This window comes from Pinus tabuliformis, chromosome 8 (assembly GCF_031772625.1).
Source record: "Pinus tabuliformis cultivar Carrire ecotype Pingquan chromosome 8, CPIR1, whole genome shotgun sequence".
NCBI classification, from domain to species: domain Eukaryota; kingdom Viridiplantae; phylum Streptophyta; class Pinopsida; order Pinales; family Pinaceae; genus Pinus; species Pinus tabuliformis.
The window spans coordinates 1,989,562,360-1,989,634,448 of record NC_142294.1 but is presented as its reverse complement, the minus strand read 5'-3'; the positions used below and the strand labels follow the sequence as shown (position 1 = coordinate 1,989,634,448).

Here is a 72,089-nt window from a genome sequence, read left to right as displayed (position 1 = left end):
ATCCGAATCGACCACAATAGTCTTCAATACTTACTTCAGCAAAAGACATTATCAACAGAACAACAGAAGTGGATGGAGAAGTTGTCAGCTTTCAATTTAGAAATATTACACAAGAAGGGAAAGGAGAATGTCATAGCTGATGCACTCTCACGTAAGGATGATGATCACACAACATGTGCCGCCATGATAGTTGTTCTAGAATGGTTGGATGAAATACGAGCCGAATATGCCAAGGATAAGGATTGTGACTCCATGATCAACAATATCAGTCAATATACCAACTTCGAGTGGAAAAATGACATCTTATGGTACAAGGGGAGAATTTATCTAACACCTGCATCCAAATTTAAGGTAAAAATACTAAAGGAGTCTCACAATTCACCAGCAGCTGGACATGTCAGATTCTACAAAACTTACTACAATGTCCGACAGTCATTCTATTGGAAGGGTATGAGCAAGGAAATTCAGAAATATGTTTCAGAATGTGATATTTGTCAAAGAAACAAGAGCGAAAATGTTCCAACTCCAGGGTTGCTACATCCACTTCACATTCCAAATCAGAGGTGGGAAGAGATTTCGATGGATTTTATTGAAGGACTACCCGCATCTGACAGGAAGAATAAAATATGTGTAGTAGTCGACAAGCTCACTAAATATGCCCACTTTATGGCTATTAAAAAGACTGACACAACCAAACAAATCGTTGATGTGTTTTGTAAAAACATTTACAAGCTACATGGGTTCCCTAAGGTCATAGTCAGCGATAGAGATGTAACGTTTAAAGGGAAATTTTGGAAGGATTTTTGCCATCAAGCAGGAATATCACTTAATATGAGTTCAGCCTATCACCCCCAAACTGATGGGAAAACCGAAATTGTTAATAAATTCTTGGAAACATATCTTCGTTGTTTCGTTACAGGTAAACAAAACAGATGGAAACAGTGGCTACACCTGGCCGAATGGTGGTATAATACTACATACCATACGTCAACTAAGATGACACCCTTCCAAGCCCTATATGGTTACGAACCACCCAAGTGGAAAGACTTTGCATTCCTTGATTCTAGGGTACCAACTGTTAAAGACCACTTAGGAGAAAGTCAAAGGATCATCAACTTACTAAAAGAAAATCTAACCATGGCTCGTAATAGAATGAAGCAACAAGCCGACCAACACCGTTCTGAAAGAGAGTTCGAGGAGGGAGATTGGGTCTTTGTTAGACTCCAACCTTATAAGCAACTATCACTAAAACAACAAGGGAAGAATAAATTGTCTCCTAGGTATTATGGACCATACCAAATAATTAAAAAGATAAGTAGTGTAGCTTATGGGTTAAAGTTACCAGACAATTGCCGAATCCATAATACCTTTCATGTATCAAGTCTCAAAAAAGTATTAGGGCAAAATCAAACAGCACAGACAGAAATACCAAAGACCAATGAAGAAGGAAGAATAATCCTTGAACCTGAGGGGATACTTGCTACCCGAGAAAAAGTTTTACGATCTAAGACAATTAAGGAATACCTCATCAAGTGGAAGAGGTTACCAGACGAAGATTCGTCCTGGGAATCAGAACGTTTCATGCATCAACATCCAGGCCTACCTATGCTTTGAGGACAAAGCATCTTAAGGGGAAGGCAATGTTATGAACTTAAAAATCATAACAAATTAAATAAATATTAAAATATTAAAGAATTATTTAAATAAATAAATTATTAATTATAATCAGTTAATTAGCAAATAATTAGTTAAATGAAGAGACATCAGTCCCAAAGGACATGTCTCTCTGATCAGGCATGGCCAGTCAACTCCTATTTAAGGAGCACCGCCTCAGCCTTGTAAATCATCATTCAATTTGTATCAAATATATATATATATATATATATATATATATATATATATATATATATATATATATATATATATATATATATATACGTATTACATTCAAAATTCTACGTGGTGTCTTGTTTACAGTTTACAGCAATTTAGTCATTTTATTGCTAACACTGTGCCTGAAAATGAGATAGATGTTGTTGATGATCCCATGGAACCCTTGGATCCTCCTCCATGTGATCCTCCTACCAGGAAGAGACCATCATGGCTTCATGATACCTTACAAGATGTTGAAAGACATATCATTGCTAGAGGAACCTTTAGAGAAAGTAAGAAGTCATGTTAGTACCAGGGTTATGGTGTAGCTATACGTTGAGCCTCCCACCTTTGAAGAAGTAATGAAAGAGTATGTTTGGAAAGATTCTATGGATGAATAATACAAATCTATTATGAAGAATGATGTGTGGGAAGTGGTTCTGAGACCCAAAGGGAAGTCTGTTGTGATTTATAAATGATTATACAAGATCAAGCATGGAGAAAATGATGTTATCACCTTGTAATTACCTCTAGGGTGAAAAAAGGATCACATGGGTAACCAAAAACCACCTACGGAATTGGAAACTAACCCTACCAACTCTAGAGAGGGCTCTCTCTTTCAACTCAGTCACAAAAGATTGGTTTCAATGAAGAAAAGTAGCTAGATCTTAGGCAAAGGATGAGGTTTTTATTAAAGTTTGTGCTAGTAGGGTTTTGAAAGGAGTACCATTGGGAAATGGGGTCAAAATTTGAGTGTTTATGACCAAACCAGTGATTGGTAAATATTTTCAGGAAGAAGAGGCAATATTAATAGTGCTTACCAGTGAAAAAGATGATTATTAAGGTGTCTAGGAAGAAACAAAATCAACGGACCATTATACCAAAGGCATCTAACAGAGGATAAATATTTGATATAACTTTAGCAGAAAAGAATTAATATGAGGATTATTATGAATAGAGAATTTATCTTGGAAAGAATTATGAACATATAATCATAGCAAAATGAAATAATACTTAAATTGCATGCGATGGAGCACCTTACAATGGATGAATTCTGAACAATACAGTTCAAACATTTAGAAGATTTTAGAGATAATATAGTAAACAAAGAAATAATATGCATTCACATAATAAAAGGACATATATCAAAGCACCATGTACTTGAATATATGGTAAAAGCATATTTGTACTTCTGCAACTGGGTTTGTATTAATATTCTTAGAAAAACTACATAAAATGCCAATAGTCTTCTCTCAAAATACCACTACCAACCACTAGAAACACTTTTCATGTCTTTACCTCATTAAATACAATAATGTATTCAAAATTACCACTCTAAGGTGGTCAAATTCACTACACAGAAGTATAATAGGCTAGATACAATGCATTTGTAGAAAAACAGGAACCTACCCTATAGAAGCTATCATAAATAGAAACATCACTGATTTAAAGCTTACAAAAAAATCAGAAACATCATGTACTGAATTATCAACTAAACCAACTTATCCATGCTTATCTGACCATTAAAAACACTTCTATAATGTCCCAAAATAGAAATTTGTAAAAATAGTCATACTTGATAAAATTGCGCATCAGTGTGAAATAGGTTTCCAACTTAACCGGTTTGCAAGCTATACTAGATAAATATGAGCTAATGTGTGTGCTTAATATGATATTTTGTTAGTGTAGAACCTTTTGAAATACTCTTCCGAGGTTTGCAAACCTCCCAACTGACTGCTCACAACTTGTGCAATAGCAGTGAAACTTTGAACTTGAATTGATAGCTACGGCCCCAAACTGCTTGTAGTGACCATTCAAACATGTTATTCATCCTTATAGCACCCATCATACTTAAAACCTATCGAAATTCGAATTTACAAATCAAATTTCAAAAAAATTCATAATTATGTTAGCAAGAAATTGTGGAAAATGGGTCTCTAAGTGACACCTGTAATTCCCAAGCCGTGATACCTATGCACAAAATGAGAGATGTTTTTGTTCTTTGGGACATGTTCAACAAAAGACTCTTTTAGTTTTGAAATATTCACTTCCTTCTATTAGAGAAACATACCAAAAAATAATGGTTGAAACAGGAGGAAAATGCAGAATTTATTTTTTGAAAAATAGACCTCCAAGAGCGTTGAATATCTCCAAAACCATAACACCTGTGCAGAAATGAAAGGAGGTTTTGTTATTTGGCCCGTTATTGGAAAAACCATATTTTATTTTGAAATCATTTTCCATTTGATCAAAAACATCTTTTGATGCAGGAGCACGACGACTCCTCAGTCAAAATGGAATTTTGACTACTTCTAGAAGACAAAACGAGTTTCTGGAAGGCGCAACTGTCAAAAGATGAGGCGATTTGTTAGTTTGTTGGCTCTAAATGTTATTTAGAGGGTGTAAGTTGAGAGAATCGTGGATCTGAAATGAACCACGATTCTGTAGTTATTTCTTATAAATTGTAACCGTGTGTTTGTAAAGGGGGGCCATTTGAATGGAGATCAGGCCATCATGGCGCCACTGCAATGTAAACCTCACGAAATGATTAAGTGAGGGTTCGATTGTGAAATATAAATTATGTTTCCTGTGTAAATGTGTGGAGTTAATACATATTTGTTTTGTATGTAATTGGTGATTGAATTAATTTCTGTGTTCTTTGGGGATAATTAGAATAGCGAGCATGAAGCCTCAATAAAATGATCCATCGTTGATCACAAGATGGATCAACGATGACCAAAATGCATATTATATGTGTAAAGTCTTCCAGATCATGATTGGTTTTGCAGAGAAGTGCAGAAAATAAGGATCAGATTTTAAAATTAGAGGCACAGCGGAAGCGTGGTGGGCCATAACCCACAGGTCCATGCGTATTGATTTCAGGATGCAGTTTTGTTGCATCGTTTTTTTAAATGATGACCAAAACAACCAATTTCAGAGTAAATTTGTAGCAGAGTGTAGCAGACCTCCATGGTTGATATGGTTGCAGATGGTTTTGTGAAAGGATGAGTGTGTATATGTGCTTGATATGACCTGGTGATGATGTATCACCCTCTGAGTGCTTCCCTCCATGCTTTTAGACCTCCAAAATGGTTGTTCTTAGTTTGCACAGTGACTGTGTGGCTTGGAGTTTGCGCAGCAGTTGTGCAACAACCTTCTTCCACCTGAAAAACACTTCCCTTCAACCTTCCTACAACCTTCCTTTGACCCTCTATTATGATTTTGGTCTTCCTCTCTACAACCTATCAAAACATCTCAAAGCACAGGCTGCAAATGGAGAGAGAATGAGGGCAACTTCAAAAAAATTGAATTTTTGCGCCTCCCTATGTCTTGTTTTGTCATGGTAAATGGTGCATGGAAGGAGTACATAAAGGTGAATTATGAATTGTGAATGGTGACATGGGGATATGATGGACACCACTAACAGACCCATAGACTTTTAACTAATGGAACCTAACTGTCATGGTTTTGACTTGTGATAAATGAGACCCCATGAAATGACCCCTTGAACCCTCAATGACTCATTTTCTCTACATGAGTAAAAATTTGGAAATATGACCTTATGACCCTCTCATGGACTTTAGACTCTCTCAAATTTAATTTTGTATTTAAAGACCCCTTTATGACATGAAAAAATTGCAGTGACCTTAGGAAATGGCCCTTTAGACTATGACATTAGTGATTCATAGGCTAAACTGACATACAAACCCCAAAATGAATAGAAAGAGTCAAAGACACTTTGATCCCTAGACCCTTGGACCCTCACATAAGCATCGAAAAATTTTAAGGCGAGGTTCATGGCTAGAGGTTTCTCCCAAAAAGAGGGAGATGATTATGATGACATAATTTGCACCAATTTCCTGCTACACTTCCATTAGTTCTATTATGGCTCTAGATACTAACTAGGGATGGACTATCATCAGATGGATGTGAAAATTGCATTCCTTCATGGCATACTCTAGGAAGAAGTATATGTTGAGAAACCACATGGATATGAAGTAAAAGACAAAAATACTCATGTGTGTTGATTGAAGAAGGATCTATATGGATTGAAGTAATCCCCTAGGGCTTGGTATGCCCATATTGATAACTACCTGACAAAGCTTGGATTCACAAGATGCAATGTCGACTTGAAACTCTTCCTCAAATTTGTTCAAGGTATGCCCCTGATTTTGGTTCTATATGTTGATGACTTATTCTTGATAGGTGGTAAGCCTCTAATGCTTGAGTTCAAGAGGGAGTTGGCCTCTAAATTTGAAATTAAATACCTTGGATTGATGCACTATTTCCTGGGCTTAGAGGTGTGGTAGAGACCCGATGAGTTTTTCCGTTCACAAGGAAAATGTGTTGTGAAATGGCTGGAAAGATTTCGTATATGGTAGAATGCAAGTCTATGGCTAGACCAATAGAGATGAACTTCAAGAAGATATGTGGATAAATTGTTGGACCTGACTTGGCGAATCCCTCTGAGTATCGATAGTTGATTGGGGCACTAGTGCTCCTTGTGAACACCCAACCGAACATATGTTTTGTAGTTAACACTCTGATTAAATTTATGACCGAGCCTCTACATGCATAATGGGTCATTTCTAAGCATGTGCTAAGATATTTACATGGGATGATTAATCTTCATCTAAGATATACTTCCAGAGAGGTGAGACTTCATGGTTACATCGATGCTAACTGAGCCATAAATTTTATTAATAGGAGGAGCACATTAGGGTGCTGCTTTAGTTTGGGTTCTTCTATGATATATTGGATGAGTAGGAAGTAGAAGTCCATTTCTTTAAGCATGGTTGAGGCATAATACATTGTTGCTAGCATGTCCATCTATGAGGTAGTATGGTTGAGGAACCTCTTTAGAGAGTTGTTTGAGTAGTTTTTGGATATGATAGTGATATATTATGACAACAAGAGTGGGATCTGGTCAACAGAAAATTCCATGTTCCATGACAAGTCCAAGCATAATGAGATAAAGTATCACTATATTCAAGACATGATGCAGAGAGGAGTCATAAGAATCCATCACATTTTGACTAATGAGTAGATATTATATATTCTCACCAAGGCTTTTCTGAAAGGGAATTTCTTAGTCTTCAAAGAGAATCTTGGATAGATGGTTATGACCCTCCCGAGTAAGGGTCACAGATGATCGAGGACACTGAGCTATGCTCTTCCCCCCTATTTGAGCTCACATGGAGAGGAATTGAATCAGATATCTCCTAGGGTTGAGGGATATGTGGAAAATAGGATAGGGTGTGATCATTACCTCTTTTGGTAAGTGCATATTACCTATTTTCAATCTAAGGCATGTGTGTGATCCTTTTACATTATGAAAAGTGGGTGTCTCCCCCTACCATAAAATCTAAAATTTGATATAGTATACCCCAGGTGGCATCCTACCCACAACTTGGGCTTGTTGGGAATGTTCCTCCCAATATGGCCAATGGGCAAGGTGAATTGGGTGTGTGTGTGTGATATTCATATGTAGGTGTGTATCTCTCCCAATTTGGTGGATGTAGGTGTTCTACCACTTCGCTCTTGAGGGTCATGATGGGAATATCAGTGGACAATAGGATAGAGTGCCATCCTTACCTCTCATGGTAAGTGTATCTCGCATGTTGTCACAGGTCAATAGGATAGAGTGTGATCCTTACCTTTCATGGTAAATAGTATCTCGTCTATTGTTCATGGATATAGGGTGGTAGACGAAGCTCCCATATCATGATTCTTCTTCTTTAGATTCGAGAGTGTTCAACAAATGAGAAGAGATGAGAAAATACGAGTTACAACTTAATGATGATGACGAGACATTTGAGATCGAACTTATGATGTAGTCGGAAATTTTTCCCCAGCTAAGACGGAGTGTTAATTTGGCAGCTCAGGGATGAATTCCCTCCATTGGGAAGCCTTCATAATCCAAAGAAACCTCTACTAGCCCTTGGAAGAATTTAATTTGGTCAAGGAAAAATATTATTTTTAAGGTGAAGCCCACATGTGCACAAAAGTAAAAGTCGACCTAGGCAAGCTAATTCGAACCCTTGAGACACATATAAATAGACCACATGTCACACCACTTTGGAGCATCATCACACATATCTATCTTGATATGATTGGTTCATGCAAGTCTAAAATTCTAGGGTCTGAGCTCACATGTGCGAGGAGGAGAGAGGAAATTATGTTGACCAAATTTGACTTTTGTTTGGTACCTTTAACTAGCTTTGGCTTGGCATGTTTTGACTAGATTTGGATCTATTTTGGGAGGTTGAGTTCAGGGAAAGTTTTACCGAATTTTTTTGGTTTTTTACCAACATTGACCGTAAAGCTGGAGATATGATCCAAAATGGATTTTGGATAGACTTCTAAGTCTAAGTGTTCCTCACAGAGGAAAATGAAAGTCCAAGGATGTTCCTAGAAATAGTCCCATTGCGTAGATATTTTCATTCTGAATCTACTGCAACTTGAATGGGCTAAAATGGACTTCAGATGCAGAAGTTATCGCAGAAAGAAGTTGCCCTTTGTCCTTTGAAAGAAGAGGCAAAATCTTCTAAAAATGGCAAAAAAACCTTATAAAGGGAAATCACATCGGAGATGGTCCAAGAGGAGGACTTAAAGCGGAGGTGAAAGAGACCCCTGATCACCGATCTCCGACATATCGGGTCGGAGGTAGGCCTTCGCCCGACGTCGGGACCCCAGGCAGGGCGATAATGCGATTGCCGATATCGGTGGATCGCGTCGGCGATGCCACGAGATAAGGGAAGGACCCCCGGGGCTATGCGACATGTGATTGCAATATATCGCATCACAACATAGCATCGCGACGATATAAAGGGACCGATACCATATGCGACATGTGATTTCCGATCCGCGACGTGCAATCTCAGTCGTTGGATTGGAAATGAGATCAACGGCCAGGATTTAATCGGCGGTCGGGAGATCGGCGATCCCTAACACAAAGGGCCAATGCGATAGAGATACACGATGTAATATGGATCATCTGATCGGGGATCAGATCAACAGCCCAGATTCAATCAACAATCCTCGATAATAGGGCCAATGTGATTTGCGATAGCGATCGACCGATAAGGGCCGGACCCGATAGGGATTATGGACCCGATTACATAATATTTGAAATCCAGTTTTTTAGATTTTCTATGTTATCCAGTGTATTTGGGTTTTTGGCCATGCGATGATGCGATAGTGATATTGCGACTAATGGCGGACCCGATAGGGTTATAGGGGCGATTTAATGGAATTTCAAGTCCGGATTTCACGCCCGATAGTGTGTTTTCAAAAAATCTTTGTGTATGAAGATTTTGTCCATTGTCGAGTTTTTGCCTGGAGGAAGGCCCCGAATCCTTTGTAACTGCTCTTGATCATCGTGCCATGCTACAAGTGAGTATTTTTGCAGACAATGATGCGTTTGAAAGCCACAGAGCCACAAATCCAGATGGCCAATCGAATAGACAAGGAGCAGAGAAGCCACAAAGCCGCAGAGGAGTAATGACACACAGAGAAATGGTTGGGGAAGCCGCAGAGCTGGGAAAATGCCTCAAAGGAGCCAGAAGGCCCAATTGACAGAGTTGTTGGTGAGAGCTGGAGGTCGTTGAAGGAGAGTTGTTAGCTAAGCAAGCGAGAGCTGAAGGAAGCGGGCAGCTGAGAGAGTTTTGGAGTCACTTGGAGGTCGAGTGAACCAGAGAAAGCTCAATTAACAGCAGCGAGTTGCTGCTAAAGGTCACTGGAAGGTTGCTAAAGGTCGCTTAGAGGTCGAGTGGACCATTGATGCACATAGAGGCAGAGAGAGAGCTCAGTGAAGCCAGAGATGAAGAGCCAGAGCCAGAGCCAGAGCCGACAGCAAGAGCCAGAGCCAAAGCACAGAGCCAGAAAGCCGAGAGCTTCAGAGCTAGGGATGAGATGGAGTTCTAAGCGCATTGTTTCTGTGTAAAATAGTGGAGTTGAGTGTGGAGTTTGTAAAAGAATTGATGCCATAATCCCAGAGAGCCTAGTTGAGTTGACTAGAGCTCAAGGAGATGTAGCCCAAGAGTTTTAGGTGAACTCCATATTATATTGTTGTTATGTGTGATGCTTATTTGCTGCATTGTTTCACTGTTATATGTTTTATATCAGTTTAAGCAAATAAACTTACATCACATAAACAGTTTTAAAACAAATATAAGCATACACCTATGTTCAAGCACATTATTAATTCCGCATTGGTTAATTAATAAATATTGGGAATATTTAAGCATTGGAAGTGGGAGAGGTTCTTGTAAGCTCACAAGAAGCCTTTAGTGCCCTATTTTCAGATCAAGATAGGGTTTTCGTAGGTCAACAGTTGACTTTGACCAAATTTGTATGGGCAAAATTTTTATTATTTTGACTGATTTTGACTGCATAAAGGAGGCCGCAGCTTTTGGCAGGTTGACCAAATCTTTTGGAGGGTTGTTGACTATTGGTCATTGACTAGTTAGGGTTGTTGCTGCTACTATTGACTTTGACCAGAATTGTAGATTTGACTTGTTGACCAGATTTGACTAGTTGAATCATCATTGACTGAATATTGATTGGTTGGTTTGCATAGTCAAAGTTGTTGACCTTTGACTCTTTTTTGATGAATTGGAACATTGTATCTCTATGCTAAACATTTGATGAAAATCTAATAGAATAATAATTTTGAAAGGTTTTTCCCTCTTGTAGGGTTTTTCCTTGGTATTTGACCAAATACTGGGTCTATCTTGTTCTTGGTTGACTTATATAGTGAATTGGTTTAATGTTCTATTTATAATTGCTTATTTTTGCTGGAAGAATACATTGCTAATTGAATAATTGTAATAAGTGTTTGTGTTAAGCTTAGAATACCGGAAAATTAACATCGAACTCTCACTCATGTGGTAATGTCTCTCCTACAAAGAGGCATTCTCCTTCAACAATACAAAAGGAATGAACTCTCACAACGATTGGCATAAACTATTCTCCCTTTCTCCAATTTAAGGGCCTAAACTCCACAACAAGTGGAAAAATTCCTCCTTGAATTTGTCGCTCAGATCCAAGCATATCTGCAAATACATGTTCTCCCATTTACAAATATCAAAAGGGGAAAATCAACAATAAATGAGACTTGCATTTGTTTCTATGCCAAAACACTTAATAAAATTCCCAAAAGTCAACAAACATAACACTAGTAGGTTCATCTTGTCATTCTGCAACTTTTGACTGTAAGCATGACCGACATCTGAAAAGTACATCTCTATCTCGAAATTTGTGCAAAGCATTAATGACAAATGTGGGTTTCTGCCATGAGCCCTCATATCCATATTTCGAAAAATTATGAAGAATGACTATAAACATCATATGGTTGTGTCACCATCACCTCAAGACCCCTTTGACTCCACTACTTGAATCTCATGCCATGTAGAAATCATACTATACAAGGGAATATTCTCGGCCTTGGAATTTGTGCCCATATTGGGCCACCTCCCACTAGGTCCTATGCATGGGTCTCCTTCCGCTACCACCTCGACTCCCATACGACACCCTCATACATGGGTGTGCCTCTAGTTGGCGCCCGTAACTTGTACCTTCCTCCCTTTGGTGAATGAAAATGGGCTTATATGCACTGTAGTGTGTGGAATAGACAATGCCAAATGGTTAGGCATGATGGTTGGCACTTATATAAAATTATATTGTTTGTTGGGGGTATCAGGGTTAAACTTTTGGGCCCCCCCTCACCATTTTCTTTATTAATAAAAAATAATTTTAAATAGAACCCCGCCAACCATATTTAATGAGCTCCACAGTTGGCGCAATAGTCATGCCATTGGTTCATTCTGCCAAGCTCATTGGTTCAAGTCCTGACCATGCTCACTCATTCGTTATGCCGAGTTTGCCCAATGGCTAGACCAACCTTCCCGTTTGTTACATTGATTTGGACCAATAGCCTATACCGACCATGCACATCCATTACATCGAGTTGGCCCAATGGCCAATCACGACCATACCCATTCGTTACACCAAAAATTTATAATTAGTGGACCTATGTGGTAAACTCTAGGACATCACATGATGCCCGATGATTGGGTCATGTGGTGCTTGTGGTTTGGTTCACATCACTTTCCAACATATTCCACATGAAGACGTCTGAATGGTGTCACATGGTGCCTCCTAGATAGTGCCATTGGCCTCTTCTAGCAATGCCATGTGGCACTATCAATGCGCCAAATTTTAATGTTTTACCAAAACTTTAGATGGCAATATGTTCCTCATACAGAAGCATTTTTAGGTGTCATTAGAAAGGTTTCATCGAGCTCTATGACTTGGTGCCATTATTTATGAGATTTGACTTTGAATTTTGAGCCCTTTAGGATCCTCCTGGATCAGTTTCCGTTAATGACCATCAATTTCTAGTGGTTTTTCCATCAATGAAAAAGGGGGAGATTGTTGGGTATAGTGTTGTCATTGATGACAACCAATGTCGTGCCATTGATGTCAAAGGATGTACAATGTTGGCGATGTCAAAGAAGATATGATAACCTGGGTATTATTAAGCATTTATTGAAATTATGATGATCAAATGAGTATGTATAAGGTTTGGTTAGATAGTCCTCTCCAAGATATTTCCAATAATATAATACACTTGGTCAAACTCCTCTGGAATCAGAAGAAATTCTATTTTGAACATGGTACTCTTGAAATCATAACATAATATTACTAAACTTTTGTTTGAGTTATGTTGAGAAAACAAACTTGCAAATGGTTTGGTTGGATAATGCTCTCTAAGGCCTTTCCATTGGTATATGACACTTGGCCAAACTCCCACCAGATAGCGAGAAACACTAATTTGAAGTCAAACATGTTTATAATGGAGTGAAAGGGGTCAAACCCCAAATTCATAAAGAAATGTGCATCTCTACTGACGAATCAGGAAATTGTGTCGTGGTTCCACATGGGAACTGAGAGGGGTGTGACCCCATCCCATATTGCATAGAAATCATGTAATGAAGTAGCATATAGGGGTCCAACATAACACCTTTATATCCATGTGATGTGGAAGGTTTGACATAACACTTGTGCGATGTATCTTATGGCATACCTATGATGTGGCGGGTCCAATGTATTACTTGGTTGACGGGGTATAAACAAATGTGGTTGATGTGTTAGAGGTGGATGACATGGCGTAAGAAGAGATTGTTGACATGGTGTAAGTAGATATGGTTGTTGTGGCATATATGCTTGACATGGTGTAAGCAAATATTGTTTATGTTGAAGAACCTTAACACATGGTACCTTGGTGACATGGACACATGACATCTCAGATACGAATTTTTGAGTGTCCAATAGAGCTTAATATAGGTGACATGTGACACCACCCAATGAGTGCCACATGGACACAATCACACCATGCCTACATCAGCATCTAGTTGCACATGGAAAGGTAAGGTCTCAATCACATGATCTAGTCACATGGAAAAGAAACATTTAACACCCATGTCCCTGGGGCTCTCATGGTCATGTTATGGTCATATGGGTTTCCTCCACAAATTATGGTCACATAACCTTTGTTGGCCAAATAGATTTTTAGTGTAAAATGGATGTATATCTATATATATATATATATATATATATATATATATATATACACGCCATATCCTCATGACATTCAAGGAAATGTTTGTCCTCTTGTATGGCAACATATATGAGTGTGGCTTCATGGTTTGAAAGTTGGTTGCAGTTTTGTGGTTATAAAGGTTAAAGTCATTAGTGTGATAATTTTTAGATTTGTGACTACCACAAGTTCAAGTCTAGTTGGCAGTGCATTTTCGTGAACTGAGCATTAATAATGCTTGAGGTAGAATTACATGTTGTAACATTTGATATTTGTGGAATTGTTCTTTGAAGTCCATATTTGTATGACATGAAATCTCTTTTATAGGGAGGAGGGAAAATATCATCTTACAAATGATGGGATTCAGTATATCATAAGATCCCTAATAAGAATGTAAGGAAGCCAATGATGTTACTAAAGTAGTTGTTTTGTTCTTATGCGAAATTGTGAAATTACATGAAGTGCCAAAAAGTATCAATTTTGATAGAGATACCAAAATCCTTGGAAATTTTTGGAGCGTACCTTGGAAGGAATTGGATTCCACGTTGTTGTACAATTCCACATACCATCAACAAATGGATGGACATACCAAGGTGGTTAACCAGAGTCTTGGGAATTTGTTGAGGAGTTTGAGTGGAGAAAAGTCAAGAAAATGGGATTTGGTTTTGGCATAGGATGAATTTTCTTATAATGATTCAATCAATAGGTCTTTTTGAAAGAATCTGTTTTATATTGTTAATGCTAAGTCACTAAAAATGACTTGTGGAATTGGTTAAGTTTCTTAATATGAAAGATAAAAGGAGTGCTAATGAATGCCAGATATACACAAGGGGTAGATATGTGTAGAAGACAAAAGGATTTTGAAAAAGGAGAGTTGGTGATGGCATATTCAAGGAAATAAATATTTTTCATAGGTACATATAGTAAGATCAAGTATAAGAAAATTGGACCATATCAAGTCATGAAAAATATTTATAGTAATGCTTATAAGTTGGAGTTACCAAAGAAATTTGATATTTCCCGGATATTCAATGTTGTTTACATGTAAGAACTTTGCAAAGGATTAATTGATGATGATGGAGGTACCTTAGATGAGTGGAAAAAAAAATTTCCCATCAAGCTAGCCAAATAATTATAGTGAGTTGTGTTGAAGAGGGTCATTAGAAGCACCTAAAATAAGGATTATTATGATTATATGGTCAAGTGGATAAACAAAGATTCTAAGGATGCATCATGGCTTATGAAGAATAATTGATATTCTTACAAGGACCTTCCTTCCCTATAATGGTTACAATCGCATCCACATGAACTAGAAGTTCATGTTTTTCTTACCAAGGATGTGTGATATAGGAGCATCTTTGGCCAAAATAAATCTACATTGATTGATTTTAGTTAGTATCTTAGAAGATGAAATAATTTGGTTGTGACACTGATGCTACAACACCTCTTTTGTAACACTGTGTTGTTTTTACATTGTTGCAACACCATTTCTACAAGATTGTTGTTACAATGCCTCTATTGAAACTGATGTGTATGTTTTTGTGACACCATTGCTACAACATTGCTACCGCAACACCACCCTGATGTTATGTTGTTGTGACTCTAATGTTGTTAATGTGCATCGATTCTACTATAATATAGTGGATCGTGACTTGTAATTATTTTCTGTGTCTCAAGGGGCTTCATGGTGAATCAATGGACTATTTGTGGACTATTTGTACAAAGAAGAATGAATGGTTGGGGAACTATACAAGTAATTATTAGCTAGGGAACTCAAAAAGGAAGTAATGATTAGTTGGGGAATTAGACAATGAAATAATGATTATCCAAGGAGTTGAACTATCATGACTAATAAACATACAAAGGAATGGTAATTGGATTGGGAAATGATTGAGGAATTCAAACCATTGTGATAATTCAACCTTCTAACCATCATTCAAGAGGATGGAGGGATAGAAGAAAAGGGGGAAAGTTTAGGGAGAGTGGAAGCAATGAAAAAAAAGAAGAGCTTGGGACATTGAAATATTAAGGATCTCGTGAAGCTGAAAAAGGAGGTTGGAACAAAGGACAGGAGGAATAACCAGTTGAGTCTAGTGTCAAACAAATGGTGTGTATGCTAATGCATAGTGCTGAAAAACAATTGTATATTGATTGTAAGAATTTTTTCTTTGCATGTGAATAAGAAATGAAATTTTGTGTTGTCTCTTATTTTGTATCTTGTGAAATTTCTCAAATTCCATACTATATGCATTAGTTTTTAGTTTCTATTATGCTAGCATACAAGTAGTTTTTAGCACAATGGGAAGAGACCAAATTCCTATTGTGATTATGTATAGGGCTATAGGTACTTATGTGTCACTAGGTTATGACTTTGAACTTATCTACAAATAAGGAAAACACAATATGGTAGTAGATGCATTTTCAAGGAAAGAAGAAGAAACAAAGAGTTTACTATCTCCTATTTGAACTATCCCACAATATTATTGGATGGAAGAAGCAAAGAAAATTTGGAAGCAAGATTAGAAAGTATGCAATATCACTCAACAACTACAAGAGGACCCGCTTGTAGTAAATAATTTTTGTGGGAGATTGATCTATTTTGGGATCAAGGTTGTCTATATTTATGTAAGAATTACCAACAAAAACAAAAGGTCAATTTGGAATTTCACACTTCTTTTATATGAGGACATTCAGGGTTCTTGAAAACATACCATAGTTTCAAGAATGATTTTTTCTAGGAAGGTCTTAAAATTTATGTTCAAAAATTCTTGTTTGAATGTGTGGTCTACCGACCAAAAGTAGAAACAATCAATACCCCAGGTCTCCTACAACCATTCACTATACCAAGATAATACTGACAAGAAGTTTCAATGGATTTTATTACAATATTACCCAAATCTAAAGGAAAGAATGGTATCATGGTAGTAGTGGATTGATTGAAAAAATATTCCCTTTTTAATTCTATTTCTCATCCTTTTAAAGCAAGTACAGTAGCAACAATATTCATAGAAACATTTCAAAAGCTTAATGGAATCCCCAAGATTATTGTAAGTGACAACAATCCAATCTTCATTAAAAAATTTAGGACTAAAATATTTTCTTGTTTGGGTACTCAATTGGCTCACATCTCAGGTCCCACCCTTAATCCAATGGTAAAATTGAGATTGTTGATAAATATTTAAAAGGATAACTTTTTTACTTTGCATATGATAAATAAACACAATGGGTTAAGTGCATGGGGGCTTCACTCAATTAACCTCTGACATATCACGTGTGTTCATGATGGGACCAGCCCAACACTTTATACACTCGTCGTAAAGGGAATGATTGATAATGTTTATTTGGTTGATCTAATCACATCGTAATGGCAACAAAGCAATTCAGATATTTTGGATTTCGGTTGATGTGCATTTAATTGTGTAATAATGTAAGGTACTTTCCTGGATATTTGCGCTTCCCACTCAACTCTTTGCTTGTTCCCTTCACTCGTTGGTATTCTCGGTCATTTGCTTTTGTTTGTCGAGGGTTTCCTCCTCAGAGTTTTGCAAGGCTCTGTGGGCAGCTATGCTGCAGGTCCTGGTTATGCTTCTGGTTGCTCGTTGCTATGACTGTATTGGTCCTTGTTCCTTGGTTCATAGCTGGTTGTGATTCGTCCTGTAGTTGCATGGGTAAGACCTCTGTTGTGTTTGGTTTCTTTCTGCCGTGGGCTTTCAGGCCGCCGTATGTTAACTCATGCACTGATATTTCTCGTCCGGTTTGGCAACTTAACGTCTATTTACTTTCAGGCTCGGCTCGATGGCTTTCTTCCGTCTCCGGCGCGCACAGGTAATCTATCCTTCTCTGTTTTCAACTTATGAGCCTCCTTCTGTGGTTCCTGACCTGGATTGCTCCTTGTTCTCCTCAGTCCGTCGACGCTGTCACTGGAACGCTGGTCTCTGGCCTCACTACAAACCCTCAGGTATCTGTTGGCATTCTTAACGGTTTAGTTGTTCTTTCCAGCTCTATAATTCCACTTCTATTGCAAGATATCACTAACACCTGTGTATTCTCGGCTGTGCAGGTGTTAGGGTTTGCTGTTGGAGGGTTTGGTGTCACACGCCTCGGTTTTGTCTGGTAGGCTCTGCCTCTTCTAACTTTTGTTAGTTCTTCGTCTTGGTATTTTTAACTCTGTTCTTTGAGTGGGAAGGGTTTGTCAAATGCTCACTATGAGCGATGCTCTATTTCGTCGGAACTCTGGTTTCCACCATATATTGATTGAAATTCCCTGTTTGTAATTGCGGCTCCTTCCTAAACCCTCACCTAGGGTTTACTGTTCAGGGTTTGTGTGTCTACGCCATGTATAAATATTATGTGTGAAACCCTCACCTAGGGTTTATAGCTCGGGGTTTGAGCATACATGGTTTCGGTGTTAAAGTTCTGTTGCATAATTTAAATATGCTGGACTTTGCAATACTTGGAAAGAAATTCTTCCGGGAAAATATAATAATATTGGATTTTGAATTACCTGATTTACATGTGTTGTTTGTTTTCTCGGAATTCCGTGGCCAGAACTGTTGTCATGCGCCTTCAGTTTGCTTGAAGTTTAATGTATAATTTTTACACGAACCCTGTAAATTTGCTTGCAATGTTATTTGGCTGTCACTTGAAATGTAATGTGGAAACTGTCACTCGGCCTGTAGGTGTTTGGCCTATGTGAAGTTCTAGTTTACTTCCGCTGTCTGCTTCAACGAATTACAAACCCTTTTATCGTGTCTGCTCTTTAGTCTTGTTGTATTCACTGGTTCTTTCTCTCCGGAAACATAACAAAGTATTTGTTTACAAGAATCTGTACATAGCTAGTTGGTTATTCAAATAATCATCAAACAGAAAACAAAAGTTACAGTAAGCATATAGATGGACAGAACTTTGATTTCTCTATTGTTACTTTTATTTGAGTGCGAGAGGTATTGAACTGAACCTCTTACATGGTTTGTCCTGTTACATTTATAGGTCCCCTGTTCCAGTTAATGAAACTGTACAGTTGCTTTTCAGTTACAGACTCTTACAGTTACTTGTTATTAGTCATTCGTTTATCTTATGACAAGATTTTCTCTTCAAATACATTTGTCTTTTGTTTCTTTAAAATAAAAGGATAATCATAGTTTTTTAACAACAGATCAACATATGACTATAACTGTTCAACTACCCTTAACTAACATAAAATAAAATAATAATAAAAGTCCTACCTACTTTCCTGTCAACCAACAAAAAGACTAATAAAAGTAAATTTAACTTTTCTTTGACCTCGCAGAGACTTCACCCGGTCATGGTGAGCTAGATGCTCTTGCATCAAGCTCCCGGGGCAAAAAGAAATCATGGCTCTGGTCCATGAGCTTCTTGACTGAAGAACCTGTCTGTTCAATCTGCCTGGCGTCAAGCCACGAACGGTCCTCAACAGGACGGTTCTTCCACTTGACCAGGTATTGCAGATATTCCTTCTGCCGAGTTCGTTTAGCCACCTGAGTGTCGAGAATGCTCTCGATCTCGGGAGGTTGAACATAAGGCATCTATCTCTTCCAAGCTTCTCCTCCATCCTGGGTGTTCTGTGTGGGTCGTGTGATTCCATCTTCTTCCTTCTCTTCTGGGTGAGCCGTGTAGGGAAACAGATCTGCTACATTAAAGATAGGTGAAATGCCTATTCCAGGTGGCAACTGGATCTCATAGGCATTTGCTGAAAATTTCCGAAGGACTTTGCAGGGTCCTATCTTCTTGTACTTCAATTTATTGTACGTACCTTTAGGGAAGCGTTCCTTGCGCAAATGTGCGAGGACTTCGTCTCCTACATTAAACTATACTTCCCTTCTCTTCAAATCTGCTTGTTGTTTATACTTTAGACTGCTATCCTGTAATTTGATTTTCACTTGTTCATGCAAATCCCTCATCGCGTTAGCGAAATCTTCTCCATCTGTGCTTCGCCTTTCTTGCAATCCAAGATCCCACAGTTCATGCACTCCATGAGGATGCATGTCGTACAGGATTTGAAAAGGGCTGAAGCCTGTACTGCGGTTGGGCGAGTCGTTATAAGCGAATTCTGCCTACGCCAGCACTCGATCCCACATCCGCGAATTCTCTCCAACCAAACTTCGTAGCAGATTCCCTAAACTCCTGTTTACAACTTCTGTTTTTCCGTCTGTTTGTGGATGATAAGTAGAACTGTAACTCAACTGTGTATCCATTTTCTTCCACAGGGTACGCCAAAAGTGTCCTGTAAACTTCACATCCCTGTTTGACAGAATGGACTTAGGAAACCCATGTAACCTGACAATCTCTGTGAAAAACAAGTGGGCCACGTGGGTGGCATCACTAGTTTTCCTGCAAGGGATGAAATGCGCCATTTTCGAGAATCTGTCCACTACTACCATCACCGAGTCGTAACCTCTCTGTGTCTTAGGTAGACCTAGGATGAAATCCAAGCTGACTGAATCCCACGGTCTGCCTGGAACAGGTAACGGTGTGTACAGTCCCGTGTTTTGACTGTGACCCTTCGCCAACTGGCACACTTTACATCTGGCCACAAATCGCTGCACATCCCTCCTCATCTTTGGCCAAAAGTAGAAATGTCTGAGCTGCTTGAGTGTCTTGTCCACACCGAAATGTCCGGCCAAACCTCCATTATGCTTCTCTCAAATAATATTCTCCCTCATCGAGCAGTCAGGTATGCACAGTTGTCCTCCCTTAAATAGCAACTTCTCCTATAGATTGTAGTCCAACCAAGGACTATTATCTCTCACTAAGGGATTCTGACATGCCTCATAGGCTTCCTTAAAATCTGTATCAGTCTGGTATAAGTCTCGTAAGTGCTCAAAACCCAGCACTTGCACAGTACTTTCTTGCAGAAGTAAAGCTCTCCTACTAAGTGCATCTGCCACCTTGTTGGCTTGTCCGCTAATGTGCTTCAATACGAAGTTGAAACTTTGCAAATACTCCATCCATTTGGCATGTTTGTGGTTCAGCTTGTGCTGTTGCATTACATACTGTAGTGCAGAATTATCTGAGAACAGCACAAATTCGTTTCCCAACAGATAATGCCTCCAGTGTTTTAATGCCTGTATAACAGCATAGAACTCCTTATCATACGATGAATATTTTTGTCGACTTTCATTCAGCTTTTCACTGAAAAACGCTACAGGCTTATCCTCCTGGCTGAGTACAGCTCCAATTGCTGTCCCGCTAGCATCACAGCGAACCTGAAATAACTTCTTGAAATCTGGCAATCTCAGGATCGGCCTCTCAGTAATCTTTTTCTTTAACAACTGGAAACTCCTCTCCGCTGCATCTGTCCATCGAAAAGGCTGACTGGCCTTTTTAATGGTGTCCAACATTGGTGCACAAATTTCGCTAAAATTCCTTATGAATTTCCTGTAAAAACTCGCTAGCCCATGAAAGCTACGTACCTCGAATAAATTTTTCGGAGATGGCCAATTAACTATCACCTCCACCTTCTCCGGATCCATCTTCAGTTCATTTTCTGCTATTACAAAGCCCAAATATACCAATTCCTTCTACATAAAAGTACATTTCTTCAAGTTTATTAGCAGTTTATTCTGCTGTAATTTTTCCAGCACCTTACGCACATGTTGAAGGTGTTCTTCCCTTGTCCTGTTGAAAATTAGTATGTCGTCCAGGTATATGATCACAAATTTCCCGATGTACTCTTTCAGCATCTCATTCATCAACCTCATAAATGTACTGGGCACATTGCTCAGTCCAAAAGGCATGACCAGCCATTCGTACAACCCCTCATTCATCTTAAAAGTAGTCTTCCATTCGTCCCCCTCTCGTATCCGAACCTGAAATAACTTCTTGAAATCTGGCAATCTCAGGATCGGCCTCTCAGTAATCTTTTTCTTTAACAACTGGAAACTCCTCTCCGCTGCAACTGTCCATCGAAAAGGCTGACTGGCCTTTTTAATGGTGTCCAACATTGGTGCACAAATTTCGCTAAAATTCCTTATGAATTTCCTATAAAAACTCACTAGCCCATGAAAGCTACGTACCTCGAATAAATTTTTCGGAGATGGTCAATTAACTATAGCCTCCACCTTCTCCAGATCCATCTTCAGTTCGTTTTCTGCTATTACAAAGCCCAAATATACCAATTCCTTCTGCAGAAAAGTACATTTCTTCAAGTTTATTAGCAGTTTATTCTGTTGTAATTTTTCCAGCACCTTACGCACATGTTGAAGGTGTTCTTCCCTTGTCTTGCTGAAAATTAGTATGTCGTCCAGGTATACGATCACAAATTTCCCAATGTACTCCTTCAGCATCTCATTCATCAACCTCATAAATGTACTGGGCACATTTCTCAGTCAAAAAGGCATGACCAGCCATTCGTACAACCCCTCATTCGTCTTAAAAGTTGTCTTCCATTCGTCCCCCTCTCGTATCCAAATCTGATGGTACCCGCTCTTCAAGTCTATCTTAGAGAAATACGTTGCCCCACTTAAACAATCCATCATGTCATCCATCTGTGGTAGTGGAAACCTGTACCGGATGGTGATCTTGTTAATTGCCCTTGAGTCGGTGCACATCCGCCACTCTCTTCCCTTCTTGGGGGCGAGAACCGTTGGGACTACACAAGGGCTCAAGCTTTCTCTTATCAATCCCTTGTCTAACAACTCTTGCACCTGCTTCCTAATCTCTTCATTGTCCTTGGGGCTCATTCAGTACGCTGCTTTGTTCGACAAACTGGCTCCGGGTATGAAGTCAATATGATGACTTATGCTCCTTTTGGGGGGTAATTTTTCTGGCAAGTCATCTACCACTATATCTGTAAACTCCTGCAACATCTCCTGGATTTCCATAGGTAAATCTGATACCTCCGTATGCAAAAATATTGTCCTTGCTTTCTTTACTACTGCGTAACCTATCTCACTGTCCTCAACTTGTTTCAGAAACTATTTTCCACTAACCAACAATGCTCTTGGTTCACTTGTCTCTACTACCCCTTCTTCCTTGATGGGCACAAGCGTATGCTTGATTCCATCCTTAACAAATTTATAATAGTTCGTCAATCCATCGTGTACCACTTTCCTGTTGTACTACCAAGGCGTGCCCAACAGTCTGTGACATACATCCATTGGCATGACGTCACAAACAACTTTGTCCTTATATCTACCTATTTGAAACTCCACCTCGCACTGTTCATCTACCAACAACTGATGGCCCTTTTGCAGCCATGAAACTCTGTAAGGGCTGGGATGTTTCAAATGCTTCAACTCCAGATTTTCTACCATCTCTGTGGACACTAAATTATCAGTACTACCATTGTTAATAATTAATTTACAGCACTTACCTCGTGACTTACAAACTGTTCTAAATAAAGTCTTTCACTGCGTTTGTTTGGTGACCTCCTTGACTGGTTTTAACAACACCTTGTGCAGCACTAGAGCTTCCCTTGTCTCTGGGGCATTTTCTGCTTCTTGGGGAGGTGCCGCTACTTCCTCTAGTTGTGCCACATATGCACCCCGTTGTCCAGCTTGATCTGCTTCTGGACACTCAAATGATTTGTGTCCCCATTTATGACACCTATAACATTGGTAACTAGCTCCTCTTCCTCGGCCATTACCTCCACCCCGCTGGGATGACCTACCACCTCTTGCATTATCACCTCTGTCTGCTGATCCAGAAGCTCTGGAACTGCTACCTTCCTCATTATTACTAGCAGTCTGCCCTCTGCCATATGACTGGCCTTTTCCCCTACCAACTCCTCGTCCTCTCCGGGCATTCTGCCTTCTAGTAATTTTTTCTTCAGCTTTCATCGCACTCTGATACACTTCCTCAGTGTTCTTTGGAGATAAAACACTGATTTCATCCAAAATTTCTAATCTTAATCCATTCACATACCTGGATGTTCTTTCTGCAGTATCCTCTGTATATCCAGCTCACAAATTCACTCGATAGAACTCCTCCATATATTCCCTTACCATCAATCCTTTCTGTTTCAGATTCTGCACCTGCTTGTGCAGTGCAATCTGATAGTCCTTTGGCAGAAATCTGCCCTTTAACTTGGCCACCATCCTTGACCAGGTTTTAATCGGCAGCTTGTTCAATCTTTTCCTCTCGTTCTGGACACTATCCCACCATAGGGCTGCGTGTCCCTTCAATTTCGTCGCAGCGAACCTAACTCTGCGGTCTTATCTGATTTCCTCGCACTCAAAATACTTATCCATCTCATTGATCCAATCCAATAAAACCTCAATAGAAAAACTGTCATCATAGGTTGGGAGTTCTAGCTTGAGTTTACTGCTTGCTACTAGAACAGATCTCAACAATCTCACTTCTGGGCTCTCACCTTCTGGTCCATCTGCTGCTGCTTCAGGTTCCTCTTCGCTCTCATCACCTATCTCTGGGTCTCTTCTTCTCCCTGCCTCCACTGCCTCCAAACGGGCAGCAAGAATTCGAATCTCCTCTCTCAATCCTTCCTCTACCAACCTTCGAGCACCTCTACCACGACCTCACCTTCCTCTTTCCATATCTTCAATCAATTTAACCTGCTCTGATACCACTTTGATGGGACCAACCCAACACTTTATACACTCGTCGTAAAGGGAATGATTGATAATGTTTATTTGGTTGATTTAATCACACGGTAATGGCAACAAAGCAATTCGGATATTTTGGATTTCGGTTGATGTGCATTTAATTGTGTAATAATGTAAGGTACTTGCCTGGATGTTTGCGCTTCCCGCTCAACTCTTTGCTTGTTCCCTTCACTCGTTGGTATTCTCGGTCATTTGTTTTTGTCTGTCGAGGGTTTCCTCCTCAGAGTTCTGCAAGGTTCCGTGGGCAGCTATGCTGCAGGTCCTGGTTATGCTTCTGGTGGCTCGTTGCTATGACTGTATTGGTCCTTGTTCCTTGGTTCGTAGCTGGTTGTGATTCGTCCTGTAGTTTCCTGGGTAAGACCTCTATTGTGTTTGGTTTCTTTCTGTCGTGGGCTTTCAGGCCGTCGTATGTTAACTCATGCACTGATATTTCTTGTCTGGTTTGGCAACTTAACGTCTATTTACTTTCAGGCTCGGCTCGATGGCTTTCTTCCGTCTCCGGTGTGCACAGGTAATCTATCCTTCTCTGTTTTCAACTTATGAGCCTCCTTCTGTGATTCCTGACCTGGATTGCTCCTTGTTCTCCTCAGTTCGTCGGCGTTGTCACTGGAACGATGGTCTCTAGCCTCACTGTGAACCCTCAGGTATCTGTTGGCATTCTTAACGGTTTAGTTTTTCTTTCCAGCTCTATAATTCCACTTCTATTGCAATATATCACTAACACCTGTGTATTCTCGGCTGTGCAGGTGTTAGGGTTTGCTGTTGGAGGGTTTGGTGTCACACGCCTCGGTTTTGTCCGGTAGGCTCTGCCTCTTCTAACTTCTGTTAGTTCTTCGTCTTGGTCTTTTTAACTCTGTTCTTCGAGTGGGAAGGGTTTGTCAAATGCTCACTATGAGCGATGCTCTGTTTCGTCGGAACTCTGGTTTCCACCATATATTGACTGAAATTCCCTATTTGTAATTGCGGCTCCTTCCTAAACCCTCACCTAGGGTTTACTGTTCAGGGTCTGTGTGTCTATGCCATGTATAAATATTATGTTTGAAACCCTCGCCTAGGGTTTATAGCTCGGGGTTTGAGCGTACATGGTTTCGGTGTTAAAGTTCTGTTGTGTAATTTAAATATGCTGGACTTTGCAATACTTGGCAAGAAATTCTTCCGGGAAAATGTAATGATAGTGGATTTTGAATTACCTAGTTTACATGTGTTGTTTGTTCTCTCGGAATTCCGTGGTCGGAACTGTTGTCATTTGCCTTCAATTTGCTTGAAGTTTAATGTATAATTTTTACACGAACCCTGTAAATTTGCTTGCAATGTTATTTGGCTATCACTTGAAATGTAATGTGAAAACTGTCACTCGGCTTGTAGGTGTTTGGCCTGTGTGAAGTTCTAGTTTACTTCCACTGTCTGCTTCAACGAATTACAAACCCTTGTATCGTGTCTGCTCTTTATTCTTGTTGTATTCACTGGTTCTTTCTCTCCGAAAACGTAACAAAGTATTTGTTTACAAGAATCTGTACATAGCTAGTTGGGTATTCAAATAATCATCAAACAGAAAACAAAAGTTACAGTAAGCATACAAATGGACAGAACTGTGATTTCTTTGTTGTTACTTTTATTTGAGTGCAAGAGGTATTGAACTGAACCCCTTACATGGTTTGTCCAGTTACATTTATAGGTTCCCTGTTCCAGTTAATGAAACTGTACAGTTGCTTTTCAGTTACAGACTCTTACAGTTACTTGTTATTAGTCATTCGTTTATCTTATGACAAGATTTTCTCTTCAAATACATTTGTCTTTTTTTTCTTTAAAATAAAAGGATAATCATAGTTTGTTAACAACAGATCAACATATGACTATAACTGTTCAACTACCCTTAACTAACATAAAATAAAATAATAATAAAAGTCCTACCTACTTTCCTGTCAACCAACAGAAAGACTAATAAAAGTAAATTCAACTTTTCTTTGACCTGGCAGAGACTTCACCCGGTCATGGTGAGCTAGATGCTCCTGCATCAGTTCATGGCATACTAAACAATACCCTTAAAAAGTACATTGCAATATCTTATAATGGAAAATAGTTTATAAAAGAGGATATCCAACAACTCTCTTCATAGATAAAATACCACGATTCTAGATAGTTTATATTGCTTTTCATTCTATAGTCTTTTTCCATTTCATTTATTAATAGAATTTGGTTCTCGCCATGTTATTGTACTTTATACATTATTTTTGTGTGTGTATTTCCATTCATATCCTTGTCTTTCATTTCACCCTTGATCTGTATTGGATCATTATATTTTTTTCATCCAAATCGACACTTTCATAGTGGAAAATGTGGAGGAATCGACTCATAGGACCATTTTTATGTGTAGGAACGAGTTTAGGAGAATGGGATTTGAAACCTTTCGGGAGCATTTTGAGTCATCAAACAACATTTTTTGGGGGATAATTTTATTTCTTTAGCATAACACCTTTCTTTCATAGTCTACGCACAAAGACCTTTCCAACAACACAAGAATTACCTCAATCAGGGTTTGTATGCAAAATTTATGCCACTCAGAAGTTTACCTTCCTATTTTCACCACCATAATTTTGAGAGGATATCACATCAACCCCCATTATTCATGGAAAAGGGGTCATCCATGTTATTATAATGAAGAAGAATCTATAAGAGTTCAAATTGTAACTTTGGTTAGAAGTTGAGGGAGTCAAAACTAACCACTAGTAGGCTATCAGGTATGTTATAACCGGGCCACTAGGAGGAAAAGAGGTTCCATTCTTTTCAAGTGTATCACATTCCATAGATGAGTAGAGTAGTCAAGAGGGATAAGGAAAGAGAACATGGATAGGACTTGTGCATTATAGTAGCCCATGTTCCACAAAACATACTCCTTTGTACTTGTAGCCAATTTCTATATATAGGAATTGAGCAAAGCGACCTCACCTTCTAGATGGGTTTTCTCTCGAAAGAGTTTCCTAGGATATATCTTGTGTCAAATGAATTTGTGAGTTTTTATTTCATTATTCTCAGTTTTCTACATAAATTTTAATTTGCATGCATACACAATAAACAAAATTCTACAAATCCATAAATATAAAGAGAAAAACCCTAATACCATAGATTTTGGATTTTTAAATATAGTTTTATTAGAACTATTGTGACAAACTGTCTAGTGGAATATCCATGGAAGTTTATAGATCAACTCTCTATACAATTAATATCATCAAATTTTTGTAATATATCTATCTCTTGTAGAGAATCAACAATATCTTCTTGAAGTAGTTCAATTTCATAATTAGCATTTTATAGCCCCTTTCCACCTTTATCCATTTAAAATGCTAAATGATCCTTCCTTGTTTGTCAAATAATCAACACAACAAATATATGGTATTGGGCACAACCAATGATGGTGCAAGTGTTGGGTACCATTGACCATGCACCCTTAGTGTTCCATCAAAAGAGAAAATTGACTCACTTGACCTTGGCTTTCACTATATTGGATTTGAACTGACTTAATAGACTTGGCTTGAATAAACTTGTCTTTGACTCTTTTTGTCAATTATTTTTCATGATTTTTCTAGAAAGCTTACTACTGACTTCAATTGTACTTCGATTCAACCTTCCAAACTCTTCAATTAATTTGCATGAGTTAATTAGTGAATTCATCAAATTTTATGAATTCAACAATAACTAAAAAATTGATAGAACACATTAGAAATCTCTATGAGGATAACCTGAAGACATCTTCACATTGCCCCAAATTTGTGTTGCAATCTACAAATATTGCATGAATTTGTTTTATTATAGCTTTCACAAACCATCAAAATTTAATCAATAAAAATATCATTAATTAAGTTAATTGAAAAAATGAAGGACAATAATTTGAATAATCACAAGGGTGTCCTATTTGCAATTGTTATTTTATAAAAAAATGGTTTATATAGTGAGAAAAACATGTTTTTCACTTACGATGTTTGTTTTTCCACTTTGGGTGAAAATTTTCAGCAATATTTTTCCTTCAAATTTGACATTTTAAGTCCATGTTAAGAGGGATTTGATCAGGTTTAAAGATATTTCCAATGATACACTACTTGCTTAATTTTATTGTGTATAATGGCCATAATCTACATTTCAATGAATGCACATTCCATGATTACATATAATCCATTTTTTATATGATCAATCTCCGACCAAAGATGAATCCTAAAAACATAAAAATACCCTTCGATGCTTCTGAATATACCCTTCAACACATCTAATCATTGAAAATAGATCAATAATGAAAGAAAGCCTTAATTTTACAGGTAACCAATCTAGAAGCAACAAGTTTCCCCTTCATTGATGCCTTTTTATTGGATTGCAAGCATTTCAAGTGCTAGTTCTCTCTTCGCCATTGTAGCTCTTGGTCAATACAACCATCATAGTCATATATACATCATTCTCATTGTAATATCATCACCATAGCCACCACAACTCTAATACCAAATGTTACGAATATGTACACAAATATATAAAAAAAATTGACACACAAAATTTCACCATAAGAACACATATATATTTTAAACATCACATTGCATTGATTTCTCACATATCATACATATATTTACTTTAAAAGAGTACATGGTGACCATAATAGACACGTCATAATAAGATATTTCATTTAACCATTTAATAATATTCCGAAATTTCTCAAGAGATTCCATAAGATACTCCTCTCTCACTTCTCTATGGAGACTTCATTCTTAGTTTTGTACATTCACATTTATGCATGGTTTACATTATTAAATATCACAAGTATCAATTATTTTAACTTGCCTATGAACAATGCCACTTTACATTTAGGCTTATTTACCGAGTAAACTTTCTTTACAATTTATAAGTTTAGATTTCTTAACTTTGTGTTATCCTATTCAATTGGGATATTAGCAATATTAAATTTACAATTAATTAAGGATCTAACAAATAATAAAAGGAGGGGGGAGATATTTGTTATATGTGTGACAAGTACTTAGAGGAAATGATATCTTACATGGCCCAAATCTTTCCATGTGAGAAAAGAATCCATCACATATTTCATTAATTCATCAATTACTAAAAGATTTTTAACATTAAATTTATAATGTGATTTTATTGATTTAAAATTGGGTTAGTCTAATCAAGAATACAATGGGTTAGTGGTCAAGGTTATCCATCAAACCATATATACTTCTATGCAACATAGAATTTTATTACTTTTTTGTTTCTTCTCAAAAAGGAAATAGAAAGTTGTGAAGGAACCAAGAAAATATTTGACTTATGTTGCTTTTATGTGGCAAGCATAGTATTTATTGTAGAAATTTTGAATAATATGACACATATTCAACAGAGATTATCCTGATCATACAATTTAAGCGGAACATGTATAATACATAATCTCCTCTACGTTGATCATCAAATTACAGAAGCAGAAACATCCACAGGCACACATAGAAGCATCAATCAAACTCATAAACACAGTATGTATCCGGGGAAAGCATCTCGCTAAAAACCCCACACTATCTGTATATTATATTGATTGAATCATGTAACAATACAAAGCATAATACTTCTCACAAGTATCTCCACCTGTTACACACAATACAGCTCAGATTTGATCTCCAAATCTCCCCCGCTGCTTGCCTGCCTCCACTGCTCAATCCCTGCTCAAGAACTGATGAGAATTGCTTCCCAAACTCGATTTTACACTGCAAAATAGTCACCCACACTATGTTGGATGTGAGCAACAGCTATAATATCATGAAGATACGTGAGCAAACTCATTGGCATACTCAATCCTTTGATTGTGCAAATCATCATGCACAGCTATAGTCACAACTGATAGCAATCTGATCCTCTAACACCTGTCCCTGCTGAACTGAACATGCACTGACATGCAACTGAGTTAACTGATGTATTCTATAGTTGCATTATGAGTTAATAACTTGTGAATTAATTAATAACTAATTCACCCAACTCATCTTTAGTCTATCGATCAGTTAGACTAAATACAACCAGTTTAACAAAGCTAAACTGAACACAACTCCATCAACTGTACCTCCAGTCCACTAAACTCAACTCACTTGAGTTCTAACTGAAGTCATGCATGCAACAACTCAACTGACTCATAAGAAAAACGAATTTCCTTCTGACAGCTGCATGTGCCACTTCCGTAGCTCAAACTGAAGTGCTCCAAGAGAATAAGATTAAGTTTATAGTCCAAATATTATTGTGAGATAATAATATTTGACTTTTCTATTTTTGACTTTGATCACTCACACTGTGATCACTCACACTGTAATCACTCACACTGTGATCACTCACACTTTCATCAAAAATAGAAGTCCATCTATTTTTCCCAACTTGATCAATCATCCATAGACATGATCCATATGTCTAAAAATAGACATAGTCTAAAAATAGACTTGCGCCAAAAATAGCCTGCGGGCCCACTTAGTGAAGGCGACTCTTTTCACTAAGCTCCATCATCTTGTTGCACTCTCAACAAGCATTTCTTGTTGCACACTTTTCAACACTCCCTCTCAACAAGAAAGGCTTCCTCTCAAACCCGATCCTGTAACTCTGGAATGTTCTCCATGCAACACATTTGGCCGGTCCACTTGCTCTGTCATCAAAGTCTCTGACTGCTATTGCCTCTGTCAACTGAAACTCTGCATCTCTGTGCTCTTCAGTATCTGACTACTCTAGCCTCTGTCACTTTGATCTCTGACTGCATCCGTGCTGCTGTTGGTTCTATCTCCCAGCATTGCATCCGCACTGCACCTCCCAACTGACCTCCCTGTTGGGATAGAAACATCCTCTGATGCTGAAGCTCTACCTGCTGCTGACAAGTGCTCCCTCTCTGACATCTGCGCTACTGCAACATCTCCATGCATCTCGCACCATTGCACACCTCTCTGTGCCACCTAACACTGTGCAAAACACTTGTGCCTCTCGCATTGCTACAGCCTGCTAGCTATGCGCTGTCCTGGGATTCCCTGCACTGTCGCTCTCTCTGCCGCTCCATCCGCATCTGTCTCTACCCAATCAGTCAGTTCCTGCTACTACACATTGGGGCTCCCGTAGCAAGGTCTCATCCAAGAGGTTGGGTACCTCAAGGATCTTGCCCCTCCTCCTTGGGATGATCAATCCACATCACCCCACCTTCTACCTGGAGGTATGGATGCATGCGATCCCTCAGCCCACCTGGCTTGAAGTTTCCCCCTACTGGAGGTCTCTGGATGAGTAGATGTCTCTACTCGATCTCCTCTCAGCTTCCCTTGTTGTGGCTGCTCCACAACCTCCTGAAGCTGCTGCACCAATCGTGGCTCCTCCACAATCGTCTGAGACTTCTTCTGGCTCTGCATGTTGAGAGGTAATATACGCTCCCTCTCAACCACCAAGTCTCCATCATTTGCCTTGCTGCTCAAGGCTTTGCATGCATCTTGAACCTCAAGAGCATACAGGTTCTTGACCCGTGAACCAATCTGCTTCACTTGTCTAGTGATGATGTGTCTAAGGAAAACCTTTCCCTTAGTAAAGACCACATCATATCCTCTGTCTTCCAACATCGCGATCGACACCAAGTTTCTCTTCAGTCCTGGTACATACTTGACATCGGTCAAGGTAAGGCGAGCTCCATGCTCCCTCTGAAAAATAACCGTGCCTACACCTGAGACACTATACTTCTCATCATTACCCATCCCTATGAGTATCTGGAGATCTTTCTCCTCCAAAGTACTGAACAAACTTTTGTCACCGGTCATGTGGAAAGAAGCTCCACTGTCAAGAAACCAACCACTTCCCATCATGGATGAAACCATGCATGCGAAGAGTGTGAATTCCAAGTCAAACTTTGAAGCAAGTGAGGCTGCCTCACCTTCAGATCCTTCCCGGATCCCTTCTTGGACTTCTTCTTTGGGCAATTAGTAGCATAATGACCCAACTCATGACAACGAAAGCATCTCACCTTCGCCTTGTCAACCTTCTTCCCATCATTGGAAGAACTGGATTCAGAAAGAGAAACCTTCCCCTTCCCCTTCCTCGCCTTACTCGCTAAGGCACAGTTCTCCTCATCCTGCATGGATGAAGAACCGTCTCTGGTGCTCCGCCTGATCTCCTCCTGCACAAGATCCGACCAAAGTCTCTCCCATCCTGGCAATTTCTCCCGACCATTGACAGAGTCCTGATAGGAATGCCAACTCTTCAGAAGACCAAGGAGAGCCAAGCTCACCAAGTCCTCATCATCGACAGTAACCCCCACACTTCCCAGCTCATCTCGACACTGAGTGAACTTCGTGAGATACTTGGGAATACTGTCTCCCTTCTCGCATTTGATGTTTCTGAGTTTATCTTTGAGCGCCAGCTTCCTCTGATCGCTCTTGCTTTGGAATAATTCTGTTAGTGATTTCCACATCAAATATGGAGTAGCCTTTCCATGGAGGCTGGACACAATGTGATCCTTCACGCCCTCCAACAGAATTCTTCGACATTTTGTGATCTTCTTTTGCCAAGCATCAGCTTGAGTAGCATCAGTAGGCTTTGGGATATCCGTATCTATGAACTCCTTCAGCCCGTTATCATCCAATACTGCCTCCATCCTGTCCTTCCATGCAATATAGTTTGAGCTGCCCTCAAGAGCATACTCCAATCGCAATCTGTTGAAAGACATTGCTGCGTTGTCACCAAGAAAACACTGCTGCAAATTCGAATTCCACCAGCAACCAACTCAACTGCTTCCGATCTAGAATTCGTGACTGAATAGTAGATCTGATGATCAATCCTCGCTTGATGTCCTGTAAAAATATCTTCTACAAATCAAGCAGCTCCGATACCATGTAGAAACTTTTTCTACAATTATCTAGCTCTGATACCATGTAGAAATTTTGAATAATATGACACATATTCAACAGAGATTATCCTGATCATACAATTTAAGCGGAACATGTATAATACATAATCTCCTCTACGTTGATCATCAAATTACAAAAGCAGAAACATCCACAGGCACACATAGAAGCATCAATCAAACTCATAAACACAGTATGTATCGCGGGGAAAGCATCTCGCTAAAAACCCCACACTATCTGTATATTATATTGATTGAATCATGTAACAATACAAAGCATAATACTTCTCACAAGTATCTCCACCTGTTACACACAATACAGCTCAGATTTGATCTCCAAATCTCCCCTGCTGCTTGCCTGCCTCCACTGCTCAATACCTGCTCAAGAACTGATGAGAATTGCTTCCCAAACTCGATTTTACACTGCAAAATAGTCACCCACACTATGTTGGACGTGAGCAACAGCTATAATATCATGAAGATACGTGAGCAAACTCATTGGCATACTCAATCCTTTGATTGTGCAAATCATCATGCACAGCTATAGTCACAACTGATAGCAATCTGATCCTCTAACACCTGTCCCTGCTGAACTGAACATGCACTGACATGCAACTGAGTTAACGGATGTATTCTATAGTTGCATTATGAGTTAATAACTTATGAATTAATTAATAACTAATTCACCCAACTCATCTTTAGTCTATTGATCAGTTAGACTAAATACAACCAGTTTAACAAAGCTAAACTGAACACAACTCCATCAACTGTACCTCCAGTCCACTAAACTCAACTCACTTGAGTTCTAACTGAAGTCATGCATGCAACAACTCAACTGACTCATAAGAAAAACGAATTTCCTTCTGATAGCTACATGTGCCACTTCCGTAGCTCAAACTGAAGTGCTCCAAGAGAATAAGATTAAGTTTATAGTCCAAATATTATTGTGAGATAATAATATTTGACTTTTCTATTTTTGACTTTGATCACTCACACTGTGATCACTCACACTGTAATCACTCACACTGTGATCACTCACACTTTCATCAAAAATAGAAGTCCATCTATTTTTCCCAACTTGATCAATCATCCATAGACATGATCCATATCTCTAAAAATAGACATAGTCTAAAAATAGACTTGCGCCAAAAATAGCCTGCGGGCCCACTTAGTGAAGGCGACTCTTTTCACTAAGCTCCATCATCTTGTTGCACTCTCAACAAGCATTTCTTGTTGCACACTTTTCAACATTTATGTTCTTGAAATTAAATCTATGATATCCCTTACGACAAAGGGTGATGTTGAAAACTAATTCTAAAGGAAACATTAAATTTCATATAATTAAGAGCGAAGTATTCACTTATTAATAGAGAGAATTATAAAGTGTCCAGTTCAAATGCAAAACTAGCAAGAACTTTGATTATTTCCCTTTTAGTTTTAGACTAGTGTTGAATGTTGTGCCTCCACCTTTGCTTTGATATGTGGGAAGCTTTACTTTCAAGGTTCTGCATGAAGCTATATATATTTCCCTGCAACTTCGACTTTTATTACTTTTGTAAATCTTAAGAAAAAGGAAATATATTTGAAAGAAGGAAAGACATTAAGAATGATACAAACCTAACCATAAGATTTAGCATTGCTACTATTTGGAAGCTACTCCATATTGCTCTTCCAACTCAGTGATTGAATCACTTATTAGTTAAACTTTTACTTTCCTGTCACATTAAGGAATTAAATTTTTGTGTGTATATTAAGAAGCTTCCTAAGAATCTTTTAAAAAATATGCTTCCGTCAAGTTTCATCATGCATAGGTCTTAAAAGGATTTCTTCAATATACCCATAAGTGTAATCGCTAGAAGCCAATGATGAAGTATCTATAAAGTCTATTTTTTTTCCATCATTAGTATGTTGGGAGTGTACGATGGGGCTTATATAGTCTTGCTTATTGATTTTCTAATAAATCTTGATTTCTTGTAAACAAATGGTGCAACAAGTTATTTGTAGACAACTAATATTATATGTCCACTCGTATCGGAAAATAGATATGAACATTTAGTGGATCCATTTATCCTTTTTATTGCAACTAATGCCATACACTATGTTGAAACAATGGGATCACACTTGAAAACCTTAAAAAAAAATTCAAACACATAATCAATAATTCAACATACTAGGCAAGTAAAACCAACCTTTTTAGAAAAAACTCACAAACTCACTCTTAAGTATATTAAAGATGATTTCAAATGCATAACAAATGCATCAACTTGTGCATTTCTAAGATGTTAACAGATATTGGATGAAGACTATATAAATTTGACCATTATGTGGATATAGATGTTTTGGAATTAAGCATTAAACTCAAATATCACATTCTCTTGGTCTTAGAAAAACTTATTTATTTCTTTGCAATACAACTATTTGATGAAGAAGTAGAAATAGTTTACCACTAGGTAGATGTAGATGTTTTGGAAATAAGGGTTGCACTACAATACCACACTTTTCCTTGGTCTTCTTACTTTCGATTAGCTATATTTATATGCCTTCACTTCTTTTTTCTATGCAAAAATAATTTGTAATTTCATTAAATAAAATTATGAAATTATGTTCTATATATGCTAAAAATAATTCATAGTATCCTTCAGAAAAAAGGAGCCATAATTTTGTGAATGAGTCTTCATCGCACATCTCATATTGACCAAGACCAAGACAAATCCATTCAAGGTTCGTATTTGATATCATCCTTATATGAAAGATGCATTATATTTGTCCTTATCTCTAAACCATCAACCCTTGTAATTAGGGGGGAAATGTTGACAACAATCTTATTATTACAAAAATTACATACCCAAAGTACTAAATCCTCAACTTATATAGTGAATATGGATTCTAAAGAAGCACTTAAAGGGGGGTTGTTTGTTTCTGCGCCTTCAAATATAAGTTAGTTTATCAAATAAAACCTTTTTTTCCTAAAATAGATAGCTCACTGTCCATCTCAAATATACGGTGGGTTTTGCTATGAGTTATTGAAAGAGATGAAACATATATACTTGAAACAATTTTAAGACCCAAAAATTGGTCCTGCAAATTTTTTTGGGGTGAAAATGGTTTGTAAAACACACATACACACATATGGTAAATGGATGTTACAAACAACTAAGTTATTACTACCAATACAATAAAACTAACTAGACTTCAACATGGTTCATATAATCAAATCATAAAGTGCAAATCCACGTTTATAAGTTTGTTGTTGCATTTTAAATAAAAATAGTTTCTTCTATATATATAAACATAATACAAATAATTTCGAAGCAATTTAATACTGATATAATAAAATCCCGCTTTCTTGCTATATATTTCCGTATTTCATGATATCTGTGTGAAGGTCGTGTAAAATGGTATCAGAGCCAAGTATTGTCTGAGTGAATTTTGTTTGTGATATATTGTTTGAGTGGATCGCGAATTCGCTTGAGTCCTGAATAGTGTTTATAGCCTATTGTTGCAGTGTGATTGGTGTTTGAAGGTGTTGAAGACGTTGGACGAGAATTCGTACCTCAGTACGCGAAGAAGCCGCAATATATCCAGCAAGAGGAAATCGCAATCCTTCTTGGTATCATTCTGCACAGATCTAATAGGGTATTTATTTTACTCCATCTTCTTATAATGGAATCATCCCGCAGTTCAGTAGAAATGGGTAGATTTGGTTCAAAGAAATTTTCTGAATTAGAAACAGAAGATTCGTTAAGATCTGGTTTAGATGGATTATGTCAAACTGAATCTTCTGATGTAAATGATGCTTCTTTAAGTTTTGAAGAAAATAATCCCCGAGTTAAATGGAGACTTCCTCCTATATCTCCACATGAGGTATATAAGGGTCTTACCCGTTTTCATTTAAAAGCACTCAGTCAGATAAAGATTAGAGAAAAGTTTATAAAAACTGAGTTAAATCTCAACACAATGATGATAATTCCATTGTTAGAACCTGAAGAGATCAAAGCTGCTCTCCGAGCTGGCTATCAGTATGTTCATCTTGGTATGGTTAGAGTTGGCCTTAATGCTCTTCACCGACGAGGCTAAAGAACATTTGTTTTCTCTGCTTTGTTAGATAATAGATGGATATCTTTTACTCAAGCCTTGATAGGAGGAATTGAGACCAATCTGTCTGATGGTCCAATTCAATATGATGTCTTTCCTGATTTTGCTGTAGCCCTTGATGATCCCCATATCCTCCAATGTTTAACTCTTGGCATTCAAACTCAAGGATATGATGGTTTTAGGTCTAAGGAAAAAAATTTATCAATCTTTTATATTACCTGTGTCCGCTTTTTCAATACTACTATACTAGCTGTCCTCAAATCCCCCGATAAAGAATCTGGTACAGTAACTATGATACAATATGACACAGCTTGCAACCCTGTTGCCCCCGTCTCTGTTTCTCGAAAACATTTGTCTCCTCCAAATGATTGCGTCACTCAATGGAAAAAGCCTGCATCACGTCCTATCGCAGCCACCCAGTCAATCATTTCTGAAACAGATAACCATGTCATAACTCATTTCCCCAGAGTTTCCGCAACTGAGCGTGGTGGACCTTCTGTTACTTCTATCCCCACAATTTCTCCCAGTCAATTACACCCTGTACAAACACCACAGCAAATAGTAATTGACCCAACAGTATACGAGTCACTCCGAAGGCTATTTACTCAGTCTAGTTCAAATCCAGTTTTTAGCTCGGTATGTGACCATCCTCACTGCTCAAAAACGTTTTGTCAATTTTCATCAGATCCTCCAACCCCTCATGGTGATTCCTCAGATGCTCATAGAATCAATATGATAAAGTTCACCCCGTCATCAGAATCACCTGAAGAAAGTTACAAGCATGTCTCTTTTTTTAATCTTCAAGAAGAACTACTTGTACATACTATTTCCGGTTCTTCACCTCATGGTCTAGGTTATGTTGGTTCTTCACCTATTCCTTCATATAGGAAAAATCCTATTGATAAAATTCCAAAATTTGTTGAAATCCCTTCTGATTCTGAAATAATTGCCTTTCTGAAAATATTCAAAGGAATTGGCCCATATGATCCAGAAGATGTCTGGAAAAAGAAAATGTTCAACTGGGATATTTACACCCATGAAAAAGAACATTTATATATGCAAGAATTGCGTCTTCAGAAAAAGGAAGACAGGCCAACATTAAACAAGCAAAACAATGACAGGTGGAAGGAATGGATGAAAGCACAAAATCAATGGATATCATTCTACGAATGGTATTATCCGTCTGCAAACCAAACAGAAGAATCTTTGATCAAACAATTCAAAAATCAAGCTAAACAAAAAAGGATCAAAGACACAGAAAATTTTGTAGAAGAAAAGATGAAAGAAAATCCTGTAGTAATTCCTCCTCCTTTAAAAGCACCTGACTTTCATCCAAAGATTCAGAGTATGTTAGCAAAGCCAAACATCCCAAGAACTCTGATATCTGTTAAGATAAAAGGAGAAGAATTAGTAAGAAATGTTTGTTCTCAGTTCCATGTAAATATGATCAGAACTGGAACTCCAAATAAACACAAGTGGGAACTCTTAGATGGTTCTATCTTTGAGACTGATACAGAATTCCCACCTTGGAAAAATTTTGTTATAAGAGGACAAGATGGAAAATTGTATAAATTACTTCCATCTCATCCTGATGATCCTTCTTCAGCAGCCAAAGATTCAATTGCTGCTACAAACTGGACTAATTTGGCTTTATCTAGTCTTGAGAAATTTGTCAAGTCTAGATTTGATTCAGTAGAAACTGCCTGTTCTGAAATGAAAGTTATGCTTGGTAGAATTCTACAAAAACAAGACTATAATACTGTCTACCTAAATGATAACATTAAGACTTTGGCAGAAAATGACCAAACTATTGCCCAAAGTTTGGACAAGCTCTCTCTGCAGATAGAAAAAAAGATCCATGAAGCTGTCATTGCTCATGGAAAAGAAATTGTCAAGGTAAACACTAGCCTTGTTATTGTTAAGAAACAAGTTTGGGAAGTTAGATAATAATATTGACATCATGGATAGATGAAAAAATCAAATTGAATATAAACCTACAATCTATTCAATATAGTGTTGCAAAACCATGTAATTTCCTTGTTGACAATATGATAATGCATACTAGCATGAGGTTGTTTGAATAATTAAAAGTTTAAAAAAATATTAACATTACATGAATGATGGCAAGACCTAAAATATTTGCCATTCTTCACTTCATAAACTAAAATGTACAAGAACTTTGGTCATTTGATGTAGAGGCATCATTCCCTATTGCATTTGTATCGATAAGCAACTTGGATATGCTTCGTCTCAATCTTCTAGAAGCAACTACATTTGCCTCCAAATCCTCTTTGATACCCTCCAACATCCTTACCACAACTCTCATAGTTGGTCTTTCTTCTGGTGAATGTTTTGAACAAATCAAACCAACATGCAACAAATCTAGTAGACATTTATATACTTTGTTCTCATTAATTTCATCTCCACACACCTCACTAAAAAGGCTACTTTCAATTACCTCATTCACATTCTTTGGGTATGCAAAGTTCACCCAATTGTGAAAGTTTAGGTCTCCCACAAACATGTGACTGGTTGGTTGCTTTCTAGTGAGCATTTCCAATAACAGAATTCCATAGCTATAAACATCTCCCTGGGTGGAAATTGTTCCACTCAATCCATACTCTACAGTAAAAGAAACATTCATTAAATTTTACTCAATCAATCCAAATAAATATTGTTAATGAGAGAAGAAAAATGAAAATGTTGTTTAAGAAAGACATACCTGGGGCAATGTAGCCAATGGATCCTCTTAAAGTAAGTGATGAAGCATGTGAATTTGTAGAGCTTTCACCAATCAATCTTGCAATACCAAAATCTGTGACATGGCCTGACATATTTTCATCCAAAAGTACATTGCTAGGCTTTATATCACAATGTACTACTTGCACAAAAAAATCATGATGAAGATATTCCATTGCATGGGCCACATCTATGGCAATGTCTAATAGTGTTTTCAACTCCATTTCACACACATCCTCACTATTGTTGTCATCTCTTTTAGGATACAAATGCTTCTATAAGCTTCCATTAGACACAAACTTGAACACTAAAGCTTTGAAATGGAGGTTGGAACATGAGGTTATGATTTTGACTAGATTTCGATGTTGAACCTTCTGGAAGACACTGCATTATGCTTTAAAAATCTTCTCACTCTGGTCATTTTGCAATTGGAAAACCTTCACAGCAACAGGTGTGCCATCATTCAAAATTCCTTTATAAACTGACCCAAAGCTACCTGTTCCCAACAAGTTGGCTCTGTCAAATCCATTAGTCGCTATGTGAAGCTCTTGATATGAGATCCTCGGATGCTCTAACTTTTGGAAAATAGATCTTAAAACATGAATGTTTTGTATATGCATATTCCCTCTCCATAGGAATCTTAAAAACAAACAACAGAGTATAAAAGCAATAGCTCCACTCACTGTCAATAGTACTCTTTTGACAATTGTAGAATGACCTCTTGGTGTCGGACAAGGATATAACTGGAATATTTTTGGTCCACAAAGGTTGGGATTTCGATTTAAGGATATGGAAATTGATTCATTTGCAAAAATTCCCCCTGTTGCAATTTCCCCAGCAAGCTTGTTAAAAGATAGATTTAAATATTGAAGCATTTTCAGCTTGTTGAGAGTAATAGGTATTGTCCCAGATGAAAGGTTGGAAGAGAGATCTAGGCTCATAAGGCTTTGCAAATTTTCAAGTGAATCTGGAATAGAACCTTGGAAGGAATTCCGAGATAAATTCAACGAAATTACTTCAACACAACTTCCAAGTGTAGATGGAATGACTCCACTCAAGTGATTAGCAGAGATATCTATAGCTTGAGCCATTGAAATTTTACCAATCTCCATGGGCAAGGAGCCTTCTAATAAATTCCAAGACAAATTCAAATAGAAATTTAGATTGTAAAGCTTAACAATCTCACGTGGTATGTTTCCAATGAGTTTATTGTGTGATAGGTCGAGCAATTCCAAATTTGTACAGTTTCCTAAGTTGGAAGGTATGCTCCCTGATAATTGGTTGTGATGGAGGAGAAGAAATCTTAATTGTTTAAGGGGTGCAAGGGAATTGGGAATCTTTCCAGAGAGTATGTTTCCACTGATGTCCAAGAGACCAAGTCGTTGTAAATTTTCAAAGTCATCAGGGATGTCTCCTTGTAATTTGTTGTTTCCTAAAACTAATCTTTCTAAATTTTTAAGGTTTCTTAATGATGGAATGCTACCATTTAAAGAATTTCCAGATAAATTTAGATAGGTTGGGCTGGTAAGATTGCCTATATGTGGAGGGATGTTCCCTTCTATCAAGTTGTTGTCTAATGAAAGGTAAGAAAAATTGGTAGAAAGTGTTCCTATGGCAAGGGGTAAGACACCTGCTAGTTTATTGTCTCTCAAGTTTATGTCTTTTAGGTGGGAACAATTGGTAAGGGCTATAAGAAAAGGCATGGTTGTAGCACTGCCACTGTCAAGCTGATTAGAACGCAAATATAATCTTTCAAGTAGGGATAGCTTACCTAATGTTGTTGGGACACTCCCACTCAACATGTTGACGGATAGGATGAGCTCTTTGAGTTTTGAACAATTTCCAATGGAATTTGGTATCTTTCCACTAAGTTGATTTCCCCATAAATAAATCTTACTCAAGTTAACTAGATTTGACAAAGAAGGGGGAATGGAGCCTGATAATTCATTGACATGGAGGTAAAGGGTTTGGAGACTAGCGAGTTGGCCCAATTCTTGTGGAATGTTACCAATGAGTTTGTTTTCCGAAATCGCCAAGTCAACCAAAGTGGAGATATTTGACAAAGAAGGGGGAATGGAGCCTGATAATTCATTGCCATAGAGGTAAAGGATTTGGAGACTAGTGAGTTGGCCCAATTCTTGTGGAATGCTACGAAAGAATTTGTTGTCAGAGATATCCAATGCAACAAAAACGAGAGATTTGACAGAAATTTGGGAATGTGACCTCACAATTCACAATAACACAAGTAAGACCATTTTTAAATTTCTAAAATAATCAATGCCCAGAGATTTCCAAAGGAAGACGAATAGTACCTGTGAATCCATTTGCACCTAAGTAAAATTCTTTCAAATGTATGAAGGAGCCAAACTCTTCTGAAATACTTCCAGTCAAATTGTTGTAGGTGAGCGCCAAGTGAGCCAAATTTGTGCAATTGCCCAGATCACTCGAAATGTTTCCCTCCAATTGATTGCGGTCTAACCAGAGCGTCTTCAAACGGAAAAGGCATCCCAATTGACGTGGGATATAACCGTGGAGGGCATTGTTAGAAAGGTCAAGGTAATGGAGAAAGGACAAATTGCCGAGGTAAGGAGAGATGGTGCCCTGCAGTTCCATGTGAGAGAGGTCGAGAGAGACGACTCTGTCCATGTGACGGCGGCTGCAGGTGACACCGGGCCAGTTGCAGAAGGGGAGTGCGAGACTCCAGTTGGCCATGGAAGCATGAGGATCACTGCTTATTTTGTTTTTGAAAGCTAAGAGAGACTGTCGATCGTCATGAAAATGAAATGAATGCAGAGAGGAGGAGACGGAGATGAAGGAAAAAGTGAAGATGAAAAAGAGGAAATGAAGAGGAAAAGAAAGAGCGAGGAAGGGCATGGTGTTGGAAATGGAAATAGAAATGCAGAGGAGAAGTGAATGGCAAAGGATGGTATGAACGTGAAGGATGGTCATGAGTATTTATAAAGGGAGAGAGTGGTGAATCATGTAATTTTTCGTCCTCTCGTCAACGAGCGAAGGAGCGGATGAAAGACTATGAAGATGAGGTGTAATTTCTAGTGATCAACATTCAGGTCGTTGAGTGATCTACATCTCATTATTTTATTATTTATATTAAATAATAAAATATATTTTATTTTTAATAATTATTTGTGGATGTAATTATTGAAAGAGTGAGAAAAGGCTGGAGCGGGACCCACAATTCCATAGGTTTCCACCGAAATTTGGGCGTAGTGAAGATGGAGGTGGTGGTGTCATTATGAAAGTTTGGGCGTGGTGAACACGGAACAGAAGCATCGGAAGATCCACTCAGAAATTTTGCTTTCAAGCATTTAATTATTAATTAGTGAGAAGAAGTAGTTGTGTTGAGTCATGGCATGCAAGACGGGAGGAGGAGGAGGCCATTGGGCCTAGCAAAATATAATTATTTATATTAACGCAATTTTGCTTTGCAAATCTGATTTTGGAAGTTTTGCTTTCAACATTTGACTATTTAATCGTTGAAAGGATGAGAGGAGGTTAGTGAAGACAGGGTGGAGGCATTTGATTTTTGGTACGCTCGTCCACCAGCGGAGCATAAGTCAGTCAAGATGCGAGAGGTGTGTATTTATGGGCGTAGAAAGTTTGGGCATGGTAAAGATGAGGCACAATTATTGGTCAGCTGATGAGTCATAATTATTATCATCTATGTTGTCATTATTACCTGAATCAGGTCCATTAATGGGCCCTGAGAATCCTTCTCCAGAGACCTTTCACTCATTTCCCCTACCCGTTGATCCCATCCCCTCGTCATCGTTGCACTCCATCCTAGTCCACATTGCTCCACATACAGTCGCAGATTGAGACATTTCCCCAAGGGAAATCTGAGAAATCAATTGCTAGTGGACAACCGTTGTTGAGTCCATTCCCTAGACCTTCCACAATGACCTCGAGGGTTGGTCCTCAGGCTAATAGTTTAGTTTCATTCAACTAGATGCATGCCAAACAGAGGTGTTGCACAACATTCTGGCTGTCGAACATGAACAACAACAACAATAAATTATTGGCCTTGTGGTAGAACGAGATCATCTCCTCCAGGAGAAACAGAGTCTCTAGAGTAAGCTCGACCAAATTACTGAAAAATTCCAGGATCTATGGCCTTCGGTTGCAGAGGAAGTTATAGATGCCCTGGAATATTTCTCAGCCTGCACTCTTCTTGAATGTTGCGAGCACATCAAAGTAACCTGTACTGACCTTGTCTCAACCAATTGAGAGCTTAAAGGAAGTATTGCTGCCACTCAGAAGGAACTACTGGATCCTGCTACCTAGTATGCCGACAAAATTGAACTGAAATTGCAGAAGTGGCTTGTCTGAAAGCCTCTATCATCCAAGTTGGGGAGGAAGCTCAAGTCCTTTTGGGACAAGTTCATGATTGGTCTAGCTGCCTGATGAGGAAAAATAAATCCGGTTACCCTCTGTTTGAGCACTGTTACACTAAAAAATGTCACCATGACTATTTGCAGTTAGTATGGCTCCATCAACTGTCATACTATCCTCCTTGGCAAGTCTCATGCCTCTGCTCTTCATGTCAAACTCCAAGAAAGAGAGAAAAGGCATTTAAAGTCAATTATCTCTGGTACGCAGTTTCTCTTAGCCTTACCTGCGTGTACGCAACCCAAGTTCACAATACCTGCGTACTTGTACGCTCTGTATGTAAAGGGGTGGGTGCGTACCCCTGTAACGGTCAAAAGGCGCGAGTTTCATCTTAAAAAAGTTACTTGTGGTCATTTCTAGAGCATTCTAGAAGCTTGTTTGACGTGTATGAAGCGCCTCCAGATGGTTCATGTACCCAAAGAAAGAGGAACTTATCCCATGAAGAGGGGAGCTATCCCATTGAAAGAGGGGCTTATCCCATTCATGGTGGAACTAACTAACTTCCTCTAGAGCACTATAAATATAGGAATTGGGCCAGAGGGAGGGGAGGTTGAAAGCTAAACATTCCTAAGGGTAGATGCTGCTGGAATTAGGACTTCCTTGTAGAAGCTTGTGAGGAGAGATTACCATCTTTGCTTGTTCCATTTGGAAGTGGGTGAGCTGATCAGAGTAAAGGAGAACTCTTGTGGACCCTGGGAGGGACGTGCACAACACCAAGGCTCAGGTTGTAATGGTTTCTTTTGTTACCTATTAATGCAAATAAGTCCATTCTTCTCAACAATTTGTTATTTGTGAATTGTTTCATGTACTCCTTGGTCTATATATTAAATATGTTTTATTTTATGAGATTTTCAGGTGCTATTTAATCGTTTGATTGTTAGTGAATGCAAGTTTCGAAGAGAAGGAGGAGCTCATCCCGATCAACGAGGCTGGACTACTACAACAGCGTTGGGTTACAGGTAGGATCTAAACACTTGATTACTCATAGTGTAAATGCATATTTAGAGAAGGATTGCTCTTAATTTTCTTGTTTGTCACTAGAAAGTCTTAGGCTTCTAGGGAGGTTGGCTTTGTCCACAAAGTCAACTCTTTCCGCATGACAAAATGGTGACTCCACTGGGGAATCCATGAATGTGTTTGAGTTCTTTTTGATTTGATATTTTGGTCTCAGAAAAATCGATTGTTTTCTGGTTTTTGGCTGTTTGACTGTGTATTTGGGTGGATTAGCTTAGGGTTAAATTAGATTTTTATTTTTCTTAGCTTTGCCAGCAGTACGCAGCCTCTGAGTTAGGCACAGTGCGTACTTGTACGCACTGCGGCTTTGTGCACAGAGCGTACCCGCACCTGTGTGAACAGATCACCTGCGTACCCCTGTCAAATTTGAGAAAATTTCAATTTTTTCCTTTTTTCTCTTTAGATTTTGTTTTTAATTTGTTTTTACTGCCCAGATCCATTGGTTTACTGTCAGAGATCTTCGCCTGAAATTGTTCCGTTAGTGTCGAGAGTTTTAGTGGAATTCATAGAGATTTTGCCTTAGGGTTTGATTTTTAACTGGTCCTGTAGTGACTTTGGCGTTAAAGGTTGTCAAACTTTGGATCTCCCTGGTTTTGTTCAACCCTCTTAGGAGTCAGGCCTGTCATAGAATTCACCCTTGTGAGAAACCTACCTTTGTGTCTTCTCTTTACAAATCTCGAAAAAGTTTGTTGATTAAAGCTTTGAATTTCATTCTTGAGAAAAAAGAACAAAAAGATTTCAATTTTGTTTTTTGATTAGTTTATGATTTTGCATGAACTGATCCTTAGTTGCATTTTTACTGAGTAAAACATCCGGGAATTATCCTTGTAAGCTTTTGTCCTCATTATTTTTTTCTTTTAGGTAAATTTCCCTTTGATTTGCTTTTGAGTGATTTTGATTTGATTTTCTTAGATTTGTTAAATTTGATTTTTGATAAATAGCTTTACATGCTTGATTAATATAGGCAAAATATAAAAATTCTTTTGGAAAAAGTTTGCTTTGGTAGCATTTGTAGTCTTTTGAAGAGAAAGGAAATTTCGTGAAATAATTAGTGGTCATGAGTTATATGCTTTGAAAAGATAAAGAGATTGTTTCTTTGATTGTCTTTGCCAAGAAAGTTGTTTTCTATAAAATTTGCATTCTCCAACTCTCTTAGCTAGGATATTCATTGAAAAAGAAAAGTAGTGTAAATCATCTTAGGTGCATCTTTGTAGTGGTTGCGAGTCGAGTCTACACACCACCAGTTTCATCTCCACTACCTTTTGTCTTAAAGAAAGCCATAAAATTAACGCTTAAAGTAAAATCAACTTAGTAACTTTTTATTTACTAGGGCTCTGAAACACCAATATAGATCAGGCTAGTGTCTTGGAGTAGGAGAGTAATAAACTCTCCAAGACAACAAAACCAAACAAGTAGCTTATCTTGTGATAGAATAAATCCAGCTGTTTCACTTATGCTCTGGGAAAGCTCCTCTTAAAGGAGAAGCACGAGACCGTGTCCGAACCAGTGAGGGGATCAATCCTCCTTCATTGGGAAAGACGCCAGATACGCACGTACTACAAACGGTAAACCTCGGATTATTGTCGAGGAGCCTGGGGTCACTTGTCGGTAAACCTTGGATTATTGTCAAGGAGCCAGCAAGGGGATTGAGCTTGTTACTCTGCCCTTGCGTGCTATCGGGTCGTAGACTGTTCCCCCAGGTATATTTGTTGTTGTTGGTAACCTTAGTGACCATTATCTTTAGGATTCTACCAAGGTGACGGTGGAGGGAAGATCCCACTGTACCTGGAGCAGACGTCGGCTAGACTCACTTGGATTTTCCGGGGGGTTCACTTCACTCGAGATGGTTAAAGTGGAGGAACTTGTGCCGGTCTATTCATTAAGCAAGTTTCCGGGGTAACTGTTCCACCCGCCACTTCTGTACTGAATCCGGCGATGTTGGGTTTCATCTCCAACTAGCGTTTTTGGTCCGGAAGGCTACTGTTTGTGCTTGGTTTGACGCCCTAGATTCTTTAGGCGTGTGCTTCAAATTTGTTTGGTTCTTTAGAGACTTTAGGCAGTTTGCTTTGAGATTTTACTTTGTTTGCGTGTGCAGTAGTTAAAAGTCTTTAACTGTGGCTGAATTACCGAGACAATCCCCTGAATCTCGGGGCAAGTCTCCTGAAGTTGTCACCGTGGCCGATTTGTTGAGGAGGTCTCGTAGACTTCGAGGCCAACCTCCCGAAGAGGTTCCGAGTCATTACGAAGGTTTGAAAGTCCTTGTAACTCCTGAAGGCAGTAAAGTAGGGTCACCTGAAGAAGGAGAGTCTTCCTTGGTAGTCCATCCAGTTTACCAAAGTCTAGAAACAGGCTATAATCCTGAAGCTGTTATAGTTTCCGAGCTTGCTGGTAGTTTTTCATCTACTAGTGATATAGGCGAAGAACCTGAAATATCTGAACCTGTTACTCCGACTTCTAGTGCTCCAGATTCACCTAGGGTAGAAAGAGTCATCACCGAAAATCTTCCTTCTGGTTTGATAGCTATTGAAGAACTTGCTCCAGAAGAAGATATAGGCGTCCCTATCCCTGAACATCAACCTACTATTGATCTAAGGGAGCGTGAATCCATTTTTTACAGTCCTCCTAGAAGTACTACTTGGTATCTTTCGTTAACTAATTATTTAGACAACTCAGGGTCAAGTTTTTCTCCACCTCGTACTCCTTTTCCACCTGGAGGTATTTATACTCCTGTAAATATGTCTGGTCAGTCGTCCATGTTCACTCAATCACCTGAATCATTTTTGTACGGCGGTCCTTCTGTTCCCACTGGGTATCAGTCACTTGCTGGTACTTTTGCGGGAGCATCTCCTCAACCCATTGAACATGGGTTATCAACTGGAAACAATGGTAATAAGCCGTTGAGCATAGGAGACATTTATATGATGTCAGGTTCAACTCCTAGTTCTCAACCGCAAGGTGCGCAGTTACCGCCTGGGGGGAAACCTCAAGTAACGCCTGGGGGGCAACCTCAAGGTACACAAATTGCGTCTGGGGGGCAACCTCAAGGATAGTATATACCTGTGGTACAATACATTCCTCAAGGTCAACCCCAACCTCAATATGTACCCCAAGGTCAACCCCAGTATCAGTACGTGCCTCAAGGGTATCAACCCCAAGGTCAGTACTCGAGTCAAGGTCAACCCCAGTATCAGTACGTACCTCAAGGGTATCAACCCCAAGGTCAGTACTCGACTCAAGGTTGTCTACCACCTCAAGGTCAAACTTATGTTCAAAATATAGGAAATGTACCTGTCAATTATCAATCCTACCCTCAACCTGGTTACGGATCTCAGTATCCTCAACCTGTTACGGGTCAATACCCCGGAATGATAGTGTGGGATCCATCACAAGGTCAACAGATGTTGCAGCCAAGTATACAGTTGTTACCTCAAACTGGACAACCTGTAGTTTCTGGTTCACCCCAGCAACCGCAACCTGTCCAGTCAAATATTCAAACTTCTGTAACTTCGGTAGTTACTCAGTCGCCAATTGCACCTAGTACTCCATCTCAAACGACTGCTGCAACTACCGCAACATCCACCGCACTTACTTCTGGAGTATCGACAGCTCCGATTTCTACTGTGTCTGCAACCACTCCTCAGACATCTTTACCGTTGTCCGGATCTACGATTCAAACCACGATTCAGATGCCTGTAGGGCAGCCAGGTTTAAGTACTGTTGTAACAAGTCAACCTCAATTCACTTATCAACAGTACCAGGGATAGTACCAATTCGGTCCTACTGTCCAACAACCGGTTTACCAGTATCAACCGTATCCTGGTTACACTTATCAACAACCTCAACAACCCCAGTACAGTCCAGTTAATCCTGGTTTTCCAGGAGGATATAATATCCCGAACGCGATTCCCATTCCTAGTTATCCTGGATATCCTCCTCCTGGAACTGGTATTGTGACCCAGAGTTTTAGAGATCCTAACCGGCAATTACCGTTTATCGCAACTTTGGATTTACCCGACTTGACGCCCCTAACGAACGATCCGATCAATTATCTTCCGTTTTGGCCGCCAATGCCTAATAAGTTGCCCAGTGATATACCCAAGTTCGAAGGTAAGTCTGGAGAAGATCCGTCAAATCATTTGATGACTTACCACCTCTGGTGTGCTTCAAATTCCATCTCGGATGATTCGATCCGTTTACGTCTTTTCCAGCGTACGCTCATTGGTCTCGCGGCCAAGTGGTACATTGAGTTACCACGGTCCTCTATTTATAATTTCAGCCAGTTAGCTACCTCGTTCCTAACTCATTTTCAGTTGCCGGTCAGATATGATAATGGTACTGAGTTATTAACTTCACTAAAAAAATCGACGTCCACTTATATTTCCGATCATATTCATGAATGGAGACGTCGAAGACGTTTAGTGAAAGTTTTTATCTCGGACCAAATCTTAGCTGAATGGTTTGTAAAATCATTGTTACCGAAGATTACTGAAGACGTAGCTAAGGCCGGAGTAGTTACTGAGGAGCAAGTCATTGCTCAAGCCCAGTACCTTGACTTAGTTTACACTCAGTCGGGTACGTTGCATGAGAAGATCCCAGATCTTCCTAAGTCGAATCAAATCGTTGCTGCTCCTTCGGGGTCTCATGCTGCTGATGGCATGATTGGTACGGTGAATACTAAAAGTAAGAAGAAATCCTCAAAGAATTCTTCTCCAATAATAACCTTACCAGACTCCCCGACAGGAGAATCTTCTCCTGAAATTACCGCTGACGTTCACGCTGTAGAGTCATCTACGGCTAAATCAAAAAACGGTGGTAAGAAGAAAGGTAAGAAGAAGGATAAAGCAGACAAGGCTCCAAAGGAGAAAAAAGAAAAGTTGGAAACCAATGACAAAAAGCGCAAACCTCACTATCCTTGTCTAATTTGTGAAGAAGATCATTTTACAAGAGATTGCCCTCATCGGGCAGAGGTTGTGAAAATCGTTAAAGGTTCCCCAACTCCTGCTGTTTTGAAAGATCCATTTCCAAAGCAGGAGAGTAAAATGATAAGTTCTTCCTCGAGTGCCAGTGAAGAACCCATATTGATGATGTCTCATGTACGGATTGCAACTCGATCGCAAGATTATGGTAGTAAGAATCATGTTGATGGCAAAGAAGCAGAATCTTCTCATTCTAATCCATCAACCTCAGCTCCCAGTTCCGATCCACTACAGATCGAGAAACCTAACCCAGACTTGGTAATCAAACCGCCCACCAAGGTTATACTTCGAAAGTCTGCTTTCAATCCACATGCGAGAGCAGCTCAGAATTATAACATTGTTGAGGACTTAGCTGTTTCACCCTCAGCAATGTCGGCTTTGGAAGTGCTGCAATCATGCCCAGCACAGCGAAAATTACTCTTGTCGGCTATAGGAGCTGTTGATATTCAGGACCCGAACCTGATAATCTTTGATCTAGAAAATAGTACACCGCGTCTCCCTCATCAGATGGCTTTCCAGATTCCAGTGATAGTCAAAAACAGGCCTATTCATCGGACTGTAATTGATAAAGGAGCTTCTACATGTATTATGTCGATTCAGTGTTGGAGATCACTTGGTTCTCCTTCACTGAACCAATCCCCGACGATTCTTAAGGCCTTTGATGGCCGTGGGTTCCATCCGTTTGGCATTCTACAGGATTTGCCTATAGGGGTTGAAGGAAAAACCGTTAGTCTGGATGTGGAGGTGGTTGATGCCCCTCTAGACTACAACCTTCTTTTGGGTCGCGGTTGATCTTATGCTATGACAGCGGTCGTTTCATCGGTCTTCAGAGTTATAAAGTTTCCACACAATGGCAAGATCGTGACCATAGACCAACTGGCTTACTTCTCATCTGACCCAGCCTCTTCAGAGAGTATCCAGCATGTCGGTAAAATGACTATCCCTTACAAGGATGTTGGTGTAGGATTAGTTAAAGATTCTGGTTTACTGGGAACTTTTCCTTTTCCTCCACTCAACGCAGACCCTTCATTTGCTTTCATTCATATGATTACTTCAGATACTATTATTTACGATGATCCTTGGATTGTCCCATTTGAATCTGAGATAGACTCATTCGGTGATGCTATGCCTTTGAGTCCATATGAAATTGCTTATGAAGCCATGCAGTCTTTTACCGACTCACGTTCAACCCAAATTGACCAAATGAATGTGGTCGGTGAAGAATCACTTTTCACATCAACCTCAGAACGGATAGTGTTTCTCGAAGTTGTGTCATCTGACGAACAACTTCGTGAAATCCTAAGTGTAGACGATCTACCATGGGAAGATCTCCATCATAGATCTTCATTTTTACCTGAGGGTGATGATTTTGAAAATGATTTTTCATCAATCTTTACATCTGAATATGTCAAGGACGCTCAGAATCCCATGAAACATCCTGATTCAGAGTTGAATTTGGGAAACATTTCCCAAACTATTGCCATTGACATTTCAGTCAAAACCGGAATTATTGAGAACATTCATATAGGTGCCTCGTGTACAGATGACGAAATTCAAACATACAAGGCCCTATTTCAAGAATTCCGCGACGTGTTTGCCTGGTCCTATGAGGAAATGCCAGGAATTGATCCCTCCATTGTTGTTCATGAGATCAAGACTTACCCGGACGCTAAACTCGTTCGACAACGTTTGCGTCAGATACACCCTAGGAAAGCAGCTGCAATTAAAGCAGAAGTCGAGAAGCTGTTGAAAGCAGGTTTCATTTATCCAATCCCGTTAACAGATTGGGTATCGAATATTGTTCCGGTTAACAAGAAACAAGGAACAATAAGAATATGTATCAACTATAGGGATATAAATCGTGCTTGTCCAAAAGACAACTATCCCACGCCCTATATCGATCAAATAATTGATGATTGTGCCGGCAGTGAAATATTTTCCTTTATGGATGGTTTTTCCGGTTACAACCAAATCAATATTCTACCTGCCGATCAACCAAAAACGGATTTCATTTGTCCTTGGGGGACATTTGCTTACTGCAAATTACCTTTCGGACTTAAGAATGCCAGAGCCACTTTCCAACGGGCAATGTCTTACGCGTTTCACGACATCAAACACATTGTGCAACCGTATCTCGATGATTTGCCTGCTCATTCTTTACATCGAGCTGATCACCTTGTCCATTTACGCGCTATCTTTATGAGGTGTCGACATTATCGAATTCGGTTGAACCCACACAAATGTGTCTTCTGCATAGAAGTGGGACGATTGCTAGGATTTGTCGTTTCAAAAGCCGGTATCCACGTCGATCCCTCGAAGGTCGAAGCTATCATCAAATTGCCTCCTCCTTCGAGTTTGCGCCAACTCCAAAGTTTGCAGGGGAAAGCAAACTTTTTACGTCGATTCATTCCTAACTACGCCGAGGTTACCAAGGGTTTCACCCGGTTGTTGAAACAAAATGCTCAATTCTCTTGGGATGAGATAGCTCAGAAATCTTTTGATGCACTTAAGCACGCGTTGACCCATGCACCGTTGCTGCATCCTCCCAACTACAACCAGGATTACTTTTTGTATCTCGCCGCCTCCCACTCCACCATTGGAATGGTCTTAGTTCAGGAAGACGAATTCAGAACGGAGCATGTGATATATTACCTTAGTCAGACGTTAAATCCAACCGAGCTAAAGTACTCGCATGTGGAAAAGTTGGCACTGGCAGCCGTTCAAGCTGTCCAGCGTTTTCGTCACTACATTCTTCTCCGTAAAACTACAGTGATTTCGGATTGCAACCCTATGATCTATATTCTGACTAAACAATTGCTAGGGGGCAAGTACTCCAAATGGATCGTTATCCTGCAGGAGTTCGATTTGGAGTTCGAGAAATCCAAGTCTAAGAAATCCTTAGTCTTTTCCGAGTTAATGTGTGATTTCCCGCGTGCTGACACGGAAACAGTGGCAGAGGAGCCCATTGCGGACGAATCTTTGTTTCTTATCAGCACTTTAGATCCGTGGTATGGGGATATAATTGTCTATCTCCAGACCCAATCCTTTCGGCCCGAAATCTCAAAGTCGGAGCGTCAGAAAATTCGATTCCAGTCCCAACAATACAAAATCATTGGAGATACTCTTTATCGTCGTGGGGCGGATTTGATTTTTCGACGTTGCTTAACTCATGAGGAAGCTGAGAGGGTTTTGAATGACTGTCACTCTGGAGCGTGTGGCGGTCATATGTCTAGGTATGCCACAGCCCAAAAGATATTGCGCGCTGGCTATTTCTGGCCGTCCTTGTTTAAAGACTGTATTATTGCGGTCCGAAAATTCCACAACTGTCAGGTGTTTGATCGTAAGATGCGCATGCCACCTGCTCCTCTCCACCCTATAATTGCCGTTGGTCCTTTCGCCAAATGGGGTATCGACTTTATTACTTGTAACCCTCACTCGGCCGGGGGGCATGCGTATATCATCCTTGCGGTTGATTATTTTACTAAGTGGGCCGAGGCGATGCCTACATTTGAGGCAGACGGCAAGACAGCATCAATTTTCGTATTCAATCACATTATTGCTAGGTTTGGTGTCCCACAAGCGATAATCACTGACCATGGGTGCCATTTTCGAAACATTATGATGACAGAACTTACAGGCCAGCTTGGTTTACGTCATGATAGTTCTACTCCTTATTATCCCCAAGCGAACGGTCTGGTTGAGGCTATCAACAAAGTTCTAGTTATCATGATCCGACGGATCATTGGTATTCATCGGTCGAATTGGCACAACATGTTATTTTCAGCGCTGTGGGCATACCGAACCTCAGTGAAAACATCAACAGGGTTCACTCCTTTCCAACTAGTTTATGGTTTGGAAGCCGTGCTGCCCATTGAATGCGAAATCCCGTCACTGCAAATGGCCATCGAATTACTCCCAGCTACTTCCGAAGAGGAGAAGCGTCTGTTATACTTAGCTAAATTAGATGAGACTCGACGTGAAGCTCCTTTAGCAATCGAGACTCACGCGAAACGAATGAAAGCTCAGTATGACTGGAATGTGACCCCTCGAAATTTTTCGGAAGGAGACCTAGTGTTGTTATATGATCAAGCTAATGATAAGTTAGGTGCTGGAAAATTCGTTCCTATGTGGCATGGGCCCTACATTGTCAAGCGAAAGCTAGCAAAAGGGGCCTATGAGCTGGTAGACTTTGACGGGGACTCTTTGGGTAAACCCAGAAATGGACTTTACCTTAAGAGGTATTATGCTTAAATTATGGGTATGGAGATTTTAGTTAGGATAGGTTTTTTCTTTCTAGCCGGTATGTGTGCTTAGTTTAGACTGTGTGCCTAGTTTAGACAGTGTGCTTAGTTTAGAGAGTGTGTTTTTCGTCGTTATTCTGGCTTATCTTGGTTTTACTCTTGATATTGCAGATGTCGACGCCTCTCCAAACGTACATTGGATTTGCTGATGGTGCTTGTCGTAGTACACGGAATATCTCTTCCGCAACTTGGGTTATCTATTCGCCCTCTGACGAGTTAGTTTCTATGCATGGGGTGAGCCTCGGTCAAACAACAAACAACATTGCAGAATACAGTGCAGTGATTAAATTATTATCTGAATCTATTTCATTTGGGATTCGGAGTTTGATAGTGAGGTTAGATTCTGAACTCGTTGTATTACAGCTTAATAGAGTCTATGCCATTAGAAATCCAGTGTTACTGAGATTGTTTTTGAGAGTGCGTCTCTTGGAACGTGAATTTGATTACATTGAATATCAGCATATTCCAAGGTCTTTAAATACATTAGCAGATGCAATTGCGTCTCGAATGTTAAATAGACATTTGTAAACAATCATAAATGTAAATTTACAAACATTTCATCATACATGTTTAACAAAATAAGCTGGTAATAATAATATATATAGATAGGAGTGTGTCAAAAAATATACATCGTCTTCGATCATAGGTTGAAAAACACCTTATGATCGGCAAAAATGATAAGTACAAAAAACCAAAATGTCACATGTGTCTACAAAGTGACCGTCCAATCACTGGTGATGCTCCCTATACGACACCACTGCACGGGCTACCCTACACAGAAACCTCCTAAAAGGTCCTGGGACTGCGACTACATAGCGCTGAAGTCTGATAGGAATATCATCTATAGTAGTCTCTGGTATACCCGCCGTCAGACGCTCTAGATCCTGCTCCAACTCAGCTAGTGTCTTTGCGGCCGCGTCCTGTGGGGCCGGTGCCGGTGCAGCTGGATGTCTCCTCTCAAAAGCCCGGAGATTGGCCGGACGCCGTGGGCCTACATCTGCATTTTGAAAATTTTTACTGTCAGTTTTGAGACGATATATAAAAAAAAAAAAATAGATAATTTAAAAAACTTGTGAAAAATGAAGTACCTCTGTCGTCCCATTGTTCTCCCTGTGGAAGAACCATGTCCGGATCATTGCGAAAATCCATTCCGGCATAAGGAAAATCCTGAATCGCAAAGACCTGGCCTTCCAGCCAGTGAAAGTAACCCGCAGGAAATCGGACAACTCCCGCTCCCTCATCAGGATGTCGGGCCATTACCGAAACCCACCGCGTCAACTTAGGCTCCCGAGGAGGCCCAACTGGAACAGTAAGATGCTGGGGGATCAGCATTGGAACTCTCTCTAGGGCAAAGCTCACAACTAAAGGCCCATATCCAAAGGTCTTCAATTGTCCGTTCTTTGCCCTAGTCAGTTGGCCCTTCATATTGGCCAACACATCATCACACCAGTTGAAAATGGTGCCTCGGAAGCAATCCATAGCCATCCGCATTTGGGAACCAATGGCTATGTGCAAAGCGGCAGCATCGCAAAGTCTGGTAACTGTAAAGGCAATTACCATAAGTTCAGGTCGGGATATGTACTTGATTTCTATCCCCTTCTCCTGGTTTTGATTGTTGCACCACTCTAGCCGGAGACTAGCAAGGGATTGGCCACCCGACCTAGTCCCGAATAGAGACAGTTGCTCGCCCCTGTTAGGCAAGCCAGTGAGAAAATATATGTCGGAGGGCTCTATCTCGAGCTGGTGCTCTCCGATGTAGAAACATTGATCCTGAATGTTCCACCTTTCAACCAGCCACTCTAAGAATGGCACCTGGGCCCTCATGCCAGATATGGTCCAGTACTTATAGAGACCACATGCCTTTAAAGCATCAATGGAAGGTTGATGACCTATTGTGGCCAAATCGACATCTTCATGTTCTCTTTCGCGCCAATCTAGCATGGTGGGCAATCTACACACCAAAAAACATTGATTAGAATTCATTAAATCAAATTTTGATAGTTAGGTTTTGAGTTTGGGTTTTGAAAATCCGCTTTGCGCAGAGTACGCACCCCGCGTTCAGAAATCAGAGCGGGGGTACGCAGCTATTCTGAAGGTGGGCTGCGTACTCCGACCATTTTCCCATATACGAAAATGTCGGGGTACGCAGGTCACCCATGGGGCACCTGCGTACCCCGAAAAGTGGACCCTAAAACCCAAAACCCTCTAAAAAATCAAACTAAAGCTTAAAATGAAATTCTAAACGGATGAAATTGAAGAGGAGGATGTTGTGAAATACCTGAAAGAGACGGCGCTCGATTCCGACGGTCGGATTCTCCGCAAAGTCCACGGGAAGTTTCTTGTCAAAAGCCCTTTTCTCTCCCTCAACAGTAAAATGGTAAAAATGACATGGTAAAAAGTCTTTTTATAGGTTTTTTGGATAAATGAATGCTAAGTTTGTTTATTTTTCACCGTGAAAGGATATTTTTCAATGTATTTTTGCCCATCTTAAACAGGTATGAGTAATGTGTTGTTTTTATGCAGGACAAAGGGACTTTAGGGTAAATCATCATTTTTCACGAACCAAGACATCAGAGTCATCTTTTAAGCCCTTTTCTGACTCCTAAAACATGAAAATATTGCCGAGCATTTCTTTTACACTCGTTAAAATGGAATTAAAAGACAGTCCTCTTATAGCCCTTTTCTGACCGTAAAAACAAGAAAAGATTGCCGGATTTTTGTCGTTTCAAATTCAATACTGGAAATAAAACGACGTGTCCTTGATCGCTTTTTACTTTTCAGGTCAAAGGCACTAATAATGAAAGTACTCCTTGGTCGCAAGATCAAGCGGTTCTCTCAGGTATTATTTTATACTTTTTCGGGCTTGAGAGACACAAATTTACAAAAAAGTTCACCTTGGAGTCTTCTTTAGTTTTTTCAGACTCTCTAAAATTGAAAAACGCCGAGTTTCTCCTATACTGGACTCGTTAAAATTTCACAGTAAAAGGCCTGTTTGATTACAAACAAGAACGGACCACTCCTTCTTAGGGTCCGAATCTAAACTAAGTTGGACTCATCCGAAGGATGAGCTTATAATCAAGCATATGTTATCCTCCTCAAGCTTGTAAAAAATAAAGAGGTACTTGTCAGAAATGGTGGGGGAAAAGAGAGAAGAACGAGCCTATTTGTTATCCTTTGTTACAGAAGAACCTTATCACCGCTCTTGAACACGACACTTTTCATTCACCTGGGTTGGGAAATCCTTTGTCTTAAAGTTGATCGAACCACTTTGAAAGTCTTCAACTGTTTTTGGGTATTAACTTTGGGTCAATCGTCGCCAAGCCATCTGTCGTGTCGTTATGTGTTCAAGAGGTCTCTGCAAATAAACCATTCATATGAAAAATACTTGTCATCCATTTTGACCATCCCTGAGTCAGTCCTTACAACAACATTTCTTCAACTTGAACAATGATTTCGTGTTGTGGGCTTGCCTGCAATGAGTCGCTTTCTATCGACATCAGCACATTATCTAGAAAGATGACTTAGAAATCGTCAGTACCTTGAAGTCTGCATGCATCAATGGCAGGTTTCTCGCCTTTGACGACAGTTTACATCATTGACTTTCGATCAAAGGATTCCGTGACGTGTTCGACATCAACCCATTCATTCACATTTCATGGATTGTACTGGGTACTTTGAGAACCATTGACATCACTGGTGGTCTCTCTCACACTTGTTAACAGTTTACATCATCGACTGGTAATCAAGTGGTTTCTACCATGTTCGACATCAACTCATTTATTCGCATGGATAGAATCGTACCAATTCGGGAAGTAGAGATGAAGACCCTGGATCTAGTTTCCACCATCCAGGCTGCGAGGAGTTTTGTATTCATTATATAGTAGACTTATCATAAACAGATGGCTGCGTCCATACTGTGTCTACAAAAGTCTATGATTGTGATGTACTGCAAAATCATTCTTGTATCAGAACAGTAGTTAGATTGTTAGTTAAAGTTTTCAATCTGAGTATGGGAATGCCTACCTCAACGATGATATCATCTTATATATGTATTTTGTGTTGAATATTTGCAGGTTCTGACCGGGCTCTCCGCAAGATACTCCTTGAAATGATAAAGTACTTCACCCTTCCTAGATCATATAAAACCCTAATCTACTATAGGCTTCGCACTTTAGGGGGCAATCTGTTACACTAAAAAATGTCACCATGACTATTTGCAGTTAGTATGGCTCCATCAACTGTCATACTATCCTCCTTGGCAAGTCTCATGCCTCCGCTCTTCATGTCAAACTCCAAGAAAGAGAGAAAAGTCATTTAAAGTCAATTATCTATGGTACGCAGTTTCTCTTAGCCTTACCTGTGTGTACGCAACCCAAGTTCACAATACCTGCGTACTTGTACGCTCTGTATGTAAAGGGGTGGGTGCGTACCCCTGTAAAGGTCAAAAGGCGCGAGTTTCATCTTAAAAAAATTACTTGTGGTCATTTCTAGAGCATTCTAGAAGCTTGTTTGACGTGTATGAAGCGCCTCCAGATGGTTCATGTACCCAAAGAAAGAGGAACTTATCCCATGAAGAGGGGAGCTATCCCATTGAAAGAGGGGCTTATCCCATTCATGGTGGAACTAATTAACTTCCTCTAGAGCACTATAAATACAGGCATTGGGCCAGAGGGAGGGGAGGTTGAAAGCTGAACATTCCTAAGGGTAGATGCTGCTGGAATTAGGACTTCCTTGTAGAAGCTTGTGAGGAGAGATTACCATCTTTGCTTGTTCCATTTGGAAGTGGGTGAGCTGATCAGAGTAAAGGAGAACTCTTGTGGACCCTGGGAGGGACCTGCACAACACCAAGGCTCAGGTTGTAATGGTTTCTTTTGTTACCTATTAATACAAATAAGTCCATTCTTCTCAACAATTTGTTATTTATGAATTGTTTCATGTACTCCTTGGTCTATATGTTAAATATGTTTTATTTTATGAGATTTTCAGGTGCTATTTAATCGTTTGATTGTTAGTGAATGCAGGTTTCGAATAGAAGGAGGAGCTCATCCGGATCAACGAGGCTGGACTACTACAACAACGTTGGGTTACAGGTAGGATCTAAACACTTGATTACTCATAGTGTAAATGCATATTTAGAGAAGGATTGCTCTTAATTGTCTTGTTTGTCACTAGAAAGTCTTACGCTTCTAGGTAGGTTGGCTTTGTCCGCAAAGTCGACTCTTTCCGCATGACAAGCACGATAATAATTTGTTTAACCAAACCATGTGTAACTAAGACAAGACCCAGCGGAAGGAACTTCTGGCACAGGTGGAAGACCTCGAAACCCAAATCCAACACCTCTGAGATGAATCAAAAAAGTCCAAGTGTCTACTCCAGGACCTTAGGCCACCAACACAAGCTCATTTGGAAACACTGTAACAGATCAACGAGGAAACAAAGACCTAGTGGAATACTCTCTTGATGACCTACCTTGCCCATCCTAATGCCGAACTCATGATGTGATTTCTTGATCAGGCGGGCACTCTCATAGGCACATGGAAAGCAACTCTCGATATGTACACATGGTTCAGAAATGTAACCATCAAGTCCATCCTTAAGCTGGGCCCTTCATTTGAAGGAACCAACTAAGGAAAAGCAACTAAATAAGGAGAAGCAACACAGGAAGGAACACCACAGTAGTAGGTAGTGCCAACAACATCAGTAGCACCACTAATACCGAAAAATGATTGACTCGGGGATGAGTCAATGGACTGTGGTTCGGTCCTTCATTTTGAGAACCAATTTTTGACACATTTGGAGGCTGACCACATTTTTCCCACAGATAACCGTTGGGAAGTCACAGAGAAGACAACTGGAGAAGGAGAAGGGACTAGCCACATACAAAAAATTGTGGAAGAATGGTCAGAGAAGTCGGGACTCAGGAAAGCATCGCTGAGATGAAAGGAATGTTGATAGCCGAGGAAGTAGATGTAGCCGAGAAATAGAGGCAACCAAAAGAGGAAAGAGGTGAAGAATTTGAGGGAGAAGTAGTAGTCCAAGTGAGCATAGGGTTAAAATAAGGCTGAGGGAAAAATCCGACGGGGGAAGAGAGTCAAAGAGGATACTGAGATGTTGTTGCAGAGCCGTTCGAGCCCACACTATTCTATATTATCTTGTTTATATATTGCTATATCATGCTAGTTTCCTGTTATGTCTATGAGGCTTCCGTACCAGAAGAGGAGACTACAGGGATACATGAGAACCATTTTGTATGGCTTTATGTGGCTTTCTAAAATTTTTAATATGCTTGTACCCATATAATGTTCCTTCAATTTATGCACATGATATGTTATGAATGGGTTTCTAACTGTTATAATTCTAAGATTCTTGGGTATTGATAACCTCCATGCAGTTCATCCTGACACTGGATTCCAACCTCTTAACTAACTAAGGTCGCGACACTCAGGGCCTATTGGGTCCTTTGTTTTGAGAACCAAGTTTTGACACATTTGGAGGTTGACCACATTTTTCCCAAAGATAAACCTTGGGAAGTCGCGGAGGAGAGATCTAGAGAAGGAGAAGGGACCCACCAAAGACCAACAGTTGTGGAAGAATGGCTAGAGAAGTCAGGACTTAGACAACCACATCTGAGCTGAAAAGAATGCTGACAACTGAGGAAGCAGACATAACCAAGCAACAAAGGTAGCCGAAAGAGGAAAAAGGAGGAGCATCCAAGGGAGAAGTAGCAGTTCAAGTGAGCTTAGGGTTAAAAGAAGGTCGAGAAGAAAAGTTGAGGGGGGAAGAGAGTCAGAGAGGATACTGAGATGTCGTTATGAAGCCGTTCGAGCCCACATTGTTCTATATTATCTTGTTTATGTATTGCTCTATCATGCTAGTTTCCTGTTATGTCTATGGGGTTTCCGACCCAGATGTACTGTTGTAATGTTGTGGAAATTAATAGAAGAGGAAATTAAAGGGATACATGAAACCTTTATGTATGGATTTATGTGACTTTCTAAAAATTTTAATATGCTTGTACCTGTATAATGTTCCTTCTCTTTGTGCTCTTGATCTGTTATGATTGGGTTTCTAACTGTTATAATTTTGGGTTTCTTGGGTATTGATAACCTCCATGTGGTTCATCCCGTTACCAGATTCCAGCCTCTTAACTAACTAAGGTCGCAACACGCCTCGGGTGAGATGCCTTATTCTTCTTGGATAAGGTGAAAATGTCAGTGTTATGCTAGACTATGACAAAGTCTTTGTTGCCCACTGTCCCTGAACCAAGGGTCTCAACCCATCCATTATTTTTCCGCCAACAACATGCAAAAAATATCAAAAGTGCGAAATATGCCAGAGATACCACAAAAAATAACATAATCAGATGATAGAAAATGGAAATATTCTTTTAAGATCTGCAACAATATTGTTCACTTGCCTCTTTAAGGGGACAACCTCCAGTAGAGTAGAGCTCAATTGCACAACACAAGACAAGACATCCCTTGCTATCTTTGATTATATGTAGTTCTACTCGTGGTCCCTTACATAGTATGGGTTAACCACTTTATTTATTAGCTATGACTCGTTTATTCATCCTCTTTAACTGAAATAACTAATTATGATCATTTTTTTATAATACAAGTCAACAATTTATAATCATCATTAATGCAGATAACCACTTACGAGTTTTATTTACTAAACTAACTAATCAAGACTCTTACGAACCCCTTGAACCTATTACATTAATAAAAAGATTAGGGTCAAACCCTAACATCCTCATCTTCCTTCATTGTTAAATTGAAATAGTAAAAAAACCCTACTTAAATATTCATTAACATTTAACCCTTCTCTCTCTATATATATAAAACTTAAGCTTTTAACATAAAAATAAATATATTTTTTTCACAATAAAATAATTATTAAAATAAAAATTAAATTATTTATGCTTTTATAAAAAAAAATTAAAACTCAAGTAAACTCAAGTGGCAAGGGTTAACGAGCCTGCGATCGGGCATTAAATGCCCGCTTAGCTGCAAGCTCGATAGCCATATAGCTTTCGGTGAAGACGGAGTGTTCGGAAAGCACCGTGTGTGTCTGTTTTATATGGCTATCGAGCTTGCAGCTACGCAGACATTTAATGCCCAATAGCAGGCTCGTTAGCCCTTTCCCAAGTCAAGTCAGCGGTGGGAAAATACAAAACCTAAAAAAATATAAAAGATGTAAGACGATGATACCTTCACATGGGCCTCGTACGTATCGACATCTTTTACAGATTTGTCTCGGCATCTTACTGTGATATGCGTTTCACCACCGACGTTTTTTCCACCTCCCGTCTCATCATATCAATGCCACATCGTAAAGAATGGATTGGAATTTGAAATCCAATGTACCACTCAAATTGACGGCCACAACAACTTTATCACATATTTTAACGAATTCGGTTTACTTGAGCAGATAATGCATATTTTAACATATTTCAACAAACCCACGTCATATTCCAACCCCTTTCACCTCCCGGGACCCATCCCATAAAATCAGATGGGCCGGGTCGAGAATCCAACTGGTTGGTTACACAACATTTAATCACACAGTGGAGAATCAATATGAGTATCATTGATTTGGCGATGGAAAGAAACTGAATGGTTCGCATCTTCAACGATGGAAAGAAAGTGATGGGAAGGAATGACACCATATTCTGTCAACATTGTGGGTCCCATCGACATGGAAAGAAAATGCAACGCAATGATGGGCCATGGATGCTGGAAATCTCTTCAATTCTTTCCCTCCACACAATTGACTGAGAGTTTGAGAGTAATTTCCGTGCACTCCTCATTGACGCACTCTTTATCCCATTGCAAAGTAATTCTGGGCTTCTCTCTAAAGTCATCATTCAATTGGAAAACTATGGCAGCTACGACAACACACAGTAGCATTTTAGTGACCAAGTTCTGAGTACAAACACAAACAGCAGCATTGTAGTGGTGATGTGATAATCAACATCATATTCACGATTATTTTCAGTGTTGGTCATGTTATTTTCCTTTTTCCTTTTCATAATAATAATGTAATTATTATTATTGAAATTCTAGTTATATATTATTATTATTGAAATTCTAGTTTTGGAGGTTAGTGACATTTTTTTAATATAGATTTAACTTTGTAGAGAGGGTGTAGTTTTGTCAATGTTGATGGTAGGTAGGGATACCACCATTGGAAGCAATAAAGTTGTTAGTAGAGGGTAGAAACAAATATATGGATTCAAAGTTTCTCATTACAAGAGGATTTAGTATAAGTATCACTGAGCATGTGTTGATGTGTAGGGGATTTGAATAAGATAGTTTAATTTAGGCGTAATCTAACTTATAGAAGAAATGATTTTTTTACGACATTTTTTTTTGGGATAATTTCAACCAAAATTTGACAACAATTTTTAAAAACTTGAGTTTAATTTGTTTAATGTGAAGAATTCAAATTCCCTAGGGGATTTTTCAGGGTGATGAATCCATTTATGCATTCAAAAATATATTTTAAACAACAAAAAAACCACTTTTTTTCTTGAAATTGTTTCACTTGATTCTGATGAAAAAGCATATTTTGTCTATAAGTTAGACTTATAGATGAAATGGATTAGATAATTAAAATTTCAAAAATAAACAAAAAATAAAAATAAAAACTTGTTTTAGCGAATAAAATAAATTCAAAACAACTAATAAATTGCAATTTTTTGTTCGCATTATTCATTTTACCCAAATTAGATCGGGAAATAAACTAGAAGACTTTTCAAAAAATTACACTTAAAGACAAATCATTTATAATTTTAAAAAAAAAATCATGAAGTAATAATATTTAAGTTCTTTTATAATATTAGTATTAATTAATGACCAAGATTAAAGAAAGTTTTAGATGATAATCACATCATTTTCCAAAGCGTTTCTTTAATCAATGTTATAGATCATAGAAGCCTAAATTCAGATAATGAGCAAGATATTATGAATTTAAATAATATATTTTATTGTTATTTTTTACGGAATCACAGAATATATAATATTTAATATCTTACATTTTTAAAAATATTAGCAACAAAGTTGTTCATACTTACAAACAATGCATAATTACAATTAACAAAATACCTCAATTTACCAATCAATAAAACTTAAATTGACTAGATTCTAAACCTTAACACTAACTTGAATTCAATATTTTTACTTTAATTTAACTATATTTAACCCAAGTGGCAGAAAATAACTACTATATAACTTTTGGTAAGATATATATATATAGATATAGATATAGATTCAATTTATAAATAATATTTTATAATAGTGATTTCAAAAAAATATTTAATATAAAAAGTTAAATTTCATAATCTGTTTAAAATTCAACCAATCGCTTTATGTGCATTAAATATTTATTTGATATCTGTGTGGAGTTGTTAAAGTTTTTAAATTTCAATTTAATTTTATAAATTTATAATCTTTTAGTTCATTACATAAAATATTAATTTTAATTTTAAATTTTTATAATAATAAAAATGTTTAAGTTAGATAAAGGTAGTGTAATTTTATTATCATATTATTGGGAAATAAAGAGAATAACATGTATCCTAAGGGATAGTTTAATTGGTCAAGTTTTTATTGCTAAGTTTCCTGTCAATTGGGAGGTCACAAGGTCAAATCTCTTTGACACCCTTGGGGTTAGGCTTGACCAAAATATCTCTTTTTAGCCCCAAGGGTTAGATCAACTAGTTGAGTCCCCGCTATTAAGTACCTCGCCGATTGGGAGGTCATAGGGTCAATTCTCCTTGACGCCCTTCAGGTTAGGCCCTGTTGCTATGGCTGATGGGCTTTAAAAGATTCCATTCAGGGTTGATCTGCCCTGATTTTCCATGGATGTAGCGGCCACCCATGAACTACCTCTAAAAAAAAAGAGAAGATCTTGCAAAACTAGATAATATTAAAAATATTATTACCCTAAATTTAAATAGAAATTGTGGGGAAATAAAGAATTGGAGGAAAAAGGGAGAAATTGTGGGAAATAAAGAGTTGGAGGGAAAAGGGAAACTAGGAACTATGATATTATAAAGAGGTGATCAACCCTAATCTAGAAAACCAAAATTATCTTTGTCTTGTAAAGAATAAAATGATTATTGCCAAGTTTGGAACTAATTTTCATGAATTTCACAATGAAACTAGGCATTGGTCAATTCCCAAAACACCATGGGATAAAGAGTTTTTCACTTGTGAAATCTTATGGACGTTGGTCAATTCCCGAAAACACCATGGGATAAAGAGTTTTTCACTTGTGCAATCTTATGGACGTTCGAAACACCATGAAATGAAAAAATTTGACACCTAAAACACCATGGAATGAAATTTTTTGTCACCTGTGCAATCCTATGAAGGTCTAAGATGAAAAACATTTTCTATTAAATTTTCCTTCTTATATTCACATTTGATTTAATTTTCCAAATATTTGTCACACTACCAACCTTCTTGAACTTTTAACTCAAAAAAACTATGGTGATTAGGGAACGCTTTTCTCACTTCTTTTTTAGCATAGAAATAATTTTTTTTAAATTCTATTTAATCTCTTACCTTCTTAAAGTCATGTAGGCCATATAGGTCTTAATGGACATTAATCATCATCATCATATATTGATTTATTTTGCTATTATTTTCTCATATTTAATATAAAAATTATTTGTAACAACCCCTGGTTGATTTTCTATGTAAATAAAATAATACCAAGGTCATGGGACATGTATTCCAAGTGGAATGCAGGGTAAAATATAGTGATGGGTATCACTGGTGATTTATTTATGGCTATGGAGATTGGCAAAGGTATTGGCAAAGGCAAAGTGACAATAATTGGCATTTTATTTATAAAATAAAGGAAAATAGGAGAAAAGGGAGATGAAAGGTCATAGATTTGCATGCGAGGAAACTTGAAGGAAAATGAAGAAAATAAAGGCCTTAATGATAAAAAGGCTTCTGCGGATCAATTCACAACTTTTGGCTGATTAAAATTTTGTCAATTTTATCTTGGAGCTCTCTTCTATTCTCTCACTCTCTCATACTCTTTCACACTTAGAGTATTCTTTGAGCACTTTGACATACATTGGATTTGGAGAAAAATGCAAGGGAAAGCAAGAAAGCGTAAGGGAACAGGTGGATCAACAACTACAACCAGATTGCCTTGCAGGTAATAGGTTGCATGTACAATGTCCTTATTAATTTATGGATGCATGGTATATGTATGTGATTATCTGGTTAAGTTTTGTCATTGACATGGAGGATTTCCTAGATTGATAGTGGTTTTAGCCTTGCCTTGCCATTTCCTAGATAGTCATGGTATTGTGGGTTTTTCCACTTGATTGTCTTATGGTTGGTGCTCATAATTCTTTATGGATGTGGGTTAAAAAAATGCTCTCGAATCCCTGGAACAACTTGGGTTGAGTTACTAGTCATGGAGCCTAGGTTGGGAAAAACACTCTACAACCCTTGTTGGGTTGAGTTACTAGTCCATGGAGTCAGGTTGGACAAATGACCTGGAGCCCTGGAAAGATGTGGGTTCAGTTACTAGATCCCAGAGCCCTGGACAACTTGGGTAGAGACCGATCTGGTTGGTATTAGAGATGTTCAACTGTGAAGTGGAATCATTGTTTGAAGGTTGAGATGGTTTGGACTTTGGAAGCCCTGGTTTGTTTTTTCTTGGTTTATTCCATGATATCCCACATTCATGCTTGGAATATGGCGCAAGGGTGATTCACTGAAAGGGAGATTCGGTTCATCCCAATATATGGTTGGGTGGTACATGGAAGTCCCTAACTTGGCTTCCTTTTGCATATGATAATAAGAGCTCTTTCCCTATTTTATTCTATGAGTATTTGTACTTGTTATTATGTGGCTTTGATGGATGTTTTATCGTGGCTATTGTTTTGGTTATATGTTGGTTATAAGCATGGTTCCACAACAAGTTCTAGCTATGGTTCTTAATATGTTTTGATTAGTTGATTAATGGTTAATGAATGCAAGAGCTAATGAATGTTGTTGCTACTGTTATGAGAGGGAATTAGATGTTCTTGGTGATTTTCATATAAGTTTCAGACCCCTATGTTCAAATATGCATTTATGACCTGTAGATTACTTGTTTGCCATATGTTTGACGAAATGAATGTCATGGTTAGGTATGGTTAGGTGAAGTCATTGATTAAGTTTTATATGAATTAATTTGTTTTGATGTTATTTATCATTCTAGAAAGTCTCATTAAGTTCTAGGCAGTGGTCTGGAGGCTAGCCTGAAATGGTGGCTCAGAATATGGGATCACACCCTCTGAACTGGAAGTTTTGGGCCATAATCACACCCTTATAAGATTATGCATGCAATTGGATGCTTGTAACCACATGGAGGCCTTGTCATTTATGTAGTTGTAGGCCCAGGTCACTAAAAAGGAAATCTAGCTCATGGTTTAGGCACTGGGAGTGGTTGTTCCGCTTGCGAGTGTCATGTAAGCCCTGTAGGATGTTAGTTTTGGGTTAGTAAGTTCTAGCTATCGACCCCATTTCCTTAATTGGATCTAGGAGATCATGTCATGTTGTAGTAGCTCTCTGTCTCATGTTTATCCTGGTAGGTTGGTGAAACTAGATAAATGTGGGAGGGGTGGTTACAGATTGGTATCTGAGCTCTTTGGTTCAACACTTGGACTGCATGGGAATAATGTGTTTTTCATGCATGCATTTAGGTTGTTTATGTTTTCGTTATGCATGCATTGTGATAGTCATTGTTGCAGTGGTGTCGTCATGTAGAAGTTGATGATGTTGATGTTGAGATAATTGATATGTTGATTTCATTATATATACATATGCTGTCCTAATCCGGATTGATTTTGTAGACGAGATAGCCTCTCTTGAACTTCATTGAGGTATGTTGAGTATGTTTATATTTGGTTATCTAACATAGTATGTTTGCAGGAAGTAGAGGATCAAATATGAATAGAAGATGGTGGACTCCAGTTCACGTGATTCTCCCTACATATTAGATGAACAACATGGTGATGAGTACTCCCCTGACATAACAAATACATTGAGATGTTTGAAAGCAAAGATCAAGAGTTGTAAGGTAGATAATGAAAATATCATTTAGTTATCTAGGTGGATATTGGTGGCCACCCACCTATTCCACCTAGACCTCTAGTCGGTTTCATTTGTTTCCTTTCTTATTCCATCATTTATCATTTCTAGCAGCTTTTCGGGTCTTGAACTTTCGGAGCAGTTCTAACCCCCTAAACAGCGTTTTTTTGAGGTCTGAAGTAGGCCCATAGTTGTAGGTTGCCACAAATCCTATAGTACTCAAAGATACTTTTCCAACAAGGTATCATACATGCCAAACAAAGATAATATGACCAAGTTACGACCCTGGGAGGTTGGCTACCCAACTAACCCCAATGGGGCCCACAAACTCTTGGCGTTCCATCTCCTGGAGTTAGGTTTTTGGTTGTTTATGGTTTTCCCTTATTGTTCAATAATAAATAGTCCCTTGACCCTCATTGTAACACAGTTCATAGGCATGTAGCTGCCACATCTCGTCTTAGAGATAAGCTACCACCGCCCAAGCTATTTTATTTCCATTTTGTTTGTAAGCATATTTTAATATTTTGATATTAATGAAATGAAGTGTTATTTATGTTGCATCTTTGTATTTATGGTTATATCTGTAATTTGTTACATTCCATTTTAAGTTCAGATTAGTGGTATTAGAGCGGTCTTCTCTTTCTCTATTTTTCTTTGCATGTCCCCGATGAGGTCAGGGTATAAGGAGTTAGGGCTCGAACTAGTTGAACCTTTGCAAGACCAACCTTGAAAAACCCTAAGACCTCCCATGGAGGAAGAAAAGAAAGACGAGGGGTAGGAGATCCTTTCAAAATATTGCTTGAGGAATCCCTCAAGCGATAGAGGAATGTGATGATGGATAACTTTACCCAGATCCTTCGACGGCTACCGACATGAGACACATCTTCATCCAACAACCACTCCTTTTAAGGTACAATTTAACTTCGATATTCCCATATTTGAGGGCCAGATAGATGCAGACAACATAGATAAATGGTTGAATTTGTTGGAAGGATATTTTTCAGCTCATGACTTTTCTAATTGGTAAAATAGTACTTTTTCACTTCTCAAAGTCGCCCCACATGTATGATTGGTGGGAAACCTACTATGAACAAAAGGATGAGAGGGAATCCTCACTATTTTCAGCCGCACCCTCATGGTATTCTTTCGAGACACCATCAAGGAACAATATTACCTTGTCAGGAGCTATGATGATAAATACATACAGTGGACCACGCTACGTCAAGGAAGGGACCAAGATGTCCTAGAGTTCACAAATGTTTTCCATACCCTCCACACAAAGTTGGGTATCAAGGATTATCCGTGGCATTTGGTACTCAAGTACCACAACTGTCTATACAAGTAAATCCAGGACGAGATGGATTTCCTCGACATCTCCTCCCTCAGAATGACATACCGATACACTGTCAAGATTGAGCAGAAGTTTAAATAGAAGAAGCGAGACTTTGGATCTACAAATCTGAAGCAAGGAAAAGGCACCCCCAAACCATAGAGAAAAGGCCAAAGCCAAGGCGGGGTGACCTAGGAAAACCCATCGAAGTCGCAAGCAAAGAACAACACCATGAAGACAAAGAAGGACGTGGGGAAATGGTGTGAGTTCCATAAGAGCTCCACTCACAACAAAAGTGAGTGTCAGACCAAGAAGTCACTGGTGGTCGAGCTGAAGGCTTCCAAATTAGATGCATGTTCCGACTCTGAGTTAGAACCCGACAAGGAGAATGACAAAGGGAAGTAGATCATTGATCCAGAGCCCAGTGTACCCATGGCCACCACCAAGATCCAGAATAATGATCCTGAAAATCCAAGGGAGGGGGAACACCTCTTCCACTCACTAATGTGGGTGAAGGGTTCACCACTGCAGTTCTTTGTTGAAAACAAGAGCGGAGTTTGTGAAGTTGTTGGGCCTACTGATGAAAAATCATCCGCAGTTGTACACCATCGAGGGGCTTCACCAAGGACAATATCTCTGCGTCATCCATCAGTGCTGCCTTCCCTACAACATTAGGCCCTTGACTGATGAGGTATTGTGTCATGTTGCTCCTCTTGAAGTTTGTGATGTATTGTTAGGAAAACCATACTTGTGGAAGAGACATGTTGTATATGATTCTAGACCTCGCTTTATGATTATTACTTTGGGAAATAAGTTGTACAGGATACGGGAGGTAGCCCCACCTACCACCATCTATTTGATCACTGTAAAGCAATGCAATAAGATCATTTCCCATACCAGGAAATTTTTTCCTTGTGATTTTCCCTCAGGGCAAGAAGGTGGTTTTGGCCACGACTTCTAGACAGGGCTCCTCCGCACAACAGTAGTAGATGGATAAGATCGTGGAGGAGTACAGGGACATTTTCGCCTCATTTACAGGGGCAACTATGCATTGTCAGGTCAAGCACTCCATCAATCTAACCTCGAATGCACCACTACCCAATGGACAGATCTATTGATGTTTTATTTTGTATAACGATGAGATCAAGAGGGAGATTCAGAAGTTGCTGTAGAAAGGGCACATCAGGCCAAGCTCATCTCCCTATGGGAGCCTAATTATATTGGTACAGAAGAAGGACGGGACCTGGAGACTCTATATTGGCTATCGGGCACTGAACAAGATCACTTTCCAGTATAGGTACCCAATCCCACAGGTTAATGACCTTCTATACTAGCTCAAGGGGGCCAAATATTTCATCAAGATTGAGTTGAAGTCTGGTTATCATGAGGTGCCTATCGAACCCTTTGATGTGTGGAAGACTGCCCTGAAAGCTAAGGAGGGCCTTTTCAAATGGTTTGTCATGCCTTTCGGGTTGACAAATTCCCCCATAACCTTCATGAGATTGATGGACAACATCGTGCGACCCTTCACCAATTCATTCTTCACGGTGTATTTAGATGACATCTTGATCTTCATCTAGAGTTGGGAAGAGCACCTCCACAATATTCGACGGGTCCTTCAAATCCTGCGATAATACAAGTTGTGCGCCAATTTGTAGAAATGCACTTTTGGCATGAACTAGGTTCAATATCTGGGGTACATCATTGATGATCAGGGTATGCATGTGGACCAAGCCAAGATACAAGTCATTTGGGATTGGCTAGCCCCAACAACTCAAACAGAGCTCTGTAGCTTTCTGGGTCTTGCCAATTTCTACCGCAAGTTCGTGTTGGGGTTCTCTCATATCACTTGGCCTTTAAGTCAAGTCACCAAGGGTGAAGCGAAAGAATTTTTTTTTTGGTCTCAAACCAAATAGAAGACGTTTTCCGAGTTGAAGCATCACCTCTTCACATTACCAGTTCTACAACAACCATTTGAGATTAAGACAGACGCCTCTGACTATGCTATTGGTGTAGTTCTTACTCAGCACGGGCATCTAGTGGCTTGCCACAGTGAGACATTTTCAGAAATAGTATGAAAGTATCCCACTTAGGACAAAGAAATGTATTCCATTATGTAGGCCTGTCGTCAATGGAAGAATTAAATTCTGGGGAAGGAAACGGTTATCCACACAGACCACCAACCCTTGTAGTTCA

At 39.0% G+C, this 72,089-nt stretch overlaps 2 protein-coding genes across 2 annotated transcripts; both read right to left on the bottom strand.

Moving 5' to 3' along the window:
- Positions 1 to 39,039: 39,039 nt before the first annotated feature.
- On the bottom strand, positions 39,040 to 42,625 carry LOC149244422 (uncharacterized). The gene is made up of 3 exons (XM_089371539.1): positions 42,126 to 42,625; positions 39,741 to 41,980; positions 39,040 to 39,640 (listed from the first exon to the last, which is right to left on the bottom strand). Exons 1-2 carry the CDS (start codon positions 42,467 to 42,469, stop codon positions 40,147 to 40,149), a joined length of 2,178 nt encoding a protein of 725 aa, XP_089227665.1. The 5' UTR covers positions 42,470 to 42,625; the 3' UTR covers positions 39,040 to 39,640; positions 39,741 to 40,146.
- LOC149244423 (putative LRR receptor-like serine/threonine-protein kinase At3g47570) lies at positions 39,180 to 39,981 on the bottom strand. The gene is made up of 2 exons (XM_089371540.1): positions 39,741 to 39,981; positions 39,180 to 39,640 (listed from the first exon to the last, which is right to left on the bottom strand). Exons 1-2 carry the CDS (start codon positions 39,979 to 39,981, stop codon positions 39,180 to 39,182), a joined length of 702 nt encoding a protein of 233 aa, XP_089227666.1.
- Positions 42,626 to 72,089: the final 29,464 nt, after the last annotated feature.

Bases quoted from the DNA above. Each gene is read 5' to 3' on its own strand.
- LOC149244423 (XM_089371540.1), bottom strand. From the start codon at position 39,981: ATGGAGTTGAAAACACTATTAGACATTGCCATAGATGTGGCCCATGCA. The intron at 39,641-39,740 runs GTATGTCTTTCT...CTTTTACTGTAG, and splicing joins CATTGGCTACATTGCCCCAG to AGTATGGATTGAGTGGAACA.
- LOC149244422 (XM_089371539.1), bottom strand. From the start codon at position 42,469: ATGGCCAACTGGAGTCTCGCACTCCCCTTCTGCAACTGGCCCGGTGTC. The intron at 41,981-42,125 runs GTTTGGCTCCTT...GTGAATTGTGAG, and splicing joins ACTGGAAGTATTTCAGAAGA to GTCACATTCCCAAATTTCTG.